The sequence below is a fragment of the Ixodes scapularis genome, unplaced genomic scaffold (genome assembly GCF_016920785.2).
Source record: "Ixodes scapularis isolate PalLabHiFi unplaced genomic scaffold, ASM1692078v2 PGA_scaffold7__128_contigs__length_106722199, whole genome shotgun sequence".
NCBI classification, from domain to species: Eukaryota; Metazoa; Arthropoda; class Arachnida; order Ixodida; family Ixodidae; genus Ixodes; species Ixodes scapularis.
The window spans coordinates 81,422,000-81,494,088 of record NW_024609882.1 but is presented as its reverse complement, the minus strand read 5'-3'; the positions used below and the strand labels follow the sequence as shown (position 1 = coordinate 81,494,088).

The window sequence follows — 72,089 nt, the reverse complement described above, 5'->3', positions numbered from 1 at the left end:
GAATTCCGGACACGCGAATTCCGGTTCGCTCTAACCGTGAATTTCCTAATCCGGTTCAAAGTCAAATTGGAGGAATTCCGGACAGACAGATTCCAGTTCGCACAAACCGTGATTTTCCCAATCCGCTTCAAAGTCAAATTGAAGGAATTCCAGACAGTCAAATTCCGGTTCATACAAACCGTGATTTTCCTAATTGGTTCGAACAAACCGTGATTTTTGGAGTCCGGTTCAAAGTACAATTGAAGGAATTCCAGACACACAATATGCGGTTCGAACAAACCATTTTTTGTCAAATTCGGTTAAAAAACAAATTGGACAAAGTCTAGACTGAAAATATCTGCTTTGCACAAACCATACTTTGCCATATCTTGTTCCAAAGAAAATCGGATCAGCCGCCTGATGCCGAAGACTTTCAAGCGTATGGTTGAAATATCAAGTTGCAAACAATCCATCCCGATACCGTACGTACGGGCTGCTGCGTCGATCAAAGCTCAGACCGCAGAAGACAGACAGCTGATATGCGGTGCCAAAAAGGCGACATCACGGCGATTTTTGTGCAAGTCATCGCCATCTGATTCCATCTAGCATTTTTATGCACTCTGCAATACTTGTTCACTATTATGCTTAAACTACGTTTTGTTATTTTTTTATTATGTTTTAAATAATTACTTGATAACTGTCAAATAATTTTTTTTATATAATTTTCTCCACATAAAAACAAACAAAAACAAGAACTAATTCAATGCCACAGCTAGATGTACACACAATCGGAAAGTGTAATTTCAGTATCTTTGACAGCTTTCCTGCGGTCTCCTTGTTTATGCCTGCATGCTGAACATTCTATTATGGTGCGCATGCAGGCAATTTCAGGGGCTTTTATCAATTTAGGTACGCAAAGCAGGGATTTAAACCGTAACCGAAACCGAAAACCATTTAGGAACGAAAATTTTCAGTAACCGTAACAGAAACAAAATCGTTATTTGAAATTAAAAAAAAAAAACACGTAACCGTGGGCGTAACCGTAAAGTATTTACCGGTAACTGGTTTTAACCAATATTAGCCGAAAAAAAAAATCTCATGTATGACTTGGAGGACGGATCTTGAAATATTGTGGCAATTTGACAGAGTTACTTTCAGCGAGTGGTGCATCTGGTAATACGATTTCCGTTCAATCTAACTTTAGGATTAAGGATACTTGGTTGGAATCATTAGTCGTGCTTATAATAAAAAAAGTCTATTTCTAAATCTATCACGCTCCTACATCGCTACACGTGTCAGTACGTGTCGCCTTCAGTGTAATAACTAATAAGTTAGAATTCTCAGATGTCCATCCAATTCGGTTCTATCAAAATCACCAACGTTCCTGACATGCAGTAGCCAGTATGAAGAAACGAGGTAAATTGACTGTCATGCAGAGCTGGCGGAAAAGAAAACCTGGTATTCATTTAGTCTGAAACGTCGCTAGTGACGATTTTGAAACACAGAAAGAAAAAACAATGTGACAGGTTTGACATTGGCGTTAAGTGTATGTTTCATATTAACCGTGATCCAGAATTTATCTCAACAGAAAACAATCACAAAAATTAAAATTATTTTGTGAAGTGAAAGCTAATATATCCTTTGATGGCCAGTATTTACATGGAAGTTCAGTGACTGGCCGGCATCGGCGCTTTGGTGTTCAAGCTGGCGAGCCCCGTCATGGAAGATCCGTTTACTGACCGGCATCGTTTTTTTTTTCGCCTTTTTCACTATGAAGTCAAGTCATTGAGATTCTGACAAACTGTGACAATTCATGGATAGCGAGTGGAAATGTTTGCGTTGATCAATCCTTCCTAAATGACTGCCGACGCTAGGGTATTTTATCCCAGCATGGCAAGGCTGACGTGTTTTATCGCGAAAACGCAAGAAAAAACAATACGGTGAAGAAAATTAGCTGCAGAGGATTTGAGAATGTGACCGCCTACGCCACAAAAAATAAATTTTACAACGCCGAACATCACTTTTTTCAGGAAGCTAGTTTAATTTGATGTACTATACTTAAGGTCCGGTGGTATACGCAGGTGTTTGGCACTGATAAAAAATAAAAACGGTATAACGGAGCCTAAAAATAAAGAAAAAAAAAAAAAGCGTGGCATGATTGAGCACGCGCTTTGAGTTACAAAAACAATAATAAACATTACTTTCCAGAGACTAGAAAAGTAAGAGATGTGTTTATTGCTTATGACGCTACGAAATTGAGTGCGAAAATATGCTATTTCAGACAGGAATCAACTGCTTTCTGTGGTAGTTACGATTATCTAACAGAAATATTTCGAACGTTCCCATAGCCAAACGATATCTGTTGCTTTGATAAATTATGTTATACGACATACCGCTCCAGAGGAACGCGAATATAAAAACTTATTTTTTTAACGCAAAAAAGCGAGAAACACCACTGCATTGTGGATGTTCACACTGCCGGGTTTGGGAATGTGACCCCTTGACGCTACGAAAAATAATTGTTACAACGTTGAACGATGCCGTTTCTGAAAGCTAGTTTAATTATCCGTGCTGCACTTGAAACTCAGGAATAAAAACGTGTCTAGGCCTAATAAAAAAGTAAAACTGCGGAGCGCAACCTGTATAAATAAAACCTGGCGGCACGCGGGGGATAGCACTGATCTACGAGAACAAATTAAATACTACTTTCCGGAAGTCAGAATATTAAGAGATGTGCTTAATACGTAGCGCGCTATGAGCTCAGCTAAATTACTGCCTTAAAATGACGGTATTTTTGATTCGACAGTGGGTGAAGATGGCCGCTTTCAGACAAACTTCAGCTGCATTACTGTGGCAGTTTTACCACTTACACATTTTCCCATTTTGCTCGCAATATGCTCATTATTATTACATTTCTTTCTTCTTTGAAAGGACTTGTACTGTTTGCCTACGGTTATGAATTATCCCGGCAAAACAAGAGGGCCACGGTTTGTGCTTTGCAACAATTCTTTGCAACAATTGCAACAACTTAGGCTCGCACTTTTTGTTTTCACCTTCTCCGTGATTATTACCCTAAAGAACGGTGCCGACGACTGCAAAAAATATAGAAAATATTTAAAATAATAAAATATAATACAGAAAGGTGAGAAAAAATATTTAAAAATATAAAAACTAATACAATAAGGTGAGAAACAATATTTTAAATAATAAAACCTAATACAAAAAGGCGAGAAAAAAAATTAGAAATAATAAAAACTAACACAAGTAGGCGAGAAAAAAATATTTAAAGTAATAAAAACTAATACAAAAGGTAAAAAAAATTAAAATAATAAAAACTAATACAAAAAAAAAATCAAGAAAAGAGTGTTTTCCGGAATTCGAACCAACGTCCGCACGCTCTGCAAGATAGCGCGTTAGCAAACTAGGCTAAAGTTTTTTTTTTTTTTTTTAATTTATTACATGGAAATATTACTAAGACAACAGCAAGACAAAACATGGCATGGTTATCACATCCCCATTCCCATTACATGTAATTCTCTATCTTGAATTCTCATAGACTCATTGTCGTGCATAGACAGAAGGAACAGAAAGGAATATTAAATAAATACAAATTTCACGTGCTAAAAGTCAGGTAGATGAATGCATCGATCAAAAAGAACATACCAATCTGGCCGCTCGTCAAGGTAGTTAAATACATTTCGTACATGCGTTACGGTTTCAATAAAATTTGATTTGGTATAGATCGGGGAGGGTCCGCATTCCTGTCAATCATTCTTGTTTTCCAGAGGCTATGCAACCCCATTAATGTAAACAGATCGTAAGGAAAACTATCATTCAATTTTAAGGGCAAAAAACGGATTGTGTAGGCATTGATATTCAAGTCTTTTTCAGTGTCCTTTGTAGGACATCCCAGAAAAGGTAAGCGTCGGTGCAGAAAATAAAACAATGCTCTATAGTTTCCGGTTGGTTACAAAGGCGGCAATTGATTGACCACGGCACAAAAATTCCACGTTCACGAAGCCAGGGTTTTACAGGTAACGTAGAAGTATGGAGCTTAAAGAAGAATGACTTTGCTGCAGGCGAGACATGTAGTTTTCGGACACGTCTAAGGACATCTTTTCCAGGGCCTTCACTATATATGCTTCGGTACAAAGGTTCAAGGAACGTTATGTCAATCAGATCAGCATATAAGACTTTGCGTGAAACCGTAAATAAATGCTCCAAAGAAAAACGAGCTGTTAGAAACTCAATCGCGCTCACTACTTCTTTGAGGTACCCCACAGGACGTGATGTGCTTGCGGGTATCGTCGTAACCACCAAATAGGGTAATGCACTCGCGAGTTCCGTCTGTAAGTAAGTGCGAAGGAAATGATGAGATGCAGTTCTGAAGAATAAAAATCGAGATATTACTTGCTTTAAAAAGATGTGTATGAGTCCGAGACCGCCGACATCGATGGGGCGAAAGAGGTTATCACGTCTTGTAGGTTCCCAATTGGAACTCCATATAAAAGTAGCAAACACTCTGTGAAATTTTTGAATATGGCTTCTGGTACAGCAAATCACTTGAAGTATATACCAAAGTTTGGCGGCGAGAAACATATTACAGGCCTTAGCTCGCCCGAAAATTGACCACTGGTTGGATTTCATCTTGTCAGCTTGACATTTGATTTTTGACACCCGTTCAGTCCAGTGATGACCATTGTTACGGATACTGTTAAGTGGAACTCCTAAGTACTGAGGGGCAATGCAGCTCCACGATATTTCAGCATACTCTGAAGGTGTTGTGGCCCATTGCCCGCACCAGAAACCTACGCTTTTCTCCTTATTAACGAGTGCGCCGGTTGCGTCACAGAAGTTTTGTGTTATTGTAAGGACATTGTCGACGCTGCGTTTATCGGCACAAAAGAAAGCTATATCGTCTGCATATGCCAATACTTTAACTTCAGAAGAGTAGAGACGGAAACCCTCCACGATAGGGCTGTTAAGTACACTCAAACAGAGGGGTTCTAAATAAAGCGAAAAAAAAAGCGGTGATAGCGGACATCCTTGTTTGACGGACGATTCAAGACTAATTCGATTTGAGAGTGAACCGTTAACTATAAGCCTGGTGGCACAGTTACGGTAGCATAACTTAAAACCCTTTAAAAGTGTTGGTCCTGGGTTTACATGACGTAAAATAGCAAAAAGGAAAGTATGGGACACGCGATCAAATGCCTTAGCCAAGTCTACTTGAACCATGGCGACCTGACCGGCATGAAGAACGCAGCTTTCTATCACAGAACGCGCAACGTGGATGTTAGTTTGTATACGTCTCCCTCTAATCCCACAGGTTTGGTGGTCTCCAACAACAGATGACGTTACACACTGTAATCGTTTTGTTAAAATTTTAGCAAAAATTTTGTAATCTACGTTGCATAAACTAATTGGTCGATAGCCTTCAATGCGCTGTAATTTGTCTGGGTCTTGACTTTTAGGGATCAACACGGTATGGCTCTCATAAAATGACGGCGGTAAAGTTCCCATCTCATACGCCTCCAAAAACACCTCAAGTAGAAAAGGACATAGCAAGTCCTTGTATGCCTTGTAAAACTCTGCAGGGAGCCCATCAGGTCCTGGTGTTTTAGAATTTGGCAACTCGTCTACCGCGCATCGAACTTCTTCCAATGTTATTGGTCCACTGAGGAGATCTCGCTGAAGCTGCTTTACCTCGGGCATTAAAGAAACTAAGTTTTTTGCCAACTGGATGTCTAAATGTTGCGTTTTTCCGAAGAGACTTTTGTAATGCAACTCAAATGCCCTCATGATGACTTCTTCGTTGTCTGAGAGTGTCCCATTACATTCTAAAACTCTAATTTTCTTTGAAAGGCCGTTACGCCTCTCATCATCGAGTGCACGACGCGAGGGTTTCTCTGAGGACAAGAAACGCCTACACCGGGACCGTACTAGTGCACCGTGTAAACGAATGTGCTCGTATTGCTGTAGCTGACATTTTACGCGAAGAATGTCTTCTTGGAACATACCAGGTGTTTCGCCCTCCAACTCGTGAAGCATATACAGCAGCCTCTTCCTTCTTTGCATGAAAGGATGCAATGCACGCGCATTCGATTGCTTCATTCTTAACTTCCTGTTTGAAGGAGTCCCACTGAGCAAATATGCCAAATTTCTGATTCGTTGACACGTGATTAAAACATTCGCGGACACGTTTCTGAAAGTCTTGGTTGTCTAGCAGTCTTGTATTTAGTTTCCATAAAGCCCAATTTGGTTGTGCCTTTCGCGGTGCGTCTGTTCCAAAACGGATCTTTACAAGGCAGTGGTCCGAAAAAGAAACTGGTTTTACGTCATAAGCAGTCACGTGTGAAATAAGCGAGCTTGAGACGTAAATATGATCGAGTCTCGCATTACTTGAAGCATGAAGGTGAGTGAATCGGAGAGTAGTATTTTGGGAAGCTCCGACGTCAAAAAGGTGATAGTCGAATGCAAGAGTGTTTAGTATGTCGGAACTTCTATCGGGCTTTGCAGAAGGCACTGACCTGTCTTTTATGCTACACACACAGTTGAAATCCCCAAATAAAACAATATGTTTGTCGGTGCTGAGAAATGGGGTCAGGCTTTCAAAAAAAGAACGACGCTGTCTAACGTCATTATAGGCATATATGCAAATTAATCGCCAGTAGGTACCGTATAAAAGAAAATCGCAACATATGAACCTTCCCTTATCGTCGACAGAGTGAGAAAGTGATGAATACCCTAAGTTCTTGTTCAAAAACAAAAAACACCCTCCCGACAAGCCATCAGCATGACTGACGCATACCTCGTAATGTGAGAGGAAGGGGTCCAGTGCACGAGCAGTATCCTCGTCAGACGATATCTTTGTCTCCTGAACAGCAACAAAGTCAAGATGTTCCTTTAACAGGAGCTTGTACAATTGAGATTGCCGTGCACGTGAACACAGTCCTCTCACGTTAATGGTAGCGAAGCTGAGGGGAGATGTCAGGAAGATTTTTAGTTATGGTGGGAGCACATCGTCATCGTTCCTCACGTCCAGAGCTTCCGATTGCGACGTCTTGTTGCAGAGGAACTCTCGCACCGCAGATGGCTTGCGTTTCACCTCACTTCCCTCGTCGTTCTTGCTCTCGGCAATAATACCTGAGGTGGAGGGCTGCGCATTACTTGTCGTCGTAGGAGCAGGTCGTTTCACCGATGTGCCAGTGGACGTCGTGGCGCGTTCGCGTCGGGCAATTGCTTGCTGGCACGGTAACTCAGGTGGTGCGTTAAGGGATGGAAACTCGCTATCCGACCAATCTCTCTTCGTTTCGTGACACACTCGGCTGGTGTTGACAGTCCTGGCAGGGTGCTGGCAGACTCGGAATCAGAACGAAGTTCTTCTGGTCGCTGTGTAGACGTTTCCGACTCGGTCCTTTGTGTCTTGAGAAGGGAAGAGGCGATGTCCCCGGTGGCATCAACGACTTCGCTGATGTCCATAAGATGATCGTGGACAACATCGTCTGTTAGGCTTCTCGACTGCCTTAGCTTGTCTGCGTAGGTGGTGACGCACTCACTCGCGTCGTGTCTGTAGCGTCGACACTCGCCGCATCTCGGGACTCTGCACTCACGACGGATGTGACCAATTCTGTTACACCGAAGACACAGCGGTGGCCGACCAGGGACGAGCACCAGGCTTCGACAGCCGAAGACCGTGAGCTGATGCGGAATATTCGTTGCATTCATTCCTTCTCTAAGAGTCAGGGTCACCTCTTTGTTGAGCGTTTCCATTTGCTCCATTCCAGAGCACTTCCATTTTTCTCGTACAATGGAACGGACCGTGCCAAAAGGCGCCAGTGCCTCTTCGATTCTCTGGTTTTCCATGTGTACAGGTAACCAGAGAAGTTTCAGTTTCACATCTCTGGTGTCGGGATCAATTATGAGGCATCTGCGTCCCTCCACGGTAAGCTCCATTTTGTTTACAAGCTTGGTTTTACTTAAGGCGTTTGCGCACGTTACCATCCAGACATGGCTCATCTGAAATTGGCCTATTCCGATGATATCTTGGGCGTCGACAACATCTCGTAAGGCGTCACGGAAGTCTGGGGCTCGGTAGGGTCGTGCGGCGAGATCGCCATGAAGAAAGACGGAGTTCAGGCTCAAGTTACCTGTGGGTAGACGAGGTAGCACGGTCCGGTATTCATTGGTTAACATCTCAGTAGTACTGGCCGAAGCCTCAGCGGTTCCCCGGCCGGTGGCCGGTATATTTTCCTTGGAGAACATCGAAAACACGACCGTTCTCAGCGGCGTCTTCTTCTTTCTCCGGCTAAAGTTGCCCGGTTATCCAAGAGTGTTTTCTGGAAGGATACATGTCTGCTGAATTCGTTTCGAACCGTTGTACTTAGTCTCGTATTTAATATTTTCTACGTGTTCAGGACTTATTCATAATATTATGGCAATAATGACGTCTGCAATAATTTATTATTGCTGTGTCTTATATGAGTTTTATAATGCGGTTTGCTTATCCTTTTATTTGAAACGTTTTGAAGATACGAAAACAATCTCATCGAATCAACAGCCTATGTTTCGCATGGTTTGCCGGCCGTATCGGCCGTGTGCGTTTGAATGCCTGCGTTCACGACCGGATAACGGTTAAATTTCCCGATTAGTCGTGATGCGTGGAGTTTGCCTTAGTTTCAAACGTGTCCGAAAAAGACGGAAGCGACTGTGAGAAGTGGAACTTCGTCAAATCGGCTCAACAGCCAAGATCATGGTACGGGAACCGAAGTAAGTTTGTTTTTTTGTTCGTTAGGGCTAGCTTATTTCCTGCGTTCAGAAAGCTTGTTATTGTCTGTAGATCGCTTGCTTTTACCAGTATTATTAATTGTGCGTGAATGGTGTTATGCGAGGCTGTTTTTCTTCTTTTTTCCCCGATGCAGAGACTGTACTCGCTCAAGGTTCATCAGTAGCGGTGGAACTCTTTGGGAGACGGGGGGTGCGGGGGTGGGGGTCAAAGCGGATGGGGGAGGATTGCCTCCCTAAAGGCCTCCCTCTGTCGTATTGTTTACTGGTAAACTAGAATGTCTGGAAGCGCGCGGTGCGGTGCCCCTCCATCGCCGACGCCATTGCATGCGGAGAGCTGGACCCAACAAAAAGCAGCGATTGATTGATCGAGCAAGCCCGTGGCTTCCACCGCCCAGTCGTCTCCAAACGATTTCATTTTCGCGGTTCGTAATCAGAAAAGAATTGCCAAAAATTGGTGCCGCAATGAATTCACCCCATGGTTATTAATGCATAGCATACCACTTCCGATCGCAAAAATTTGTGCCCGCAAAATAATTTTTGACGCCGGCACTTATTCCTCGCGAAATGTCGAGCTCTAAATATCATTTGCTGTACACGTGTTTTTTTATGATCCAACGCACGTGCAACGAAGTTCACAGCTCCAGAAACACTCAGGCTGCTTTAAATGGTGAAGCATTTATTCTTTTCCTACTGCTGTTTTTTGGAGGCTATCAAGTATTAATTACAAGCTTCTAGGGAAATTTACAAGCATGTCCTGAATTAAGGTAGTGTCTCGCCAGTTTTTGGTATCTATATTTTTTTCAGTGTAAGTATATAGTGTTAGACATACCTCACCAAATCCCTGATTTTTCGTTTGGTAATGACTTTAGCGAATGGTGTAAGTTGTAATTGTTTTTAGTTGTTGCATGATTGTAGTAAGGTGGTGAGCTGGTACTAATTGAACATCTTGAAAAATAGTTCGCAAAAAATCAAGGAGACAGGGAGAGTAACACTTAGACCTCATGCGAGCGCAAACTGAACTCGCATAAATCAGAGAAGGGAGAAATAAAAATGTGGTAGGGCTCGAGCACAGGCCCAAGTGGAACGCGCTGATTTACCTGTTAGCAAGAGCAGATTAAAAAAAAAGAAGAAAAAACTATTTTCATATTACTGAAGGTAACAAATGGATGGCTAGTACATAAAGAGAGCTAAATTTTTCTCTAAAATCTACGATGGATTGTCACCTACCTATGCGCTGTTTACATCCTTAGGAAAAACGTGAATAATTAGCAGATACTATAAAAACATGGAAGAGAATTATTTTAGGCTTTTATTATTCGTAGTCTGTTACCTGAGCTGCCGAGGAAATTGTTTTTACAGTATTATGCATATGGGTGGAATTAGCGAGGCCCACTTGGACCTGTTTGAACTTTTGCTAAAGCTCCTAACGTATTCTTTTCTTTTCTCTCTAATTTATGTGTGTTCGGAGTCTGCACTCTTATGTAGTGTATGGATTCCTCTCCTTTATTCCTGGTTTTTTGTGTGCTATATTTCAAGATTTTCAATCAGAATGAACTCACCACTTTAATACATGGAAAAGCTGTTGCTAATTCTAGAGTGTCTGTAAAACATTCTACCTGATCTTTGCCTCACGCCCTGGTTCCTGAAGCTCACATTCTCCGAGTGCAGCTTTTCTGATTTCTCACATCCTCTTACTTATTTTCTTTTGTGTTCAATAGATCGAGTTGCGAATGTGCACCAGTCTGCGTCCTACGTGTTTCTATATTTTTGTCCTTGTCTTTTTGTGCACTTTTTCAAGTTGGTCCATGATATTTTTTATCATATATTCTAATCTGTGTTTTCATCTTTGTACTTACTGCAGCCTTTCCCAATTAGATGTTGGCATTCACTTTGCCATCCTGATGTGAGTGACCTGAGACGACACAAAATGACAGTCTCCCCTGCTGAAGTCCTGGCTTCATGAAAGACTGCCAAGGCTGTTCATGGCAAGGTTAGCAATATAATAGCAACTTATTGCTGCTAGGATTGTTTTTGACACAGACTGCATTTATGGGCCGGCCTTTTGCAATTCTGTTGCCACTCACGTGGAATGAAAGTCTTTAGGGAAACTGCGCATTTCATTTGTAAGCGGAATGCTGAGTTTACAACAGAAGTGCATGGTGTACTAGACGGCACCATGCACTTCTGGTGTACTAGACGGCACCATATTTGCAGAGCTAGTATTCGGTTTTTGTAGTTCCATCGAAATATATTTCAGCTTTTAAGTTATTTGTTATTTGGCATGTACATTTACAAGCTTATCTAGATTGAAGGCAGCAAATATTTTACCAGCACTCATGGCACGCGTTTGAAGTATATTGCATTAACATAATTGACCAACCTCTGACTTTTATTTGTTAGTGCCTCTAGCGAATTGTGCATGCTAGGATTGCTTTTCTTTGTTTGTTTCACATAATCTACGGCACATTTTTCACCTTTCTACTCAGTGCAGCCCTCGCCGAACAGAAGCTAGCATCGACCAGGCCGAGGTTCAGTCCATGGCAGTGTGCAAAAGTTGTTGATGGGTAAGCTGCCTTATATATACAGCTGTGTAAAAGCAGCTTGTCTTGGGTGACAATTTGAAATGCATTTTTATGTTCTAGAAAGTGAAATTTGCATGGGCATACTTGCAATGTGAAACCTTACCAAGCCTGTTCGGAACTTTCATCCTTTTGAGATTTCAATACAGCCGCTTGTGCTGCACACGCACTGGCTACTTCGGCCAGACAGAGACTTGATCCATATGAAGGTAAACAGGCGAGTATCAACGGCTCAGTTCTGTGTGTGGTGACGTTCTCTCCTTATCCGACGACTTACCACACTTGGTTCGCAAGGCATTTGAAAAGGAGAGCAAGTCAGCTGCTGGATGATGCTCCCAGTACTGAGCAGTTGACGATTGCTTGTTCACCTTTGTATAGATCACAACTGTACTTCAAGCTCGGCAAGCGTGACACTTATCTGATTCAGCCTAGCAGTGGTGTGCTGAGCGGTATGTGTAGAGCTAGTTGACTTGTGTATAGACAGTGGCTGTGCGGTATAAAACAGACCCAATTGGGAACTTTAATGCAATCTTTTGTACTCCCATTGATGTTATGATTATGATTACACAACGTTTTATGGTGCAAAAAAAAAAAACGCGATGTAATCGTTTTTTGAGACTGCGTGTGCGATCTCCAAGCTTGTGTTTGTACGTTCTGTGCGGTGAAATGCCCTGTATAAGCAAAATTAGAGAATCCTTGAGCTATATGCTGCAAGGAGTGAAAACAGCAGTCCGCCCGCATTCTCCCCTCTTCTGTATACTGTGCAAATGCAGACGGACGCGCACTTTGGATGCTTTGCACTTAAAGGCCCCACATAAAGCACACTGCTTAATACGCATCAATTATTGTGAAGTTTTGCGGATTTGGCTTTTAAATGTCATGCACATAGGAAGCACAATGGTGATGTAAAGTATGCCGAAATCGTAATGGTGCACTTTAAGGTTTTACAGGGTATGTTCTGCAAAATGCGGGCCAAATTGTTTGTGTCAAAACTTTACATCGCCCAAAAAAAGGTCTTGTGTTGTCCTAGGCCAGGGGCCTATTTAGAAAACTTATTACAAAACAATGTAGCTAATAATGTGTATATCTGCTGGTTATTGTTTTTTTTCTTCCAATTACAGCATACACGGAGGGTATCTCCAAGGAGAAGGGGTGGGATTATGTAGAGAAGCTAGTGCTTCTCTCTATGGGTACAAAGCTGTCCAAGTTCCGCCTGGTCCCGAGCAGCCACAATAATGAACACAGAATTCAGAAAAATAGTAATATGAAGGACCTAGGCAGGCAGCCTCACGTTTTGAGTTCGCAATGACATTTGATTATGATCACAAATATCCCTGCATTGCTCAAAGTCGCATAGTTTACACACCATATTGGTTATGGTTAGCGCAGCAGGAATATTTTTTATCAGGCTTAAACGTCATTTTTAATTGAACAAATGTGGCTTTCTGTGTAAGTCCTTTGTGTTTTTACTCTTTTTTTATTTGTGTGTTCGTTGTTTCACTTTTTCTTATGATTTAGTCCGGGTTTCTGTTACTTATGTGTTCATTATTTATTAATTTTTTTCTTTATTAAGTTTTAGTTAAAAATATGATGCCCTCGTCATTTTCCAGTCCGGGAAACGGTGGTGACCTCGTCGTGTTCAAGGAGCAATAATGAACTTTTCATCTTGTATTGCTTCCGGCGTACAATGGTGTCTGTGCGTGTGTGTGTGTGCGACGTGTTGGTCACAAGGGATGATTTCGGGGCTGAACGGAAAAACAAGGCCAGCGAGGAGCGACTGGGGGACTTTGAACATCGCACGGTGCAAGGAAGGACTTCAACGACGAGGCTAGCAAGCAAGCCCATGTCAAAACTGCTGTGCTCGACCGGAGAGTTGAATCAGAACTTTACCCTGTGAGTAAGGATCAACGACTTTGGAACTTTCGTATAGTTTACAGCTTAATTGTCGCCTTCCTTTTGTTTTATTTTAATAGGAGTCTGTGTGCTATTACATTTTTAGTTTATTTTAATGGTTGTTCGTGTGATATTACTATTATTTTTTCTTGAACGGCGGAAGTGCTTGTTTGGAATTTGGGCGCTTTTATGTATAAAACTTTTTTTGCAAACCATATCTGTCTGCTCCCTCGACAACCAATCCCGCCAAAGGGCTGTGACTTTCAGACGTCGAATGATATGTTACAATGTTTGCTAACTAGCGATCGCCTGCATTTGATTTTTGTAGCATACATATTTGTCGGAATTACAAATTTCGAACCAGGCCACTAAAGATTGGTCAGTGGCCTATTCTGCCGATGTATCTACGTAAACACACGTTTGGCAGTGTGGGATAGCAGTAAAATGTATATTTTGTGGATATTCATAGAAATGCATTATATGATCCCATGTCTGGACCTGAAAGTATGGTACCTGCCCCATGGCAATAATTTTAATGTGATGCTAGAAGGAGCATCACATGAAAATTGCTTTATATGAGGTGGGTACCCTATTTGCCAGGCCCAAACACGGGATAATATAAAGCAGTCTATATATGGTATATAAGGAATTGGGCAGATGTGGTCATATCTGCCCAATTCCTTATATATCCATATCTGTATTTTCATTATAAGTCTAGATATGACATTTTTGTAAGGGATGGCTTGTAGCATCAGCTGCAGTACATCGGAAGGTGAAACAGTAGGTGTGTCACTCTATTAATCTACTTTTATTATATTCAGGTGTTGCCTGATACGGTTTAATATACGGTTAGACCCACTCCGGTGAAGCTCTACGGATTGGCCAGATACGGTTCAGCTTCCGCTTCGACCAATTACGGTTGGGTTTCCGGACTGGGTATTTCCGGTTCATTTACGGTTTCTAGAAATCCGGTTTGCTTAGGAGCCCATATGACGGATTAAAATTCCGAATTCATTCCGGTTTATTTTTAAACCGTTTTTTTGGTAGGGATTCGCCTCATCATACCGCACACCTGCGTGGTCATGGCGTCCAGTCTGTCGATAGTCGACTTGTTCCCCCTCCCCTGTTGTAGAAGCTGGCCCAGAATCCGAACCTCCGCTGGTTTTGGAACCCGGACCCCATCTATCACCACGTCAATGTGATCGACTAGCTTATCGCGAGGGTTTCGGAAGACAAGAAGCTCAGATTTCTCCGGGGCGCACTTAAGCCCGCATCTCATAACGTACTCTCCGACGATATCCGCCGCCGCCTGAAGCTTTTCTTCTATATCCGCGTCACTGCCCTCCCTGCACCACAGGGTGATGTCATCCGCGTAGATGGCATGCTCCACGTTCGGAACCGCCCTCAGCGCTTCTGGTAGACCCCGCAGCGCAAGGTTGAACAGCAACGGGGAAAGTATTGCCCCTTGCGGCGTACCCCTGGAACCCAGTCTGTATGTCCCAGATTGCATACTTCCCAACGTCAACGTGGCTGTCCTGTCCGTCAAGAAACTGCGGACATATTCGAAGGTTCTTCTCCCGCAGTTAACTGTGCTGAGACCCCTAAGTATGCTTTCGTGCGAAACATTATCAAACGCGCCTTTCAAGTCTAAAGCTAGAAGGCATCTCGTTTGGCCGCTCCTCGGATTCTCCAGTATATCCTTATATATCCACAAGAGTATGTCCTGCGTCGATGTGTGAGGTCTGAACCCGAACTGCGTGTTCGGAAGGAGTTGTTCCTTGTCTAGATATTTCATAACCCTGGAGTTTATGACTCGTTCGAACGCCTTGCCCAGGCAAGATGTAAGCGAAATCGGCCGCAGATTTTCTAGCTTGAGCTGCTTTTTGGGTTTTGGAATGAAGCGAATGTCAGCAACCTTCCAACTATCTGGAGTAAGCCCGCGCTCCCAGAAATGTTCGTTGAAATGGCGTACCAGCTCTTTCAGGTCCCCTTCCCCTAAGTTGTAGAGGAGTTTCGCTGTGAGGGAGAACGGTCCGGGTGCTGCGCCCTTCCTCATAACCCCGAGCTCATACTCCAACTCCGCGACAGTAATTGGCCTGTCTAATTCAGGGTTTTCCTGCCCTTCATACTCCACGATTTCTCCTGTGGATTCCAAACACAAATACCTTTCCGCCAGCCGATCCATGATCTGCTTGCGGTCCCCGGGTAACTTATGTATCAGTTCCGCTAAACGGCCGCCCGTCATCGCCTTTGCCCTACTCGGATCGATTAAGGCCCTAAGCATCCTCCATGCCTGAGCCGTGCCTAGGCTTCCCCGTATAGAGTCCCACAGGCCATACCAGTTCTTCCTAGCCAAGTCCACCGCATAGTCCTCGGCCAGCTTTGTGAGTGCTTGAATCCTCTTCCTCAGCTTCTTGTTGTAGCGCTGTTTCTTCCATCTCCTGGTCAGCCCGCGTCGTGCTTCCCAAAGATGAAGCAGACGCGTGTCCACTGCTGGGGTCTTCTCTGAGAGTTCAACTTCAGCCACGAACGGCTTGACACTGGCGATCACCTCCGAAGACCAATCCTCGATGTTCTCGATGCTAGCTGCACCTTTCCCTCTCTGTTTTCGCCATCGGTCCCAATCCGTTATTCTTGCCTTTCCCGTCTTTCTTGCGTATCCGGACTCGTGAATAGTCGTTTCGAGGATACAATGATCGCTACCGAGTTGCTCCATGAGGTTAGTCCACTCAGCGTTCGCCACGTTCTTGACAAGCGTCAGGTCCGGTCAGGTGTCTCTGCATGAGCTCGTGCCCGTCCTGGTTGGCTGATCAACCTCGGTAAGCAATGTTAGGCGTTCCTGGTTGATGCTTTCCGCCAGCCTTCTGCCTTTCGGAGAAACGTACTTGTAACCCCATCCCGGGTGAGGGGCGTTGAAGTCTCCCGCAATAACCACAGGGTCCTTCCCCGCCTCCTTGACCACCTTCGCGATGAGCCGCCTGTAGTCCGTCTTATGGTTCTTTGGATTTCCATACACGTTCACCACATGTACACCCCAATCCCCTTTTTTCACTGGGATGATCACAATGTGACAGCACGACACCTCACAGCCATCCAAGTCTAGTCTCGTGGCTGCGTAGGTCTTGTGCACAAGCGTCGCGACGTATTGGTCGCCCTCAATTGTAGCATAGTCTTTGATCGTCACTGGTTTCTTGCCCGGCTCCTGCAGCAGTATCACCGCCGGGGGATTGGGTTCAAGCGACACCCTCAGGCTAAGGCTCGCCTGTTTCCGACCCATCCCCCTGCAGTTCCACTGCCACACTTTCAAACTTGGCTTCGCTGACTTGCGCATGATTCTGCGTCCGAAATTTCTGCGTCCCGTAGAGGCTCGCCCGTTTTTCTCCGCTTCGAGACGAACTGCCTGAAGAGGCTCTCTTGGTTTTGCTCAAGAGTCTTTCCTAATTTCTCCAGCTCGGTGACCCTGCATGTCAGCTGCATCAGTTGGCTGGTGAAGAATTCTTGAAGTCCCTGGATCGCCCGCTGAACGGTCGTCTCCACGATCGCTTGTACTTGCTCTGCCGAGACTCCCCCGGTTCTTTCTCTTTTGTTCCAAAGTTCCTCTATGGTCTTTTTGCAATGGGTCACGTTCCTCCGCAGGTCTTGTATCGCTCCGTTGCTGCTCGCCCCTCCACCTTTGGGCTGGGACGTGCTCCTCGACTCCTGATCTCCGACCCTTTGGAGTTCAGGCCACTTCTTGCGATTGCCTGGATCAGTGAAGATCCTTTCCATAGAGGTGCTTCGCTTGCTCTTTTTTCGCTTGCCCTTTTGCGGGCACCGCTTGGATGTAGTCATATCTCGAGACGCGCTTCTCCCACAGCTGGCGGACCGGCTGCGCGAGCGGGTGCGCGAGTCTGGCACGCTCCGTCCCGACTCTCTCGAAAGCCACCGCACGTGCTGCGCGCCGTCGCGACGTCTCCCCCGACTCCGTCTAGGCTCCCTGCTCTTAGTCTCCTTGTAGAACTTCTCCGGGCAGTGTCTGTCGTAGGTCTTGTGGGCCCCCCCGCACAAGGCACACTTCGGCACACACTCATGGTCCTCACCGACCTCAGTGGCCCTGCACGCCGAGCACGCAAATCCTTCCGGCTTGCTGCATACGTCGGTCCGATGGCCCACTTCACCACAGTTCAGACAAGCCGCCCTAGTCTTCTTATAGATAAAGCAGGGAGTCTCAAGCCAATTGAAGCTCACCGTGAACGGTACCTTCTTCCCCGCAAATACGATTACCGCAGACTGTGACTTCCCTAGCCTCCTTGCTTCTAGAACTTCGTATCCCACAGCTCTGATTTTCTGTCGAATCTGTTCGTTAGTCAGGTCAGGCCGGACACCGTGTATGACGCCGCGGCACGCATCTTCGCTCGGGGAGACATGATACGCTTCGACGTCTAGCACGCCGACAGGAAAATTCAGTTTCTTGATACCTGCGACGGCTTCCGCTTCGCTCCATTCGTCCGTACAAACCATGATTGTATTCTGTGCTTCCAGCAGCCTTACGACCGTCTTCTCGTCCAATCCTCTCGGCAGGGAGCTCTGGACCGCTTCCCCGATCAGGCTCCTGTACCGCTTCAGGTCCACCGCGACCCGATCAGGTTTGATAATGACCTTGTGCTTGTAGACTCTGAGACTGGGCAACCTCAGAGTTTTCCTCGACTTGAAATTATCCGCCGTTGTTCCCCCGGCTTCATCTCGAACTTGTTTCTCGAGGTCTTGTGTATCCCTCTTGCTCTTTTTCTTCTGCATCAGTACTTGCACCCAGCCGTTGCCGGGTCCTCCGTCCTCCTGGTCCCCCAAGGTGGCATCCTTGATTCCATCATCCCGGAGTGGCCGCTGCGCCGGGTTGATAAATCCATGCGCCACCTCGTCTGGGTTATAGCCGATCACTCGACCGGTACCTGGAGTTTCTTGGGTCCTTGTATCCATCCTCCAGCCTTCAGCCCCCACCAGGACGGCGACCGCCACGCGATAGGCCTAGCTAGGCGGCCGCTCCGAGAAGCTCGGTGCGGCGCGCCCTGCGGCGCGAAGCCTAACGAGTGTTAACAGGCCCTCCGTGGGCCAGAATCGTGACAATGTCCTAGAAATGAGAAAGATTCGGCTCACCGGCATGAAAGTGGTATCGAGCGAAACCGGAACGTTAGCTCTGTCTTCTCCAACACTTTTCACCGCACAGAAAAGGAATTTTCCAAGAAAAGGACGATTTTCTGCGGAGCCCATAGAACATGCGCCCGCTCTCAGCACGTGCGTGCACGCGCTCCCCTACTTTCTAGGGTCTCTGCCAAATTTCATGAGGCAGATATGCGCTCCTCGCGTACAATAAAAGCAATATGTTTTCAAGTTTAGCTCCTCTTATCCTGGGAACAAGGCCATAACTCGCAAAGTTCCCTGGAATTATAAGACCGGTTCACACATGCAGCGGAGCGCAACAAGCATAGCGCTGACCTCGTGCTAAGCACGTGCCGACGGGAGCGTTCACCAGCTTTGTATCGCACCGTCAAAACTGTTGCTCATGGCATACGATAAGTACCTGACGGCACGTGAGCAGCGTTGCATCAGCGCTTCGCTGCATGTGAGAACCGGCCTATATAGTACAGTTACTGGTGTACACACGTTACTAAATATAAGCCGACTAGGATGTTTGCTGCAGGTTCCCTTCGAAGGCGCACATCGCAAAACTTGGGAGCTTGCTATCTTGGCAACAACTTTTCATCTCGCGAAGTTCCCCGGGAATCATGTAGTACACGTTCTAAAGTGTCTATTTAGTTTTGTTTAAGTCGTGTAGGTTGTTTCTTGCCAGTTCCCAAGAAGGGGCACTTGCCCAAAATATGCGCCGTTCACTACTTCGGCCATTGATATTCTCAAAGTAGCTGAATTCAACACATTAAATAATAACAACCAAGTCGTAACTTCAAAAACTTCAACAAAATTTAATAGTACTATCACTAGGATGCATTCTTTTATCTGTCGAAGGCTATTCCTCACTTTGGCCGTGCGAAATGCAATACTTTTGGGAAAAAAACGAAGCTTGTGACTAATAAAAAGCTCGTACATTTTTGCATCTTAGGCATTGTTATATTTTGTGCCCAAGAAGCGTTCTAGAACTCAAACAAGTTTCAAATAATGTTGTCGTGATACGTGTCATTTTTAAGCATGTAAACACGAGAATGTAAAGTGGCTTTCCTCTAGGATATGCAACTCTGCAGTGAAGGCAATACGTCCAGCGAGTTGGCGATGTAATCAACTCTCCCAGGAAAACCAGGATAATATATTTATGACATACTACTTTTTTAGCATACCCGTCCTACTACATTATCCGGGAACTTTGTGAAATTCAACGCTTTTCAGTCATAAAATTAATTGAATTAATAAGAGAAACGTACAATTTCATTAGAGCCAATTACGTGTTTCACCCAAGGAACCGAGAAAAACAATTGTATGTGGCTGATATTTCTCCTCGCTTAGTATATTTCAACAATTTAAGTAATAGTTTGGAAACTTTACGTTATTCAATTTGGATCACGTAGATTCTATTGTTATTTGGCCGATTATGCCACTTCAGCCTAGAGATGGTGCAACTAGTTTTTGTTTGGGAATCTTGGGGTTACTTTAATGTTGTGGAAACAATATAAAAATGCTCCACTGTGTCCAGCATCAATATAGATGCTCGAAACTCACATAATAGGATTGTACGCGATTGTGCGTACAATAAATCAATAACATCAAGAACACATTTTCACCTAACAGCTTTATTTCATATCGCCGCCTACAGTCCCTGCTGGATAGTAGCCGGATCGTATTGCGTCATGACACAGTACGAACAAGTGATCGAGTCCTCGCTTACCACTATAACAATTGCTTCCATTTGCTACTTCAAAAGAATTCCCGGTGTAACATGCGGTCTTAAATCCTGCTTGTCATATAGTGTCGCGTGGAGTTCGGCTGTAATTTGTGCTACTCACTTGAAACATTAGGGTAAAAGACATTGCTGGTGCGAGAAAACGTGCCACACTTCAGTGTAGTTATGTTTGTTTTCAGGTTGATAGGCATCATATTGTCAGGTAGCTTGTGCACTAGATCACTCGTTACTGGGTAGAAAATTTCAATATTTGTTTATTTTGTCAACTTAATTCGATGCCGTTAGCCAAGAACATGAGAACCCTAACGCTAACGCTACTCTACTTTTTGTCTTCCGGAGAAAGATACTTTGATCATTAACCACAAAATTGCTACCCTACGAATGGTTTTGGGTTTTACTGATCTTCTGCTGCAAAAATATGTACCTTGGACATTTTCCAAAAATTAAGCTTTAGCCCAATTTGAGGCATACCGGGCTTGCGAATAGAATTTTCAATAAATGTAAATATAAAAACATAAAGCTCTCTTTTCCGTAGGGTTTGTTGTGCTGCGGGAAAAACACACCGCGGGGCGAGGGCTGGAGCGGCAATTAATTATAGCTCTTGGAACCTGAAAGAATGCTGTTAAATGTTAGCTGTTGATCCATTTGGCAGCATAAGTTATTTATTTAGTATACGTAGGGGAACTTTCGGAAGTACCGAATGGTTGTTTTATAAACTGACGAAAACTACAAAATAGAGTGGGATTTACGTAGCGGTCTAAGGGAGCGTTAACTAATTTTTCCTTGGAAACCTAGAAAAATAATCTGAGCGTGTTGAAATTTTCCCGCACTTATATATCACCCTTATGTTAATAGTTTCAGGGGAACTTTTTATTATTTTATCTCGATCGCGTAGATAACCTGACACCTGCCAAGAGATGGCGCAAGTGTGTCATGTCCCGAAATCTTGGGGATGGAGGTGAGCCAATGCATCCATAGATCGGCATAGCTTGCTCAATGAAATTATGTCACACTTGGCAGAAGGTGCACATATTGAGGCGATGGTTGGAAGTGAACACCATTTGTATGTGGCAGCCTGAAACAAACAAATCCGAAAAGCACGAATGTGTGTATTGGAGTGCTTTGCCCATTGTTATTATTGAAAGAAAAGTGAGACCGGCACAGGGACACGCATGCTAACTTCCGAACTAGTGCGTTTTTTCTGTCATCTTTGTACATTACAGGATTGACCAAAAAGAAACGACGATTTTGGAGGTTAAGGGCCCATTTTTCGAACGGAGTAAGAAACTGACCAAACCACCCTGTTGCGGCACCTAAAAAAAAAAAAGACTTCATCGAATTGAAAAAAAAACAACAACAACAACACAGCTTCTGTTTACAAATCAAACTCTCACTTCATCTCCTGCAGCTTAGGCATTTTGGTTGTGTATTTAAACAGAAGTAGGTTCACTGACACCGCAGAATGTTCGAGATGATGCTTTTCTGGCTGAAGCAGTCCCAAAGTATTATTGCACCAAATACTTGGCAGTTCTGAAGGAATATATTGTTGAATAAATGCATGTTTTAGTTTTAGAAGGAACGCGTTTGACAAGATTCTTAAATACATACAAAATCACAACACGGTTAGATGCAATAAAAGTTTTGTGCCTAATCAGCCGTCTGCATCATTCCTTGCGAAAATTCCAGGCTTGACATTTGTGATTACTGCAGCAACATGAAGAATGTTATCAATATATCCTGTCAATTCGTACGGAACTCTATGGGTTAAAAAGTTAAACATGTTTAGCTGTTGTATTACCCTCTCAATGTGCATGCTGCCCGTCGCAGTTTCATAGGTGGCATCCACTTCTGATTCGGTAAACTGAGGGCTGGTTGCAGAAGGTGGCAGAGGCATGGACCCTACGATGCAGTTTGTTTTGTAAGCTTCATTTAGCACGGAAATAATATGTGTCAGATAAACGCTTTGCAGTTTAACGCTCCACGTGCAATTTCCGCCACGGGACTTCATAGATAATGGGCAGATATTTACTGCGCTGTAACTAGTGTTTCGTGTTTTCGGATAAATCCGAAAAAACTCCGAAAAACACTCGCCGGTAAATTCTCCGTCAATCTGGATTTATCCGAAAAACTCAAAATTTCGAGGTCACAGCGACAAAATAAACAGCAAAAAAGACGGAGTTTTACAACGAAACTTTATAAGAGCACAAGGTTAGAGGTTCCAAGGAGATTTCACTACAGTTTCCTTTGAAATCTAGAACTACTAACAAAAGGGGTTTGTCTTTTAGGACGTCGAGGTTCCTTCGGAAAAACAGGTAATATGGTACCCGGACCTTATTTTTTTTTTTTTGTAAGTTTACGCATCAAAATAAGCTCTGAATAAAAAAAAAATGGGAATCTAACACAAATAAATTCCGACAAACACCGAAACCGCAACGAAAAATAAACTCCGAAAAACACCCTCCGAATTTCACGAGAAATGAAATCCGAAAACGCGGAATCCTAGCAATTACCGAGTGTTTTTCGCTTATACACGGGAGCAACATTGCCCCACACACCCAGAATCTTGTGCTGACATAATTTTGTAAATATGTTCTTTCCTTGCGTGGACAACAACGGCACGCTTCGTGCGTTATCCAAGGCGAAGCCGGCGCGCCATAATTTCCGAATAATTTTTTTTTATTATATATATATATTCTTTTTTTTTAATTTACAATCGATGAAGCCTTTGGTGTTCAAAAGGGAATACACCAACCCGCTGCTTGCAAACAATCTCGCGTTAGTCCACACTGGGACGCCTTTTTCGGAGGTCGATACGGGGCAAAGCGAACTAGCAGAGTTTTAATTTGACGTCTGTGACGTCATGTCCGGTTTTTGTCAAAGTAGAGTTATTTGCAGATATTTTGTTACCTTGACATCTTCACCTCTTCATTTCGCGCACTTCTCCGGAGTATGCTCCCAGCTCGTTCCTCCGAAGTCAACACAACTTTCATAGTTGGTAAAAACCGGCCCCTTTGCCAGTCGTTTGCAAAGCGACGTCGATGGAAACAAATCGCCGCGGCGTTTTTCCAGGCCTCGGAGATGCAGGAGCGAGCCGACGTTAAAAAAAGATACTTTTCAACTACGAGAGTGTCAGCAAGAGCCACGTAAATACCAGTGCACACTCGGAGCGGACGCGCACGTTTGATCGAAGTGCTTCGGGACCGATCTTTTACGAGTACGAGTCGATGCTGAGGTGACACTCGGCAAAGAAAGGTGGGACCGGCATTGCGTAGCTCCCACGAACTGTTATAGCTCGACAGTGACGTACTACCAAAAACAATTGAACGTGGACGCGCCTCCGCGGCGACAAGGCTGTCAAAATAAAAATGGTCCACTAATAAGAAAGTGTACATACTGTGTTGCGAAAGTAATCCATACGGCGTTTATTTGAGCTCCATATCACACAAAACAAGGAGATAGACTCGACGACAGCGTTCGTCACCGCTGCCTCGGAAAAGGAGATGACAAGGGGAAGAGAATGACCCCTTAATCTAAATTTAAGGGGAACACAAGGGTCGCGCGGGCGCACATTCCATTCAGCAAGCCAGCCGGTCGGTCGTGGGCAGACGGTCTTGGCCAAGAACCGTCGGAGCAATGCCGGCAACGCTGCGACGAGTCGGAGTGCTTATTAGGTTTCAATTTTGCCGAGCTCGCTTGGTCGGTGGCATCGTTGTCGTTGTACCTTTTCCCGGGTGTTTGTGGATTCAGCGTTCGTGTTCGTCGTGGCCGGTTTCGAGTACTGCCTTTTTTTTTCTTGCTGCTTGAAATCGGAACCCGCGAGAAGAGCGCGTAGAAAAATGAATGTCCGTTGGTCCTCGTGACCAAGTAACTGAGCGACGTTGTCGGTCATATTGATTTGATCGTGGAAAGACGGCTCCGGAGCTGTTGTGATACATACATTTTTGGTGTAAAATTGTTTCGTGTATCTGGCCTCTGTTCTTTAGCGTGTGACACTGCAACAATAACACGCCGTGACCGCCGCCCTCCCCCGCCCCGACACTAGACACAAAACCTGCAACGAGCACTCCGCTAAATGTAAAAAAATAATATATATATATATATATATATATGTGAATATTTGCTTGTTTTTACGTGTCTGGCAGTGACGTCACGGACGTCACTGCCCGGATCGACTTTTTAAAAGAGGCGTCCCGCTCACACCGGGTGTGGGCATTGCGCGTGCGCGGAAACCAAATTCATTCGGAGCGAAGCGCCTGCGCTGTGACTTCACGTCGGGGAGTTGAGCTAGTGTAGAAAAAGTTTTGAAAGTCTACCCTATCAATGAATAAAAGAATATTAAATTGCAACTGAGAATTTTTTTTTCTTTTACAACTAACGAATTAGTATATACTCACAGCCTCCTAGACATACTATACTCCTTTCAGAAAACAAATCGTGGGATATAATTAAAAAAAAAAAAAAGCGATCTTACTACAAAGAGGGGATTTCTTCGTTTGAGTCTGAGTATAATTGTCGGAAGCCAGGAAAGGTCCTACGCTTAAAATCCGCATCGAATGATTATCTTATTTTGGGCGAGAACCTGGGAGGTGCGGATGAATTGCTTTACCCTAGGAACCTGCGAGTGGTTCGTGAAGGTGTGACACCCGAACGAAACAATTTCTGACGTACCTTTCGTATTCGTTTAACTCTACAAAAACCGGCATGACATGTGCCGAACACAGCGCCATATGCGACTAAACTCTGAAACGGGCTAATAAAGTATTATTTTGTTTTACGCCCATGAACCTCGAGGTTCTTTCTTTGCCCTGAGTACGAGTGACGGAAACTAATTACTGCGAACGTTTTTGGCGACGATATCTGTTATAGTAGACGGCAGCGGGTGATGAAAATATAAACCCTTTCAAAACAAATTAAAAAAAAGAATTTTATTGCAGTCTTAGTTATGACTAGATTCGCGCAATTTAGAATCCATCGTATATTTCGCCGAGTACACTCCAAAAAAAGCCCGTGCGTCTGCTTTCCCGCTCAACACTCGGAGAGCCAATCACCGCAACTTGCGGAGGCAGTTCAGCCAATGACGATGCAGAAACATATGTTTAGACCAAAAACGGAGTCTGGGTTGTGACATTAAGCAATGCAAGTGTGACTTTTTGCATTGCTTAATGTCACAACTCAGTCTGCGTTGTTTGGTCCAAACATATGTTTTGGCATCGTCATTCCCTATGCTTCCTCCGTCGGTTGCGGTGATTGGCTCTCCGAGTTTTGTGCGGGAAAGTAGACGCACGGGCGTTTTTAGAGTATAGGCCTCGTTGTGGCAGATAAAGTCATCAATGAGATCTGTCTATTTCTTTTTTATGGATGAGCATTTCGTCCAATGAACCGTTAAGTTTTTTTAAAATAAAAAGTAGCTCTACATGGTAGTTAAACTCGGCTCAACTGCCCGAGTTTATTAGCTTTGCAAGAGAGGAAAACATGCGCTAAACTCACAGACGTATTGAAAGGAAACTGCAAAGCCGTTTTGTTTATTGCTGTATTTACGGATAGAATTACGTCCTCCATTTTGCTAACAATTTGGGGCTCGCTTTGATGGGTGCAATTATTCGGGGAATAAACCCTTTTCAAAACTTCATCGAGCAGCATTGGCGGTCGCCTTTTTTTTTGGGCAGCAAATACGTATGAATAGATCGAAATATTCCCACAACGCTGACGCGGTGCTTGTTTTCGATGCGAGCTGAGCCAAGTTGACGCTAAACGCTGACGCAGACCTCGTGTTTAATGCACGCTCAATGTACGTGATCGACCAATGGCGGACTCGGATAACTGGCGCATCTGGTACTAGAGGGCGCGCCTCTTTCAAAACATGCATTGTGCAGAATCCTGCCAGTCTTCTTACGGTGACCTCTAATAGCACACATGTTTCGCCCGTTTCGGTCATTCCTATATTTTTGTGCGTATGATACGCTATAGGGTCGTTAACTTTGGTGCGATTGCGTTCACATGGAGACCCATAGGCTCATTCTACATCACGTCACGTAATCACGTGACTCTGATGACGTCACTTCCGTTTTGCTCGTTCACGTCGCCTTGTTGCGTCTTTTATTTTCTGCGTAGCTTCTCGTGAAACGTACTCTAGGCTAAAGGGCAGAATTTACGTAAAGCGAAGGCACCCTATAGAGCTTTACTTCGTTAACTTGTTTCTATGTCTGTGTAGAGCGCAGATATACAATATTTAGCCTGAGAAGGCCTTTTGTGCTTTTGAGTTTTGGCAAAGAAAGAAAACGAGGCATAACACAATATCTATATATAGGTTTCTGAGCCAATCACGGTAAAAAAACGTGGTATCAGAAGCTCAAGGACCCGTGTTGAAACAAGAACGCTCAGCCATAGGCAAACCGTCCACCCATTCCACTTCCAACTGGCCACGGAATCAAACTTCGCATTCTTGCGCTGACGTCACATCGCGAACTTTTGGCAATCATAAAAGAATGAAAGAGGGAAGCTGCCTGTCTAGGAATTTAGTGTGGGGGTAATCTTCTATAATCTTCTGGGAAGAGATTAGCGACGCTTGGGAAATTAGGGAGAGAGAAAAGAGGGTCGTGGTAAGAGGGGAGCTCCATCTCCCCCTCTTTTGTCTTGGCCATCGGAGCGCTTCAAGCCATGAGAGGAAATTCGGACTTTTCCATGTCATTAAGTCTCTTGCCACAAAACTGGAGCCACAACAGATGAGCGCTATTATCTTCTTTGTAGGGGAAAAGAGAATTTCGTGCTTTCGGGATTTAGTCTAACACATCAGAAGCGGGATGAACCAAGCCTGATCCAGCGCCCACAACCGAGCGCAAGTCGACTCCTGTGGTCACGAGTCGTCACAGCAGCGGCACCGACCAGCACCTCGACATGGACGGGGAAGGGCGGCGACGAAGCGAGCCCTCCCCGACTTCCAGCAACCGTTACGACTGGAGCAGGGAGCTCGAGCTTTGGCGGTAGCGACGACGCGACCACAAAGCAAGGTGGCGTGGCAGATCAAGATTCCGAACGCTCCGACACCGACACCGTGGGGCAACAAACACCGCTGGCAGGCCCTGCAAGCGTTCCGCCAGCAATCCAGACGGTTGTATAGACCGACCGGTGACCTGTCTGGGCTTCAGATTGTTGTACAAGGGCCTGTACAAGCCGCCGTGCGAGGAGCGGTCGCGGGCATGGCTGACCTGCTTCGTCCCGCAACCCAGCGTACGCCCGACCCAAGACCACCTGCAGAGTCCGGTAAGCTGGTACCAGTGTTCAACCCCGTCACGAATCCGGTACAGACCGTTGAACATTGGATACGGAAAGTTGACGAACTATCGGCGATATAATCATGGACAGAGATACAGACGGCGTGTTTTGTGCTAATAAAGGTAGACGGAATCGTCAAAACGTGGTACGACGGCCTCTTCAGTGTCCAGCGTTCATGGCTTGAATGGAAGCTGGAACTGAAAAATAATTTTCCACCGGTCGTAATCCTACAGCGCCGACACCAGGAAATGGAAGCGAGGTGAAAACTGCCGAACGAAACCGTCGAAAAGTATTTTCATGAGAAACTCAGCCTGGCGCGTCTTTATCAACTTCCGGAAGACCAGATCGTGTTCTATGTCTTTACAGGCATCAGTTACGAGGCGCTCGTTGGGAATCTGAGCGTTGCCAAGTTTTCCACTCCCGAGAATATGCTGGAGTGCCTCAAACGTTTGGACAACCGACTCACCGCCGTCGGGGAAGCGTCCCACCGATCTGATGTGGGAACCGGTTTAAGGGCGGGAAAGAACAGTTCACCCAGCGACCGAAATGTCCACAGACTCCCGAAACAAAAACCGCCATTCAACTCTAATGGTGAACCACGGCGTTTCAACTGTGACGAATACGGACATATGTCTGTACACTGCAGTAAACCAAATAAGCGAGAACGCTGTAGCAAATATCGCCGAACAGGACATAAAAGAGCTGACTGTAGATAAAGCGGCAGAGGAAGTGTGTCTGTAGAAAATCTTCACATCGAAAGCAAACAACAAGTAATACGCCTCGCAAGTGGGCTCATTTTCGTCTTTTGCGCATGAGAAAGGAAGTAGCGGTGACGTCAGAACGCCGAGCCCTGATTGGTTGATCGCGACCCCCTATCTCAACATCGTCTGCTCCTTTGCAACGTCGTCTGCTCGCAACATCGTCTGCGTCTGTCTTACCTTTCCTGCGACTTTCGGAAGTGCGGGTCTTTAAGGGGTATTCACACGAGGGAGAAATCCCGGGGATTTCTCCCCGGCACGCGCATCCCACGACGAAAACGACAGGCTTTGGGATGTGCAAAAGCCTCGCGTTTTCATCTCGTGATGCGCGCGTGCCGGGGAGAAATCCCCGGGATTTCTCCCTCGTGTGAATACCCCTTAAGGTGTATCCACACGACGGACCAAATTGCCGTTTCGGTCCGCGGGCCGCGCATCACGTGATCATACGTCACCGGTTTTCGAGGTCCGTCGGCGGTCCGCGGCCCGCGCTTCTGAGAAATGCCAAGTGACTTTTCTCGCCCGGACCTTGGCGGCGGACCGCGGCGTTTTTAGTATAATTGAAGCGCTAAGTCTGGCAACAAGCTGAATTTTTTTGTTTGGATTGGAATCTAAATCCAAAGTCGTTTTCTTTTGGCGCCAACTGTTGAAGACGAAGAAGACGAACCTTCTGTTGTGCGACGATGGCGGCATGGTGCGACGATGCAACTTTTTACTTCATCGCGCTCGTGGATCAATGCAAGCTCTGTGGGACGACAGTTGCATGCCCTTTTTGGGTTCACTTAAGTCCTCCTCGTCCTCAATAGTCAACGCCAGGGCCATCGCGGCCGAACATCTCTTTCGTTCAACCTCCATCTTGGCTCCTTACAAATAGTCTCAAAGCAGCTCGCTGCATGCGTTTGGCAGAGCTGTGAGGTCGAGGGTTAGACCGGCCCGTTCACTCTGTCGTCTGCTCTTTTGGTCCGCCGTGTGGACGCTCATAGCAGACGGGCGGCCCGCGGACCGCGCATCACGTGATCAATCGGTCCGCGGCCCGGTCCGTCGTGTGGATACACCTTTAGCGAGCTCGACTTCGCCTTTCAGAGAGGGCAGACGAAATAACTCGAGTGGTACGTTGTTTTTGTCCAACAACTAGCAGACGCGCATCAAGGAGGGAAGTCAAGGGACTCACTGGCGAGGTATCCCGAGGCGCCGAGGTTTGTTTGCTAAGAACCGAGAGTGAGCGTGTTAGTGTCCGTAAGTTCCCTCCCAAATACTTTTTCCCTCCTTTCCTGTGCGGCGAGACCCCTCATTCTTTAACGGCGTCGGCGGGTCGGCGCAGTTAACGTCGTCTGCTTTACGTCTGCTAGTCAAAGCGATGGCTGCTTCACCTTTCCTGCGTCTGCCGGAGATTCACCGCTTCTTCACCGGCGAGAGTCACCGTTGCTTCGGAAAACAAGGAGATAACAAGAGGAAGAAATTGACCTCTTAATCTAAAACTGAGGTCAGCGAGCAAAGTATAATACGGGAAGGGTTCACAAGGGTTGCGCGGGCATATTCCATTCAGCACGCCAGCCGGTCGTGGGCAGACGGTCGCCAAGTCGCGGAGTGCCTTCTAGGCCTAACTGCAAAGCTCGCTACGTCGCGTTCGGTGGAATCATGGACGTTGGAGCTTTTTCCGGGTGTTTGTGGATCCAGCGTTCTTGTTCGTCCTGATCCGTTTCAAGTACTTTTTACTTTTTTCTTGCTGCTTGAAGTCGGGACGCGTGAGAAGCGCACCTAGAAAAATAAACGTCCGTGGGTCGTCGCGACCGCGACGGTGTCGGCCATGTTGATTTGATCGTAAGAAGTGCGTAAGACAGCTTCGGAGCTGTCGCAGGATTTCGTCGTAACCTGCGCAAAACTTACGAAAATTTTGTTTCGTGAATACGAATTTGTTCTTAAGTTTTGTCGTACGCCCATTTTTGGCGTAAGATCGTTTTGTGAATCTAGCTTCTGCACTTCCGAAAGTCGCAGGAAAGGTAAGACAGACGCAGACGACGTTGCGAGCAGACGACGTTGCAAAGGAGCAGACGACGCTCAGATAGGGGGTCGCGATCAGCCAATCAGGGCTCGGCGTTCTGACGTCACCGCTACCCCCTGCGCAAGAGGCAGACGAAGTTGCCCTCCGCATTGCAGAAAAGGAAAAGTTCTTTCAATACGCTCTCGTAGACGGGAAGCTTGCCCGAGCTTATGTTGACCTTGGAAGTCAGTGCGTCACGCTACGCAAGGTGGATGCCGATGATTTGGGAATCAACTATAACAAGCCGTCCGGAGGATGCAAGATTTGAGGCTATTGTTTTGGTCAGGTTCTACCGTGCGGAATCAAGGAAGCAGGCGACACCGTAGACGATGCGACAGCCCGCGTTACAATCTATACGTTATTCCATATGAAGCGCAAGCGATTCTTCTTCTTTTTGGACAACCGTTTACAGAGCAACCACATGTTACCATCGTGTGAAGAAGGAACACGCTTGCACTTTCGAGGAACAGGGCGGTTCTACTGATGATGTTGTCATTAATAATCATGCTTCCTCTTTTCAAGACGTTCCTTGTGGGGTACCTCAAGGAAGTATACTTGGGCCCTTTCTGTTTAATGTTTACATCAACGACATTGTAAACGTTGATAACCAAGCACAGTTCATCATTTATGCCGATGATACAAGCCTTTTTTTCTGCGGATAGTGCCGATGAATTAATATGTCGCGCAAATTCTGTTCTTCAGAACTTCTTTTTATGGTCAGAGGCTAACGCGTTCAGGATTAATGCGAAGAAATGCAAAGCAATTATTTTTAGATCCATAAATAAGTCGATCTTAACTCATAGCCCAATTCTACTTGGCAATTCGGAAATAGAAATCGTTAACCAGCACAAAATATTAGGTGTATACTTTTCCGAACATGTGACCTGGGACGCTCATGTAAACTTTTTGATTTCGAAACTGTCTCGTATTGTCGGTGTATTCGCTCGTTGTCGTGGTATTTTGCCACTTCATGTTAAGTTAAAAATATTTCACGCATTATTTCAGTCCCTTTTGAATTACTGTCATCTCATCTGGGCTACTACAACTAAAACAAATATAAATAAATTATTTTTGCTGCAGAAAAAGGTCTTACGACACATTGCGGAACTACATTATCTTGATCACACTGAACCTCTGTTTACTAAGTATAATATCCTTCCTATTAAGCATTTGTATGAATACCGCCTGATGTGTTCCATTCGTTTCGCACCGCCATCAGGTATTGAATTCTTATATTGTATTTCGCAATTAACTGAAAGCCTCAGCATCGTCAGCACATGTCGTACAGAGTTTTGGGCTATCCCTCGGTCACGTAGAAACTATAATCTGCAATCCCTGCGGCATATTCTTCCATCTTTGTAAAATACATATCTCACCAAGAACATAGATATATATTCGGCAAGCAAGAAAGACATCTTGTCGTATTTTATTCAGTTGGTTTTTATTGTATTTTCATTTTTTGAATGAATTGTAGCATTTATTTTCATGTATCTATATGTGTGCGTACTGTGTATTCATTCTTTGTTTTCTCTATTGAATGCTGCTGCCTGTAAACGGGGGAGCCTGAGCCCAGTCAAGCTGTTCTTGAACAGCTTTTTGCCTAGGCTCCCCTCCAGAATTTCTGGAGAATAAAAAGATTTGATTTGATTTGATTTGATGAACGGCTCCAAAACATTCAAGTCCCTGATATTCCACCACGCTCCTTGGTGTTATGGGCCAAGGAGCCTGTCGTGATTCCACCGAACTACGTGGGGATCGTTCATCTGACGACCAAGGAGTCTGCGGCAGGACACATCTTTGTTGACGCGCAGTTGCGGACCCAAGAAGGCAAGGAACACTGTTTGCCTGTTTGTGTAATCAACGTCACAGAAGATGGCGACACGGTTTTGCCTATTTTGAACATATCCAGTTCTTACGTCAATATTTCGAAAGGCAATGCAGCAGCCAGAGGCTTCTTGTATTCAGAAATGTCTGAAACGACTATCAAGCGAAGGACGACGGATCTCTTGGAACCGTTCAAAGCGGAAGATGTACGAACAGGACTTCAGCTTGTGGGTCGCTCTACTATACTGCTGCCCAATCGGTCCCTGCCTGGTCCGCCCTCCCAAGAAGTCACACGAGCAAGAATGAATTCAAAACGTTTTACTGTTTCAGCTGGTTGCTGTAGCCTCGCCGTTGCAGTCCTCGTCCGTGTGTCTTGCCCCAGTGCCTGGCGGAATCACTCGTGCACTCTGTCACGCGCACCGGGCCGCCGGCCACCGCTCCTGCCTCCTCGCGCGCCGTCGTCCTCCTCGGCTTCCCACAAGCTTTGCCTTGAACTGTGGAGGAGATACCACCTTACAACAGAGGACGGTCCTATCGTGCGAGTGCCTTTCAAGACGCGGCCAATTAAGGAACGCTACTGCTACAACTGCGCAGGCCAACGCCACACTCTTAGCGGGTAACCTTTAGCAGAGGGTACGTTTTTGCAAACTTGTACCTTTGAATATAGGAGTTACAATGTAACCGCAAACCACTGTACCCTCTATGCAGTGGTCACGTGGAAGCACCTGCATAAAGGTTACCGTAGCGTCTGACATACACGCTTCTTTTTCCTTTTTGTGTAAGGTTTTAAAATGTGGGCGACCGTTACGTCGGGGCTTTTTTTTTTTTCTTTTCTTTAGAGTTGTTTTTAGAAAAGGTGGTAATACCTACGTGGATGCAGTCTTCACCGTATTGTCGTTTCGTGGGCGGTAATTATATGAGATGATAAACTTCACATTATGTTCACTAATTAATCAAAATTTGATAACTAACCTTTTAATTAATGGCTTAATTGGTCATGTTGCAATTGAAGTCATAACGTGAGTAATGGTTACTGCCTAATCAATCGAGGCGATTCGTGAAAAGACAACGATCTTTGAGATATTCATGGTTAAAATTTTGCCTTCGGTCAATTCAAGGCCGCAAGCTGAATATAATCAGCAGGAAAGTGACGCAGTTACCTCTGTCCCTCCGTCACTATCACTGAAGTTTGACAACGGCGCGTCCTCCAAGGCACGCCGCCCAGATAGTCACGAGCAGCCGATAAAACTGCGTCACGCTTCTACGCACCATAATCAGGCGCGCCTTTCTGCGAGCGGTTTTGAAAGCAAACTTTGAAACGACAAATATCTGAAAGGTTGTAATTTATTTTTGTGAACTGTCTAAATTGGGTCAGGCTTTAATAATTGGTCCCGTTATCACTGCAATTGCGGCATGGCCAATTGAGCTATTAATTCAAAAGTCAATCAACATATTTTGATTAATTAGTCAACAAAATGGGACGTTTATTCCCTCACCTAGTGTCCGCCGAGCCCCGCAAAAATGCGGCAAAGGCTGCCATCCACGTAGCAATACCTCCTTTTCTTAAAAACACCGTAAATAAAAAAATAAGCTCTGTATATAGCATCTACTTATGTATACTTTTTAGCAAGTCATTTTCGCCAATTTAACCGCTCCTTGAATATAGCTTTTAGCAACAAAATTAAACACGAAACACGTCCCTCGCCCTAAGATCGGCCCTCATTTAAAGTTGACTATAGTCAATAGTATTATATTTGTGACTCTTGTTATTTTTACACTTACATGGCCTCGCTGATTGGCGAATATGAACATCCCGCATAAAGATATGCGCTTGGGCAGCTTAAATAACGCAACAAATGTTGAGAACTACTCCCTTTATTGCCAAAGCCTTAAAGTAATTACAAACAAAAATTAAAACGCCCTGTCCACGACGATGTTCCAAAATAATGAACTTTTTATGCAAGGTAATGTTCGACAAAGCTCATTCAGGCCTTCATTGTCCCAGCTTAACCAGCAACGCTTTCAGCTTTCCGTTCATTAACACTCGGGGTTCAGTATCCTTGGGCAAAAGCAGTTTTTGAAGCAGTATCAACGGCTGCGGAACTGCGATCACGAAGGCTTTGACTGAGTGGAACACGTTCTCCTGGTTTTCGGCCGTAAATCACAGTCTTCTCAGCTGTTGCGTATATGTCATGGACCGACGAAGTGGGCTTGTCTGGCACCTCTGCCTGCGGTATGAACAGACAAAAAAGAAATTAACTCACCAAGCTTGTGGAATTTTTCATATCATTGGTGTGCTGATCATTTATCAATATTGGTCTGACAATATGTGGGTTTTGTGCCTCGACTTACATAAATCATATACATCGGAAGTATCAAACTTTTTAACGGAAATCTCACACAAGACAATGCACAAAATTAATATTGAAACCTTCCGTACGTGGTTGGTCAAGAGGTACTTCGCTCCAGCTTGCTTCAGGTGTCGCTCAATGGGAGAAGGTACAGCGTTTTCCATGCATGTCCGAAAAGGTGTTGACTGCATTGATCCCAACGTCCACGAGAGCAGACACTTGCCTTTGGAACCTCGACTCGGACTCAGAACCAAGCTGGATATAAAGAACATTCGGTATAGAAACTCGAACCGAAGCTGCGATGCAGATTCAATCCTGCGTCGAGTATAACATCTTTCTTTCTAGCCAAACGTGAAGCACACCTTGTTAAGATTTGTCGTTTTAGAGTAATCCAGATGAAACAGCAGCGACGACGAGTTCCGATCCGAAACCATGCACGACAGCCGCGCGCGGCCACCATACCTCGGCATTCTCACTCATGAGTGCGATCACTCACGATCACTCACGCTCACCATCAGATTTGAGGTGATCGTGAGTGAGGCCAGGAGTCTCTAAAAATTGTGAGTGTGAGTGTGAGTGTGATCGTGAGTTACGTGAACTTATGAGTGTGAGTGTGAGTGTGAGTCCTGAGAACTGATGAGCGTGAGTCTGATCGCGAGTGTGATCGCGAGTTCTGAGAACTAATGAGTGTGAGTGCGAGTGTGAGCCCTGCGAAGTCATGAGCGTGAGTTTGATCGTGAGTGTGATTGTGAGTTCTTAAAACTCCTTGAGTGTGAGTGCGAGTGTGAGCCCTACGAACTCATGAACGTGAGTTTGACCGTGAGTGTGATTGTTAATTCTTAAAACTCTTGAGTGTGAGTGTGAGCTTGAGCGCTAAGTGAAGTACTCATGAGTGTGATTGTGAGTTTCGAGGCTCATGAGCATGAGCCTGAATCAAGACGTGAGTCTTTGAGTGGATTTGAGTCCGGTGATCGCATTAGTCTGCGTGATGGCGTGAGCCTGAGGACCATGGCCATGATGAGTCGCGGTGAGCGCTGGTATATTCATAGCTGGGTTGGTCACGTGAGCTCCCGGGCCGTCTTAGTGGGCGAGGAGACTCTCGCTTCGCAACTACTGCGTGGGGTTCGGGCCTTCAGGGTTGGTTTGGGTGTCGCTCGCCTGCTCCTTCGCCATGTGAACGCGCCGGTTCCTGTGGAGGGCGGAGGAGGGGGGGGGGGGTGCTTGTTCTTGCAGGCTCCTCCTTGCCAGCGCCCTCCGCAATGTCTCAACCAGCTGTAGACGGCAGAGAGGGTATGAGGAAAGCGGGGGGGGGGGGGGGGGGGGTTCGCTTTCGTTTCTCCTTGGCGTTCGCTCTTCGCTTCACGGCAGACTGCGAGACGCCAACGGACTGACGGCGCCTCGAGGCGGCGCGGTAACGTCGGAGTTGGGGAAGCGCTCCAAACGGCTAGCGCTCCTCTCTGCGGCATAGAAAGGTTCGTGTGTATTTCGGTTCCTGTTGTCAAGTTGGTGTCAGTGGGCACAGAATTTTATGATTGCGTCAACTATAACGTTCGCACAGCTGCAATAAAATAAATGACTCGCATGATCCTCATCAGCACCCGGAATTTTATTTCTCCGCGCACCTCAACGTACCTTTCGCAATGAGTCATCACTCAGGAAGTGCGACAAAGGCAGTGTCATGATCGATCGAAGCTTCGAGTGAGGTCTTTCACATTGTGCGATATCATGCTTTCAAGTGTTGTTTGGGGCAAGATGGCGCAAGTGCATGACAGCCAGCCGGCAATGGCCAGGCGGCGCCACGAGAGTGCTGCATTCGGCGCCACAAGCGGAGGGGTCTCTCTTAATGGGTCGGCCAGTGGCTAGTCTGCCCGTCGGGCCGTGGCGAGCGGCGACGAACCCGATTTCAGCAGTCCCCGTGTGCACGTGCGCGCCATGTCCCTTTTTATTTTATGCGGTTTTTTAAGACCATCGGGAGCCTTGATAGGTCCAAGTGTTGAGAGCATAATCTGGAGCTGTCATTTGGACACCTGTTTGAACTGTCTTCGTGCGCTTGCGGCGTCGCTCTATAATAATCGCCGCCCGATCGGTCTGTGCTTCGCTCGTCTCCCAGGAAGTGACACAACGCAACAAGAAGGCAGCGAATGGGTTTACTGTACTTCCCGGTTGCCCGTCTTCGAGAGCCGGCAGTCCGGACCCGCCGACCCTAGTTGTCGCCCGTCGTTCATAGCTGGCAGTCGGAGTCCGTGTCCACGCCTGCGGATCGTCCTTCCCACGCACTGCGTACGCTAGCTGTTCCGGGCTATCACAGCCAGAGTTTCGCTGCAGAACCACTCCTGGATCGCAATGGACTAGGCCGATAAGGCCAGGCTCGCCGTTTCCGCCGGTCCTGATCCGAAGCTCGCTGATGGAACGCTCCGGGGACCGACATGGGCCGGACCAGCCAGAACGGCTCTATCGTTCCTGCCCGGCCCCAGCCTCGTGCAGCACGCTCTTCCTCTTTCCTCGCCGGCTGGCCCCCGCTCGCGCTTTGCTCGACCGTCTTCTTCTTCTCCCGGCGCCCCCACGACACTAGAATAAAATGTGGGTAATTAGAACCAAACTCTCCGTGCTAGAGAACAGTGCACAAGTCTGGCGACAGGCAAAAAAGTGTGCGTGTGAGAAGGATATTTACGCTTCGCATGAGCTTTTTCTAGAAAAAAAAAAATTGCATACTGTTTTCTGCACGCCGTCACATTTGTTACCAGACTCAGCATTAAATTTGGTAGCCGAAACAAACAAAAATTTGTTCTACGAAAATCCACTATTTAAAAACTTGCATGCTTAAAAGGTTTTGGTTGCGACCGCGCGTGCCGAACGGCGCGCGCGGTCGCAACGAAATACACGTTTACAACTACGAGTGCCGGAACAGGTCGAAGGGCATCTCGCTTGAAGACCTGATCGCCTGATTCTCGACGTCAAAGCGAAGCAACAATCGGCCCAATTTTTCCTACTGTATTTCTCTAAATGGTTTGTCTCAGAGACTCGTAAAAAAACAAGTATAAATACGTTATTTTGCAAAAGGAGTCTGTCAGACCACTTTTCAAGCCTGCACATCTATTTTCGTTCACTTCAACAATTAATGTAAAATTCACTTACTTGATGCATCGCACTCCAGTAATCCACTTTGTCGCCGTGTCGCTTCCCAAGGTCTTAAAAGGAAGCGGTAAAGTCTGACGCTTGGGTCACCTGCACGACCGTGGCAGTCTTTCACGCAGCAATAGCGGCGTTTATTTTTGGGGAAACTCAAGGCTTAGGAGAGACGTCACAGGAACCCGGAAAGGTCATAGAGACGTGAAGTTGAGACTTAATTTTATGAAAAAACAGTTCCAAAAAGGCTCATGCCGATCCAAAGTGCCACGTTCACACGTGGTTTCTAAATGCGCCCGCCCACAGTCCTCGCGACCCAGGCCGTCCTGGACTATCCAGTTTGTTTTATTTTTTAGTCGCTAGATGGCGCAACGTGTCGTGCCAACTTCCAAGCTGCATTGCTGGTTGGGCTGGTTGCCTAAGGGCACACTTAGCCAACTGTGGAAGCTACGACTCAGTGGGCCAATTAGAGCGTCGCATAGAGACAAGTGGCATCTAGAATGGACGCCTGTGAGACGCTGCCACGCTGCCATGTGTCTTACTCCAATAAATCTACTGGCTCATCGGGATTCGCAGAATTCGCCGTGTGCCGTTTGCCTTCGGTGACGGAGGCGCGCAGTGGCCGCAACGTCGCGGCGCCTGCCCCACGGCCACGGCCGGGTTGCCGGCGCGCCGGCTGGACGCGACTCCGAGGCGCCAATTGCCCGGGCTTCTCGGGCTTCGTGCGTGAAGCTGTGCTCCCCTTGGCCGTTGTTTATTCATGTTTCTTTTTTACGTTGTTATGGTCGACTGCATAGGTGCTCAGAGTGAGGCAAGAATTTCTTGTAAAACAAAAATAATATATCTGATAACCAACTTTTTACAATTCAATTCTGAAACACTTATTATAGTTGGAAGGCATATGACACATATCGCGATGATTCAAGCCCGTAATGAATTTTTACAATGGTGTAGCGGACGGCAAGATTGATCAGCGGGTCGTTGAAGTGCGCTACTGCGTTGAATGAACACTTGTTAACCGAGCGACAGAGAATCTGTCTCGAACCGATGGTTACAGAAAGGCCGCGGGTTTGATAATTATGCAACATAAATTATAATATATCTTGTGAATGTGCAACTAAATGTCCGGAGAAACCGTTTGTCATCATTTCCGCAAGTTACGGAAAAAAAAAAAACAAAAAAAAACACAACTTCAACTTTTCGAACGTGCTGCTAATTTCCGGACATTTAGTTGCACATTCACAAGATATATTTTAATTTGCTAATTAATGCGCGAAATAATGCTAAATATTGTATTTAAAACAACCGCCAAGTTCGATTTTGATATAGGCGGACATTGTGCCCGGGAAGACACCTTCGATATTTTATTTTACAATTAGAATAGGATTCAGGCAATGTTGACAGAGTCATAACCTGTAGTGACGCTTGTGTGCCGAACAAATCACTTAATACCCCGCCAGTATTTCTACCCGTGGCGACACCTCGAAAAGGCGAGGAGACCGATTTTCCGTGACGTTCAAGCGTACCATCAGAGTAGGCTCGTAAAGGCCGGTTCACACATCTGCGTTCCGAGCTACAGGAACGACAGAAACGACATGAACGACATGACACCGGGACAACCGTGACACATGATTGCTTGACAAAGCTGCTCATTGCATTATCTGTCACGCTCTGCAATGCGAACATAATCGTCCCCTTTGTCATGTCGTTCGTGTTGTTTCTGTCGTTTCTGTCGCTCGAAACGCAGATTTGTGAACCGGGCTTGGGATAATAGACCGACCTCATCGCCAGTTTCGCAATGCCTCCTCTGTCGCAATGAATTGCGGGAACTGTGGTCTTTTCGCACGAGGGTAAACGCCACGGTAGTGCACGAGACGAGCCGTCTCGTGCACTACCGCTGCCTCCTGTGAAGTACAACTATGGCTGCGTCACGCACGCTCTAGAGTCTAGACGATTGGTGAGATCGGTCTATTGGTCAAAGCCAACGTTGGTCAAAGCGAACGGCGAGCTCTCGTTTTCTTTCTTTGTCAGGGGGTGTTTACAGATATTGGGTTTTCCTGGTTGATAACAATAAACTATTGATATGTTGCGCCTGAAATATTCGCTACAGTACACACGGATGAGCACTATATAAATAGGATTACGCTTCCAGCGAGAGCTCGCGCACGTAGAATCGGTCAGCTGCCCTATGGCAAAGAAGACGACGTAGACGATTGAGGAGTTTCAGCGACGATGTCACCGCCCTGGCGGCCGGTCGCCGAAAGAGAAAGAGGGGGATAGGTTAGCTGGGCGTTGGCTTTGTGTAAATGCGTTGGCCACGAACGTAGGCTTATAAACTTCGGCAGCAAGAATATTACGCGGCTCTAGTGTTCCGGTACGAGCAACAGAGCTGACACGATCTGCTACGACTAGCTGCGACCACCCACCGCAGCGATGCAGGCGTCGAAGGAGCGCAACCGCAGTCAGTCGCCGTCGCCCGACGCAGATCGTTTGGCATTCACGGCTTTCCGCCCCGGATTCTTCGCTTGTACTTGGAACCGAGTTTTATTTCCTGTGCTTGTGTATGTGCTCAGTGGTTGGATATGGACCTCATAGAGCAGTTCTTCAGACTCAACAGCGACTCAAAGTTGACGGCGGAGGGGCTTGCAGCAACGCTTTCGTTTGGTGCACGGGTGTGACGACTACACGGGTAAAATTTAAGATAGCTGCTAGCATGGCGGGCCATAGTCGCTTTATGTTGACACGATTTTAAGTTTAAGTACTCCGTGCGAAGGCGAATGTATCGCGTTTCTAATCCACCTTTGTTTTTGCTGTTGTTTTTATCACGCACGACCGACTACTGAGCAAATGCTTCTGTACCAATCACGGAGTGACTGTCTTCGGCCTTACATTGCGGAACGCCCAATAAAAAGTAATGTTCGTTCGGCGAGAAAGCTTCCCTTTCGAGGGTCCTTCTTTGATTGATTGATAATTTCTCCCGTATCTAGGAGCTTTAATCAACACGATCGATTAAGTTTGCTTCCCTATAGTTAGGACATTTTGCTGCCACACGCGGCACTAATGCTTGGCACGATGTATGCCACTGGTGGAATTGTGAACTGGTTTACTTCCAAAGCTAAAAGTGTAACAGGTGGGGACCATTCAGTTTGCTAAAAATGTGATGATACGAGAATTTCGTCTACAGCATAAGCTTTCCAGATCTAGAATGGGTGTGCTGGTGGCTACAGCCTCAAGGTTTTTAATGGACCAAATGGGTGATTACACGGCAATAATGCGGTGGAAAACTGCCCATTGACTCGGTGAGTTTTGATTGTGACCATTGGTGTGCTGTTGGCAAATTCGGTAATGGCACACCTTTTCCCTGACCATCTGGCTTTAAGGAACATCGTGTCTAGATGTGCTTAAATATGTTTATTTCAAGGTTCAGTTTACCCCTCTGCATCATTACAGGAAGGCAGTCTCAAGCCGCAACAAACAGTGGTGAATATACAATGCATGATAACAGGCAGTGTCCAGGCGTTTAGTCCGCAGAAGCCAATTTGAGCCTAAAAATGTTTTTTTTTTAGATAGTTTGCATTTGGTGTATACTCCGCAGGGCCTGGTTTCCACCAAGCTGGTGCGTTGTGTCTTCGTGCTTTTTTTCCTGGGTGGCATTTTCTTCGCAAGTTCTTCGGTGAATGCTATTGAGCCTGAAGAACTGCTCTTGAGGCCCATATTCAGCCACTGAGCACAGACACAAGCACAGAAAATAACACTTGGTTCCAAGTACAAACGAAGCACCTGGGCGGAAAGCCGTGAATGTCAAACGAGCAGCGTCGGGTGACGGCGACTGACTGCGGTGCACCCCTTCGACGCCTGCATCGCTGCGGTGTGTGGTCGTAGCTAGTCGTAGCGAGATGATCTTCACTTCAAGCAAGAAATCTTGCCATACCATAGTCATGATATGGGTGCAAGTGTTCGACGACGTGGGCTCTCTCACGTTGGTGCAGTTGTCATCAAGAAAGGTACATATCAACAATGTTTGGCGTTTGAGGCTGAAACTATGACGCATACTTTATCTAAACCTAAATTTATCGGTCTGTGGCTACAAACATTTTCGTTGACGTTGCTTAGATCATGTAACCATTCAGGCCTCAAATTAAATGGTGTTGCGAACTCTTCGGTTGTGTATGAAAAGCTATTTTTGCCCTAATAAAATACATTTTCAAAAGGACAGTGCCTTCTGCTGATACATATCTTTCAATTTACAATGCAGAGGCAAAAGAAAATTAACTGTATACATCTACCACTTAGCATAAGCACCTTTTGCCATTCATTCTTGAGCACACTCAAATATCAGCTTAGGTTGCTCTTGTTTCAGAAGCTTTGCCCTCTTTTGTAAAAAGAAAAAAAAAAGTAAAAAAAGCTTTACCTTTGTTCTCCTTCTGGCATTTAATACAGACTTGTTTATTTTGCAGATCACTCACAGCAGATATCACCGTGGTACATACAACTCGAACGGCCGATGAGACTATTGCTATTACAATAAAGCTTTCCACAAGAGCCAAAAGGAGGCTTGTAGGGGTGCACAAGCACATCGAAATGAGATTGGCGCTTCCGGGGCTTGTTTACATTATGCATAAAAACAGGACGATCGGCATGCCAGCTGATCGCAATATAACACCAAGGATACCGATGTTTCCATACATAGAACGCAGGATAAAGACCTCAATCGTCCTTTTGTAAGCTGTAGCTGTCATACTAAGCTGTAGCTGTCATACACAATTAACTAGAACAACCGAAGAGTTCGCAACACCGTTTAATGCGAGGCCTAAATGGTTACTTCATCTAAGCAACGTCAACGAAAATGTTTGTAGCCGCAGACCGATAAGTTTAGTTTTAGATAAAGTACGCGTCAAAGTTTCAACGCGCCAACATTGTTGATGTGCACCTTTCTTTGAACCCAAGTACATTCGGTTCAACTTGAGAACAGCTGCACCAGCGTGAGAGCTCACGTCGAACACTTGCACACATATCTTGACTATGGCAAGATTGCTTGCCTTCGACTGGCTTGAACACTTCATTTGTAGCATCACGGTAGGTCTTGGTTGAAGCGATGATCGTCTCGCACACGTAAACAAACAGAGAACAGCACATTTTGTTTAATTTATACGCTACCGATCTACGGGCGTCGCAAATCTATCCCCCTCTTTTCCGCCATGTTGGATCGATCGGAGCGCCCCCTATATTCGCTCAAACTCCTTATGCTCCGACTCTATAACAATGCAAATACCTCGTTCATTGGACTTCTAAAGACTACCGAAACCGACAGATTAACGTCTACGTCACTACCTATTTCGGAACACTTGCAAAACGTCAGTTTTGGAATTTCGCGTGCATTACCGGGCACAAAATAAGCCTCACATGTCGCTACAAAAAATGAGCGGTATACACTGCGTCGAGAAAAACTCCTTTTAGAAAAAGTTTGGAATGATTCAGCATCTCGCGAGCGTCAAGTGCGCACGCGGCCAAAAGCACGACAGAAAGCAACAATTACGTCCGACCGTCTGGCTGCCGAGCGCCGAGCCTCAGCTTCCCCCCTCCCTCCCCTCCCCCCCCCCCCCCGCCCCCCCCCCCCCCCCCCCCCCTATAGGGCACGCTCCTTTCGTAAACAAATATCCGCTAGACAGGCCGAGCACGCGGCCAAACGGCCATACGTGAGCAAAAGGCCGCCGCGCCGCACGCACCACTCCAGCAACGTAAGCGACGAAAGCGCACAGCCAACACCACGCACAGCACACTGCACTGCATGCGTACAAAGAGTGAGGAGCATTTGCGCTTGCGCCACTTGCGCCCTGTCCGAAGCGGACACCGTAGTGCGCTGCGAACACGCGAAGAACGCATGACGTCAAGGAGCCAACGCCGCGTCGATGAAAGAGAGAGAAAGAGAAATGTCGTTAGACGTACGAGTAAAACAAAACGAACAAAAAAAGTGTCGACGAAATGTAGTAATATGGTGGCTGAGTAATAAGCTCTGTCGAGCATTGAATGTCGAAGAAACGATCTTCGGATGACACATCGATGAAACAAATGTCGAAGAAATGATCTGCCGATGAAACATCGCAGTGTCGATGAAACAATCTGTCTATGAAACCTTGTTCGACGAACTGATTGCCCATTATAAAACTGCGCGTCAAGAATGACGCGGTTTGCCGCATGAAAAGTGGCGCGCCCTACATGATCGAGAGCGCGACAAAGAACCACATGGGGACGGCCGCAAACCCCCAAACCACTCCAAACCAAACCAAGCAAAGTCATGCCAAAGTCAAACCAATCCAAACGAAATCAATTCAAGGACGGCTGCATGTATCAAGATAATGAATGCTGACAGTATTTTATAAAGGCCGAGATGACTGAAAAACAATGCCAGCCGATGATTCTCCTTAAATCGCAGCCTACTTCGGCAAGCACGGTCGATCAACAAAATCAGAAGCAACTCAAGTGAGAAGAAAACTCGGCCACCGCGGCCTCTGTTCATAGAATACCATACGACTGACAGACACCACTGTCAACAGGGATTATGGTGAGATTTCAAACCGTCGTCACGTGCAACCACCGTGCCTAATATAACCGCGTTCTCTCTCCCCCCCCCCCCCCCCCACACACACACACACAAAAAATAAATGGGTGGATGCCCATATGTTTACTATATATAAATTCTTCATAAACTTCCGTTGAAGTACCTGTGGGTGGCACAAGAAAAGAAACGGAGGTGATATATGTAGTAATTGTTTATCTGTGTACAAATGAGCGAGGTATGCACAGCGAGGCGATGTTCTAATCACTGCGACATTGTCTGTGTAACCTGTTGGAAGGCGCGTTTCTGTTTTCCCGCCGCCCTTGTCAGCAGGCGAAAGTTAAACGCACCCACTTTAGCCAGCTTGCATTTAGTTTCTTTCGTAATTCATCCAGGTTTACGAAATTTGGTAGAAATGTGCGGAGCATAAACATTAACATAGTACATTTCTTTCAAATTGGATTAGTGGCTCAGAAGTTTCCCCGCCGCACGACTCACGCGAAGACAAACCAAAGGCTTGAGAGAAACAAAAGAAAAGCACAAAGAAAGCAACCGGCAAGCGTGATGACCTGTGAGTGTGAGGACCTGTGAGTGTGATGATCGTGAAGACCTGTGTGAGGACCGTGAGGACCTGTGTGAGTGTGAGGACCGCGAGGACCTGCGAGTGTGAGGACCGTGAGGAGCTGTGAGTGTGAGGACCTGTGAGTGTGATGAGCATGATGACCTGTAACAGTGAGGACCGTGAGGAGCTTAGAGTGTGAGTGCCGTGAGGACCGTGATGACCTGTGAGAATGAGGACCGTGAGGATCTGTGAATGTGATGACCTGTGAGTGTGAGGACCGTGAGGAACTGTGAGTGTGATGACCTGTGAGTCTGATGATTCGTGATGACCTGTGGGCGTGATGACCGTGATGATATGTGAGCGTGACGACCGTGATGATGACGGCGAGTGAGTTTTGGTTTTGCGTTGAGCCGTGAGTGTGAGTCCGGGTGATGATCCTATTTTGAATAAATCGTGATCGTGAGTGGGCGTGAGTTCTGATTGAGGAAAAAATAGTGATCGTGAGTTTGAGTGAGGACAGCTTAAAATGCCGACCTATGGCGGCCACAACCGCGATACCTCTAAAAGCGAAGTGTCGGCGGTGAAGGCAGTGATGGCGTCCAGGAGTCTGGTCACGTGAGGTTACGTCTCCATAGTTTCGGAATTCGTTGAACTAAAAAGGTTGGGCTCACTCCTCCTCTTATTATGCCTCCTCTCTCACTCGTGTCGGCCCCTCCCTTCCTCTTTCCCTTTCTAAGTTCTCTTTTTGGGAGGAAACAAAAGTAAACAATCCTTTCGATCGTGTAAAGGTTACCCGTTCTTGTCCAACGTTACATTTTAGAGGTTACAACACAAGAGTCGCAGCGTAACCACTAAACGTGATCCTAGACAAAAAAAGAATTGCCGTTTTAACCTCTAAGACAACGGAAAATAGATGAAACCTTTAAAAACGACTTCGTAACTCCTAAAATAGAAGTTTCATCCGTCTATAGGTAGCCATAGAGGGTACGCCGTTAAGAGTGCACTTTGGTCACCAATGCCACATGAAGAAGAGGGGCAATCCAGGTACGGCCTACACCATTTTTTACGACGACCCTCACGAGTCTCAACATCAGAGTAGACAGTCAGAAGGAAATGGGCGAGCACCACCGAACAAGCAGAAAAGAGGCAAGGGCAGCCGCAAGCGGGTGCACAGAGAAGACGCGTCGGCACGAAGACAACCAAGGGAACGACCTCACCACAATAAGAATCACCTGCACCAAACCAACGACGGCGGCTGCGACAACAAACCTTGCGTGAGCAACGGTGGAGGGTCCAAAGAAAAAAAAAGAAAAAGAACAAGAAGTCGTATTTGCAGTGGAAAATTGATGCGACTCACTAATGGCACCTACCTCATTGAGGATATACTTGGCCACAAGCGGACTAACGTTTCTACACGTCTACAGCTCCCGTCGACAAGCTGAAACGACTCAGCACATTTGCTGTTGACATTAAAAAGACATCAATTGAGGACACCTCAATTTCAGGATGGCCGAGTGTTAGCGCTGTCGCAAAAGAAGACGACTGACTCCAAGTTCGAGCCACCATACGCGTGGCGCACTGTTCTTTTTGCTAGGCAGGCGTACTCGCCGGACGTATATTAAACGCCCCCTTTCAAATCTTCACTGGCCCCCGTTACCCATGTCGAGGTCCTAGCAAGGGCTTGGTATGTTAAAATAGATTACCGCTCGGAATTTCATCCGTACCGGCCGTTTTCCAGCGCAGGATCGAGTCCATTTTGAAAGATGTTCATGGGGTTTAGGTTTACCTGGGGTTTAGGTTAAATGTTCATGGGGTTTAGGGCCCTAATCAGGACACTTGGCGAAAAAAGTCGGCGAGAATCCGGCGGCTATGATTGACCGGCGCCAAGGTCAAGTGCGGCGTTGGCCAGTCACGGCCGCCAGATTTTTCGCCAAATTTCTCGCCAAGTGTCCAGATGGATGACACTCTGGTGGCTGAGAAGCATGGCTAATCAACGCTGCGACAAGTGCCACAAATGCTGCGGTAGCACGGGGTCAAGCTGGACAGAGACAAATGTAAGTTCCGTCAGAAAGAGGTCAACTACCTGGGATAAAATATAGCAGCCTCAGGTCTACACCTGAAGGAAGAAAATTTGGAAGCGATCATGCGAACTCATATATCACAAAATGTATCGGAACTAGGGCCTTATCTCGGTCTCATACAGTATTACACCAAGTTCCTGCCGAGCATGTCGGCCCTATTAGCCGTGCTGTATGGATTGGTGATGAAACGCCAAAAGTATGATTAGTCTAGTACCCCCACAGCTTTAAAAAAAGCAAATTTGCTGGCGCACTTTGAACCCAGCAAGCCTTTTAGAGTAGAGTACGATGCATCACCATATGGCATTGCAGCGGCACTGTTCATAAAGTTCAGAAGCAAATAAAGACCGACCAGGTTTCGTTCACGCACCTTATCCATAGCTGAGCGGAATAACGCTCACCTCAAAAGGGAGTCGCCGACTCTGGTTTTTGGGGTAACGAAGTTTCGACAGTACTTGCTGGGGCGCCATTCCACGTTGATTACGAATCACAAGCCGTTGATTGTTTTTTTTCGTCCAGATCGGCCGAATCCATTGATGGCCGCAGCTCGCATACAACGATGGTCGTTGTTACTACGATCTTTTTCTTACTATCTCGTGTATTGAGAAGGGAGCGAGGACTTAAATGCGGAAGCTCTCAGTTGGCTACCGTGCCCAGCGGAAGAGGGCTCGTCAACTGAGGAGCTGCCAAGGTACGTCCTGCTGATGGAGTAGCATGATGAAAACTTCGTTTCGACGGCGAACCTTCAGCAGTTGACAGCTGAGGTCTACCTTAAGGTAGGTCCAAATATTAATTCAGAGTTGGTCCTGGCTTTCCCAAGAATCATAACGGGAAAATGACCCTGCAGTCAAACATAGAAAAGCGAAGCAAATTAATTACCTCGCACGGCTTGGTGTAATAAGGGTCGAGAGTTGTGGTACCAGAGAGATCGGAAAACTGTACTTGCCCCCCTGCATGGAAGCCACTGCGCCGCATCAGCCGTGCAAGCGTTATTTCGGTGTACTATATTGTACCCCAGAATTGGCCAAGATTTTGAGTGTATGGTCAATCAGTGCAAGATATGTACCCAATTCGCTCCAGTCCCGCCGGAAAAAAATCCTGTTTCATGGCCGGAGACGAACGAGAAAGGATCCAGAGTGCACGTAAACTTCGCCGGCCCAGTAGACGAGTTCAAGTTGTTAGTTGTCGAGGACTCTCACAGTAAGTGTATTGAACTAGTTCCACTCAAGTGCACGTCAAAGGAAGCCACCACGTCCGCGTTACGGTCCATGTTCAGCCGGTTCGGAATACCACGCACCGTTGTTTCGCATAATGGGCCACAGTTTGTAAGCCCAGAGTTCCAACGATTCTGCGAGCGGAGCAATATTCGACACCTTTCCTCGCGTCCCTATTTCCCCCAATGAAACAAGCTCGCGAAGGCAGCCATCCGCACTGTAAAAGATTGGCTGCAACGGCTGAGCAAGGACAGCATGGTGACTCGACTATCGCGATTCCTACATGGGTATCGTCACACGCCCGGCAAAGACGGTCGTTTCCAATCCTTGTGCTTACTCGGCTACGATATACGTTCACGTCTGGACGCCGCCTTGCCTCCATTACATACCCCTCGCACTTAATCGGAAACCAATCCTTTTCGTCCTGGACAGCCAGTGAGGTTCCGAAACCACAGTCCTGGCGACAGAATCATCAAGTCGACCAGTAGTTCCCGCCTGATACAAGTGCAGTCCCCAGACAACGTCAAAGACCACCGTCGCCACGCTGACAAGCTCCGCGTCGTCCTCCCAGTGACGCAGTTCCTGAGCCTCCCGCGCCAGGACCTGCTTCAGAGGCTGCCCGACCCGAGGCCGTACCAACATCTGCTCTCCCGACTCCAGTGCTCCAAACTCTACGACGATCAACGCGAAGTCGTCTACCCGCATCTCGCCTCTTCTACATAGGTAGAAAATTGTCGGGGAACGAGTGACGCTGTACTCACTGCAGTTCACATGGCTGACGGGCGCTGTTTTGTTTTCTTTTTTTACTTTCCACGACCAATTATTCACAATCGTCCAAGCCGATAAACGCAATCGGCAACGTCGAATAAACGTTCAGTTTGTTGGCAAACCAGGCACGCTGCCCATGGTTCCTTTTTTCGCATTCACTTCATCTAAAGTTGGGTGCATCAATACGTGGATGATTATCTAGTTATTCAACCGACCTCCACCTACTCACGGGCCATTTATGAAACATTAAATTCCTGTTCATCGGGTCTTAAGAACTGCCAACAACGATCCAAAAAACTGGTTCTCATTTTATGCAGCAGCCACTGTTCCCTCTAAGTCGGTAAAGCTTGAAATTATCTGATCTCTGTTTGCCTCTTTTTATTCAAATCCCTGTCCTCACCTCCCATCAGCAAGCGACCAACGTCAGCATGACCAACTGCTCTAAGCCGGGTACCGAGCAGACCTCCTCCGTACTACCTTTCAGCGTCTCATCACAATCCCGACCGTCCTTCATCTAACGACAAAGGACACAGACACAAACGCCCGGCCTGCATTCCATACGTGCATAACACCGCGCACCGCTTGAAATCTCGCTGTTCGGTTCGACACGAAGGTGGTCTTTACATGTAGAATGAAGTTTAAACGAATGAGCTGAAGGGTGAATAACGAAAGTCGTCAACCAGAATATGATAAGATATGATGATATGATATTTACTTCAGATAAGTAGAGCCGCGGTGCCGGAGAAAGGCAAATCACCCATAACGTGAAGGATTGTGGCGCCGCTTCTAATGATGATGAAATGGTATTGTTCAGATGAATCGTGTGGATGACGATGACAATGATGATGGGATGTTGACGAGGGTGAAGAGCCTCAGGCCGGTCAGGCCTAGCAGCGGTCTTCGCGACAATGGTCTTTGAGGAACCGCCATGGGCTACTGACTCCTAGCGGGTCAGTCTCAAGCGCCTCGTGAGGACTCCCTGCGTGCCCAGCTTGCAGACGAGCCGGCCGAGTTTTCGGCGACGCAGGGAGTCCAACACCCCGTGGTGGGGCTCCAGGGTTTGGCACCGGTGTGCGAAACCGGTGCCAAACGCGAAACCGGGCTCTAATATCTCCCAGCTTGCGGTCGAGCTTGTAGCTGAGCAGCATGAGCGCCTTGTCGATCGAAGACATAGACCCTGAGCAACTGACTAGGAGAGCAAAGAAGCGCAACGATGGGCAGTCGCCGGCGCGTCGTCTGCTTCTCCTGTACCCTTTCTCGTTGCTAACTTCCAAAGGCCGCCCCGGCTTGTTTGACTGCGCACGTCCCCGCCTATATTGAAAACGCAGTGACTGTGTTTTCTCTAAGGTAGAACTGAGCTGTTCCTTTGGTATTGTGGGCATGATGCTCCGGGCATACTCTGGCTAATTGATTAAATGTAATCTGACGCAAAAGGTACTCACGCAACAAGCTATTTGGTTGACTTCCGTCTCGGGGTGCTAATCATGTCTGCCCTTACCTTTTAGAGCGCAGTTCTTAGGCGCCCGTTCCCGGCTTGAGCGGCGTCGCCATCGGCGTCGCCGTCGGTGTAACCGCGCGGTGCATTATGGGTAAATTTCCCCGCTAAATCTAGCGGAAACATTTCCTCGCTAAATATAGCGGAAAAATTTCCCCGCTAAATCTAGCGGAAAAATTTCTCCGCTAAATCTAGCGGAAAAACTTCCCAGCTAAATCCAGCGGAAATATTTCCCCGCTAAATCTAGCGGAAAAACTTCCCAGCTAAATCTAGCGGAAAACTTTGCCCGCTAAATCTAGCGGAAAAATTTCTCCGCTAAATCTAGCGGAAAAACTACCCAGCTAAATCTAGCGGGAAAATTTCCCCGCTAAATCTAGCGGAAATATTTCCCCGCTAAATTTAGCGGAAATATTTTCCCCGCTAAATCTAGCAGAAAAATTTCCCCGCTAAATCTAAATCTAGCGGGAAAATTTTGGTCACGTGACCTCGGGGGGGGGGGAGGTCACGTGAATCCCTCCCCCCCACGCGGACCCCCCTCCCCCGAGGTCACGCGACCCCAGATGCAAGGTCACGTGCCCTTGTGGGGGAAAGTCACGTGACCCTTCCCCTATGTCACGTGACCCCCCCTTTGAGAACACGTGACCCCCAGTACCTTTCCCTCCTCCTCCCCAAGAGCTGCGCTCTAATTCGGCGTTACAGGGAGTTGTAAACGGCTTTCACTGTTTCCTCTATATGTATGGAGAAGGGTTTATTTCACGGTAACTCGGGAAATGTGGTTGAGGTAAGAATAATTTCATTCGGAGTATTATTTTGTCATTGGTGAACACTTGCAAGAAGCTTGATTTAGTTTTCGTTGTTGTTGTTGTATTCTTAATTAAAACTACATTAACAGTGTTGAAACAGTGGTCAAACATAATTCGATGGTTTCATATTTCGCAAATTTACTAATATGTCGATTTTCTTAATATCTTACAAAAAGAAATGTCGTGATCTAAAATATATTTTCTTATTTTCGATTCAGAGGGCTTAAGTCACCGCGATATACAGCTGGTTTAAAATATGCAAGCGCTGATTTTTTTTAACAGAAGTAGAGGCATTAAAAATTTATTGACTACTGCCAAGTTGGTGCAACGCAACATGACCAGAAAATCGAAGACAATGCAACGAGAAATTAAGATGGTGCCAATTGTTTTGCCTTAGTGGAACGTAAGACCGCAGACGAGGAGTTTGTTGTATGTTAAAAAAAAACAATACTAATGATTCAAGCTATGTACATATGTATTTTTTAAGAAAAGTGTTTAGTTGTTTTACTGTACTTTAACAACGTATTTTACGCACCACTTGGATACATATGCACTCCATGTAGTCACAATGCCTTGGCTTCAAATTCGACCAAGTGAAGCACTTCGAGTTATTTAACAAATTGATAGTCTGCATTGGTAAAACAACAAATAGCAATTCGGCAAATATGTGAATAATACTCTTGAACGTGTTTTTGTTTAAATAACAACACGAAGCGGCCACAAAGACAGCGTATCCAAGCCAGAACGCTAATTTGGTATCTTAAAAAAAAAAAAAAAAATTTACACATTTTTTTTTTTTTTTTTTGCGCGGGCTTTAAGCCAGAACGTTCTGACGTGCGGATGGTGTTCTCATTCAAAAACACTGCCACAAATGCAGTTTCGACAGCTTTGACTGAGCGCTAAAGCAAAACAAATCAATCGCCGAAACACAGTATCAATTAGGCGATCGCTAGAGCTCAGGAGATAAATAAAATTTTTACAAAATGCATCATTTTATGTACTAACATCAATGGTACCACGTGCCCCCACATGTACGGTAAGGAAGAACTTCGAGCTCGTAGCCTTCGCTGTTTTACAAATTAGGATGAGACAAGAGATTGTTTTAAGTGCAGAATGTGACAAAAAAAAAGGCGTTCGTATGTTCGTGCTGTTGCACACCATACCAAAGCAAATATAGCATCTGTCAAAACTACTACACCCTGCTACTCTACAGTATGCACTGGAAGGCCTGTCTAGACAAGCCTTCCTCAATGACCGTATGAGTGAAGCCTCAGCATCCTGCCTAGGCTTCCTTCAAAGTAGAGCTTGGTTTAGGCCTCCCTGTCGTCCAATCTGGATCAGCCCATAGACCCTTTTATGACATATTTCGGGGCTGCTTTACTGATTGGAATACTGCATCAAGCACTCGAGCAAGTATGTGAAATGCCAGGACCAGCCAATGTATTCTATTTCGCCGAGTTGTGGCGGCCATTACATCGGAAAAACGGGAAGAACTTTCGCCCTAGGAAACGCTTCTTAGAGGTTACCAACGCGTCATCTGACTCTTACCGTCCAATTGTTGTGCACGCTCGCACCTGCTATGATTGCACCCCTAGCTGTAAAAGCAGTACGGTGCATATGGTTCACACCAATACAAGTATATAGGCGAGGTATAATTAAAGCGTTTAAGATGAAGAATGCTACAAACAACTTTACAGAACCTTCGTTGCTGTTATCGACACAAGAGCTGCAATTCCTCGCGCCAGAGGTACCCTAAAAAAAGCTTATTTTAATTTTCGTCTTCTTTTTCGGAGATTTAATCTTCGAATTTTAAATTATTTTCTTCCTACGTTCTTTTTAATTTCTTAACTGTCTTCGATTTAATATTACCCATATTTATCTCCATCTTTATATTTTGTAGTATTTTTGTTTGCCTTCAATGATTTTTGTTACCACGGTGTTCGTAGTGCGATGGACCATACAGATGTGTCATTGTTCGACGAAAGAACTGTGAGGGTATATGATTCAGTGATTCCATTTCAGTGAATCATTCTTTCTTTATGATCTATAGTATATCCAACGCGGTCTACGTATACAGAATCCATATGTTGGCCTCAATTAAATTTATATTAGTATGTATAGTTCCTTTTTATTAAGACGCATCTTAGTATTTGCATTACGGAACACTTTTTCAAGTATCGCAGCCCAGCCCTGGTTGGGTAGGGGGAGGGGGGTTGGAGTTAGTTTTTTCTGTGGCCCTCTTTGACTTCCGATTGACGAATCATAAAACTCAGCACAAAGGCCTTGCTATTAACAAGGCATTTGTGCTGGGAATTCTACGTCACCTAGCAGAGATAAGCGTTGGATGTAGAGTGAAAACGAGCAACTCGGAAGCATTTAGATCTGAGTCGTGTTCTCATTGAATAAACATATATCCCCGTTGAAAACTAACGCGGCAGTCGCGTACAATCTACGTCAATTCTCGGAGGCTGCGCTGGGCTCCGGTAAATGTGACTTGAAAAATTCATCACTGCGCTCTTTTCTTGTGGCTGTAGAGTGAACACACGATAAGAAGGCGGGAAAGGAAAGAGACTGACGGGAGCTGTGAAGCTAGTCCCGATGGGCGCCTGGTGTCTTCGCTGTAGATGAGGAATGTAGTCAGTGCAGTACCACGACCGCATGCTGGGATGCTGCTAATCCAGGCTGAAGTAGGCAGGGGTTGGGATTAAAACGCGGACCCCTGGGTCCTGCAGGGCCAGCTTTCATTCACGTTTCCGGGCTTGTGTGCGTTAACGCAGTCAGTCCTCCATTAATTAATTAACTTATTTATTTTGAGTTACCCACAAACAGCTGGACGCCTCCTTAATGGTACACTTATTAATGTCAGCTAGTTATCAAATTGTTCGGACACGATAAAAATATGGAAACCCTGGACAAAACAATGGTAGCAACACACTTCCAAATTTACGCCCTTCATGAACAACATCTCGGCTAACATTTCCACAAATCTGTTCTAAATGACTATACGCCAATTGAAGGCGCGTCACGGGTACTGAGTGATGTAAATCAGAAGTCCACTACACCTAGGAGAAACGTGCCAGTTGGCGTGACTCAACTGTACCATTCACGATCTTATACAGAAACATCAATCCACGGATCGTCCTGTTGTGCAACGTGTCCAAATCCGCTCCCGTGCGGAAGAGCCATTGAAGTAAACAAAACAAAAATACAAGGTTGCTCTTTATTTGTCGTAAAATACATGAGAGCAAATAACATAATAATAATATCTTGATTATTCGCACAAGGTTGGGTGGAATTCATTCGAGACTAAGACAAGTAAATAAAGTTGATTGATATGCGGAAGTATCTCGCTTACACACACAAAGCTCTAAAAATGAAGAAAAGAACCCTTCATACTACGACGATGTAATCTCAGAAAAACAATTGGAATTCGCTAATCGAACACAGCTCATTCAAGTGCCAGAAAGATATTTTTTAATCGTGACGTTGCTAATAAACAGTTTATTGCTGAAGGTAAAACATTCATTTTCTATTTGATAAGATCAATTTGACATTTACCATTTAACCAATGACCGCTGACATTTCAAGATTGCCGAATCAATCGTCTTTCTATTGCGATCAGTTTCGTAAGATATGAAGAATGGGCTATTTATGTTCATAATTACGTCGACTATACTCCGTTTTGTTTGAGTACTCAGCGTGGCAAAAGCTACAAGAACGACATCCAAGCTTTCAGCGCCCCTGACTAGACAGCGTACTCGCGCTGTGCAAGAATCTTTCAGGGAAATATGGATGGGACCCTTAAAGGGAAACTGAAGCGGTATGTACTGAAATCTTCTTCATTTAGCCTTCAGGATCACGAATTTAAAATATATATTTCAGATTGATGCACCAAGTACCCACAACAGCGCTTTAAAAATAGCGCTGAAGCCCCTCCTTCCCGGCATGGTCAGTGCAAGCAGGGAATCGGGGCGTATTACACAGCTAGATATGTCAATATTCCCGTGCCTTCCGCAAGCCTCACCCGAGCAGTCAAAAATGCTGCAAGCGTTTCCTCACAAGGTGAACGCGCAGGGCTATTGAAAGGTTGAAACCTCTGGATTTGACGTCACGTTCGGGTCAACTACTTGTGCTATTCAAATTTACAGGACAAAAATACGCTGAAATTCACCTCGAACTCGTTTTTCCCAATAATCTCTTCAGCTTTCCTCTAACTTCGGCTTCGCTCGCGCATAAAGTGAAACAAATGGTACATCGGCCTTGTACCGGCTCAAAAAAGCAATCTTAACGATCCGTAATTTTTTGAAGAGATGAACTCTAGTTGCCTCGTAAAGGCAGAGTCCTATGATACAAGTTGGATGCTTCTGCAAGACAGTGATTATTACCGCGATATGACAGGCGGCCGAGGAAAATATAGATATAAATGTGTTCGACGTTCCTGTGTCCAAGCATTTTTTTTAGCCCTTAAAGGCCTAATCTGCAGATGTAAATTTCCTACACAGGCTATAAATGCAGGGTTCTCAGTTGATCGGGTTCTAATACTGGGTGGGTATTTAGTTAAAATAACGGAAAGATTGACAAAGCTGAGCCTCTTTAAAAGTTTTTTTTTTGTTTTGTTGATAATACCTAAAGGTACACAAACACAACAAAGACCGGCACAGTAGCGCCAACATTTATAATTAAAAACAACAACATAATACTCGGGGATTCCAGTTTTGCTACATAATACATGATCCTGACTACAGTTAGCACATGAATACTTGTATTATAAGAACGTTTCAGTTTTCGCTTCTATTGTATCCTTCCATTTTTCGAGATTTTTACTAGATTACCGAACACATACGTAAAAAAAAAAACGGCGCTAAGACATTGAAATTTTGTTTTCATCATACCGTCAAATCGACACAGATACATTTGAGAAGAATTTGTTTTTGTGATATTTCGAGGCTCTCTGTTAGCTTAGAGTCGACGGCGAAGTCTTCATGCCTTCTTCGTCCTTATTAGGGAACTGCAAGAATCATTGGAGCGTCGTACTTGATGGAGCACTGAAAGAAACAATAGTTCGTTCAAATTTATGGTATACAAAGAACGGCCTGTATAGATATTGCCATTCAGACGGCGCGACCTTTGCAGGTGTATATCGCGTGCCTTGATGATTGGCTAAATTGATACAGGTTGATTAGAAATTTTAATTCGAAGCGCATTTTGCGGCACTTCTATGTATTATAAGTACGGTTTTGTGTTTTCGGGGCATATTTTTAATCACACTTGTGTGCGGTTTTTTGAGTTTATATTTTCCCACACAGTGGATGCTTTTCTGTCTATTTCTGATATCGGACAAAAATATTGGTGTTTGTCAAAGCTTCCCTCTAAAAAAAAACAAAAAAAAAAACATGTAGAATTAGCACGACCTGGATAAGGATTCAATCTTCAGGGGACGTGAGCTCGTTTCGAATACGAATAATTGTTATTCGTGCATGATGCACTTCTGCCGAGGATGGGTTTGGTTAGGTCTTGTTCAATCGTCGTTCACCTAAGTACTTTCAGAAATGGCGATTATTGCATGGCGCGGTCCACCGAGTTTAGGTTAGGTTAGGTTAGGTTTTGGTCACTTGCCATTCGCCATAGTATTTTGATAAATGAATAATATTGCATGATCCCATTCTCCGGAGGTTAGGTTAGGTTAGGTTAGTTCTTGCTGATTCGTCATACACCAGTGTCTTCTGATAAATTGTTACTATTGCATGATGCCGTTCGGCTAAAGTTAGGCTAGGTTATTAGGTCTTGGTCACCCGTGATTTGCCAAAGTATCTTGATAAAAGGCGCTTAATAAATGATGCGAGGATAAATCAGGTTAGGTCAGGTTAGGTTAAGTTAGGTTAGGTTAGGTTAGGTTAGGTTAGGTTGGGTTAGGTTAGGTTAGGTTAGGCCTTGGGGACTTGCCATTCGCGAAACTATTTTAAAGCATGATGCTTTAAAATAGTTCTAATCTTGACATTTGTCCGTCCGTCCGTCCGTGCATTTCCCAATAAATTTGGCGGGGAAATTGATATCACGTGACCTGACGTCATGTGATCTCCACGCCAATCTAGTTCCCCGCTAAAGTTAACGGCAAGATTGACGTCATCTAACATATATATATATATATATATATATTATTGTCACGTGACCTATATCCTATACAAGACTGTATAGAGTCCTCTAAATTAATTTAATTGATCGCTTCTTAAATACTGCATTTTATGTTTTGCAGGTCTTTAAAGTTAAAGGTCGCGGCCAGTTTTTGCATAATGCCGTTCTATTGAGGTTAAATTTGGTTAAGTCGCGTCTTCGTCAGTCGTCATTAGCAATTTTTTCAAGAAATGGCGAAAATTGATGTCGTCATGTCGACACATCTGGCGCGTCATAAAAGACGCGCTTGATTTCTTCATAGACCGATAGATCTTTGATTCAGTTGACAACGATACGTTTGTAAATGAAAGCTACTTGCCTTTTCCAGTTTTTCGCAGATAGGCAGCTTGACCTTGGCCACGGACATGGCAATAGCAAGCGCGAGCTTTATCGCGGCTAACACGTACGCTGGCAACTTCTGAGGATCGACGCCGAGAGGGACGGCCGCCATGGGTTCGGATGTTGACTTGTTTTCCGGACTGCACCCGAAAATGAAATGTCCCGCAGTTAGTCAAATCAAAGATAAAAGGCGAAAAAATGCAGAAAACTAAATAGCACGCTTGCTCTAGCTCGAACTGGTAGGGGATAGGGCAGCGTATTAGTCGCTTTTGAGGGACGCTGTAGTTTACGGAAGCGTGAAAATTTAGATATGTTCCCGAAGAGTTTATGGGTAGAAATGTAGTGTTCAAGGAGATAAGGGTACCCCATCGAGCAACATGGTAAAACCGGAGACACAAAAAATAAAAAGGACAGACAGAACGCCGTCTCAGACAAAGCTAAAAAGTTTTATTCACAACACCCCTCCTTTATAGCGAACAAACCTGAGCCGACGCGGATGTGAAAACACAGTAAATGCTAGTATAAGCAAAAGTGGGACCACCCATTGGCGATATTTAGTCCATTACAACCTACGCAGCCAATCACGAAGTAGCCACCCAAAGACTGTCAAGAAGGGTGCTGTGTCACCCCTCCTACGAAATGCCATGCAAAAGTCTTATGGTCATTTTTTTGGTAAACACCCTTTCGGTCCAGTTCTTGCTGTTGGTTCGGTCAGGTTATCAACCAGGCCTCATTTTGAGTGTCGCAAGGAAACTTTTGAATGACCTTGGAATAGAAAGAGAAGAAAAAAGAAAAAAAAATCAGAGAAGTGGGTGTGCCTTGAGTTTTTCACGCCATTTCTCACATTTTGAAATGTTTGACAGCGCGGTTTGGTGTTAGAGTAGTTTTCAAAAACGACTTTCGCCTGAGCCTGTTGCCTCTCTTCTTAGGAGTACATGAAGAGTGTGGCAAAAAGCACAGAAATCCGGCCATGCCGTGCAAAAAAGGTGTCGTCTTATGACGTCTGGCTTTTCTCATGTTGGTCAGACCGGCCGTTGTGTTAATGAAAGGCTCCTAGAGCACGAAAGGACAGTGCTATCAAGGTCGTCCAACTTCGAAATAGTCAAGCATCTTGATGATTGTAACAAGTGCGATCCCTAGTGGAAATTGGAAGAGGTAGTTTTCAGAAAATTGGATCCGCTAAACAAGTTTTGAAGGAAACGATTAGGATTACGTCAGCAGGGAATTGTGTTAGCGATTCTTCGGTTGCTCTGGATACATTTTTTGTGGTTAATTTTGTATTCTGTAATTGATTAGATATCGGCGATGGGTCGCCCCCATTTTGCTAATACTAGTATTTGCTGTTTTTCCATTTCGGCGTCGGCTGAGGTTGGTTTGCTATAAAGGAAGGGTGTTCTGAATAAAACTTTTTAGCTGTGTGCGAGACGGTGTTTTGTGTGTCCTTGTTTTCCGTGTCGCCGGTTTTATCCTGTTGCTTAATATTCCCCAGCTCACCTGTGCCCTAACTCTTTTTTCAGGTATCCCATCGGTTTGTTTTAGCATTTTCAAAAAAAGAAAAAAAAGAAATTAAGTGATTTTTGCCGGCGTCTTGTTGGAATAGAGAACACAACAAACTAGTTACAGGGATATAGGCTGTGTTCACGAGAGATCTTAATACTAGAGCTATCAAATGGCCACACCTCAATGTTCTTGCCGCATTTCATTGTAAATAGAAGTGTCGCAACATCCAAAACTTTGATTTACTTTTAGATATTAGAGAGCACAGTCAGTGTTCCTAATAACCAATTTATTTCATTAAATAAATGCTTCTCAAATCTCGATTGTTTACACGTGACTCTAGACGAACTTCGTATGCTTTCATTGGATGTATATCTTGACGCTCTTGATGTATTGCTTTTTGTTTATAATTACTCAGTCGTCAAGTTTTATGTCTTTTCGCCACACTCCTGGTATAATTATTTCTGCTGGAGTCGACTTCAGGATATATATATATATATATATATATATATATACATACACATCATAAAACCGTATTGATTAGAAATCTACCTTGGAATCCCTTGATGTAAACAACCAAGTCATTTTTTTTCACTAGGATTAAACTGGAAATGATGGAGACATATTAACTAAAAAAAGCAAATATTTAAACTTCGCTAACTGTATTTCTCGCGAGCTAAACACTATTGAAAAAAAAAAACAACCTCTTAGACAAGAAGGAGCAGTTTCCCATTGATTGGCGATTAAATTGATAGCCTGTAAAAGCTGTTGAAAGCCATGTAAGAATATCCAGAAAGCGTCATCGCCAAGTACACTATGATTCGGGAGAAACGGATCTCGTCAATATTCCAGAGAAATTCTCGAAATACGCTATATCGCGACTTGGAAAATATATTAGCTTGAAACATGCCTTAATTATCGAGGAAGCAATGGTGAGCCTGAGTTGATCGCGTATCATTTTAGATATGCAAAAAAAGAAAAAAAGATATCAACCACACGTCAACCGCGTTGCCTCACTTGTATGGCTTTAGTGACCTAGTAAGTTCCGTTTATGTCGTTCAGGAGTGTTTCAAGCTTTGCATGAAAGTGTTGCGACCCATATGATCTACAGATCGCATAGTAATGCATTCTGCAATTCCTAGATATTCTGAAATATTGGCGCCTATAGTATGCTCTAGTTTTAACAACTCATTGAGGACAAGAATCTTCTTGGAGATATGAGAAATACCGGTGGTTGCTCCGGTCTTGAGGTCAGGCAACACTAGAGATGTACTTAATTATATACCAATGTATCTTCTCTTCCTTTTTGAAACTTTTTGAAATGGTTTAGCACAAATTCCTGTTTTCCAACTTTAAAAATCTAAGAATCTCTAATCAATATGACTTTATGCCCTGCAGCTGGATGGCTATAAATTTAGCAACTTTTATATGAACAACATCTCGAGTATTCTTTGACCCAGTTCAACTAGATGCTTTTTCGATTCGACATCAGTAGGTCTTTCAACGTGGTTAATCAAACCCTCCTTTATCAAAGTCTTTCAATTACGAAATATAGAGCTCAGTATTAGATTCGAAAGTTATTTTTCAAATAAGCAGGAGTACATTTGTGTCAACAATAGGGCCTCTTCGTTGTACAAAACACTCACGTAAACGTGATAGTTCGCTCGTCCCTGCGTACGTTAGGTGCAGCAGCTCGCAGAAGGAGGCAGTTAAAAAAAGTCCTAAATTTTAACATTGATTCTTTGGTTAGTTTTAACCCATCTAGAGTTCGTCTTTCTTGTGTGAAACGGGATTTTCACAACTAACCTGTTGAAGGTCCAACGTATAAAAGATACTATTATTTTCATTCCCACATATTGTTATCTTTAAACAACCCTACATTGCACAAACTGTGATGTTGATTTATAACTCGTAAGCATGCTCACCCTACACCGGAGTCAGATGAAAGCGAATTTCTTGATTTTTGTTTAAAACCCCGCACGGCTTGGTTAAGCCTTAGATTGAGCCTTAGGATTCAACCCGTGCCTACACTGCTCCAGTCTCCTTTTATACACCTTCATATTATGCCAGTTAAGCTCAGTCCGAAGATCGACTGAGCGTTAAAATCATTATTCTGACGTACTCGATATCCATAGCGCTGTCTGCACTAGGCTTCATTGCTCTCTCAAAAACTTGCCCACAAACAGAACTCAAAAGTACCAATATGGCAATGCATTTTCACGTAGGCTATTCTTTAATAAAATATAAATGCCTGCTTACCCTAGATCATGGTGCGTCGTTTTAATATCCTCGGGGCCGGCCCAGTACCTTGGATCATAGAGTTTTGGTTTTATCTCCTCGGGGTCGGACCAGTACCTTGGATCATGGAGCGTTGGCTTTATTCTCTCAGGGTCGGACCAGTACCTTGGATCATGGTGCATTGGTTTGATCTCGCCGTCGGACCAGTACCTTGGATCATGGTGCATTGGCTTCATCTCATTGGGGTCGGACCAGTACCTTGGATCATGATGCATTGGCTTCATCTCATTGGGGTCAGACCAGTACCTAGGATCATGGTGCATCGGCTTCATCTCATTGGGGTCAGACCAGTACCTAGGATCACGGTGTATTGGTTTTATTTCCTCCAGCTCAGACCAGTATCTTGGATCATGGTGCGTTGGTTTGATTTCCTTGGGGTCAGACCAGTATCTTGGATCATGGTGCATCGGTTTGATCTCGCCGTCGGACCAGTACCTTGGATCATGGTTAATTGGCTTCCTCTCATTGGGGTCGGACCAGTACCTTGGATCGTGGTGCATTGGCTTCATCTCATTAGGGTCAGACCAGTACCTGGGATCATGGTGCATCGGTTTCGTCTTATTGAGGTCAGACCAGTACCTAGGATCATGGTGTATTGGTTTGATTTCCTCGGGCTCAGACCAGTATCTTGGATCATGGTGCGTTGGTTTGATTTCCTTGGGGTCAGACCAATATCTTGGATCATGGTGCATCGGTTTGATCTCGCCGTCGGACCAGTACCTTGGATCATGGTTAATTGGCTTCCTCTCACTGGGGTCGGACCAGTACCTTGGATCGTGGTGCATTGGCTTCATCTCATTAGGGTCAGACCAGTACCTGGGATCATGGTGCATCGGTTTCATCTTATTGAGGTCAGACCAGTACCTAGGGTCATGGTGTATTGGTTTGATTTCCTCGGGCTCAGACCAGTATCTTGGATCATGGTGCGTTGGTTTGATTTCCTTGGGGTCAGACCAGTATCTTGGATCATGGTGCATCGGTTTGATCTTGCCGTCGGACCAGTACCTTGGATCATGGTGCATTGGCTTCCTCTCATTAAGGTCGGACCAGTACCTTGGATCGTGGTGCATTGGCTTCATCTCATTGGGGTCAGACCAGTACCTAGGATCATGGTGCATCGGTTTCATCTTATTGGGGTCAGACCAGTACCTAGGATCATGGTGTATTGGTTTGATTTCCTCGGGCTCAGACCAGTATCTTGGATCATGGTGCGTTGGTTTGATTTCCTTGGAGTCAGACCAGTATCTTGGATCATGGTGCATCGGTTTGAACTTGCCGTCGGACCAGTACCTTGGATCATGGTGCATTGGCTTCATCTCATTGGGGTCAGACCAGTACCTAGGATCATGATGCATTGGCTTCATCTCATTGGGGTCAGACCAGTACCTAGGATCATGGTGCATTGGCTTCATCTCATTGGGGTCGGACCAGTACCTTGGATCATGATGCATTGGCTTCATCTCATTGGGGTCAGACCAGTACCTAGGATCATGGTGCATTGGCTTCATCTCATTGGGGTCAGACCAGTACCTAGGATCATGGTGCATCGGTTTCATCTTATTGGGGTCAGACCAGTACCTAGGATCATGGTGCATCGGTTTGATCTTGCCGTCGGACCAGTACCTTGGATCATGGTGCATTGGCTTCCTCTCATTGGGGTCGGACCAGTACCTTGGATCGTGGTGCATTGGCTTCATCTCATTGGGGTCAGACCAGTACCTAGGATCATGGTGCATCGGTTTCATCTTATTGGGGTCAGACCAGTACCTAGGATCATGTTGTATTGGTTTGATTTCCTCGGGCTCAGACCAGTATCTTGGATCATGGTGCGTTGGTTTGATTTCCTTGGGGTCAGACCAGTATCTTGGATCATGGTGCATCGGTTTGAACTTGCCGTCGGACCAGTACCTTGGATCATGGTGTATTGGTTTTATCTCATTGGAATCGGACCAGTACCTTGGATCATGGTGCACTGGCTTCATCTCATTGGGGTCAGACCAGTACCTAGGATCATGGTGCGCCGGCTTCATCTTATTGGGGTCAGACCAGTACCTAGGATCATGGTGTATTGGTTTGATTTCCTCGGGCTCAGACCAGTATCTTGGATCATGGTGCATTGGTTTGATTTCTTTGGGGTAAGACCAATATCTTGGATCATGGTGCATCGGTTTGATCTCCTCGCCATCAGACCAGTACCTCGGGTCAAGGTGCGTTGGCCTCGCCTCCTTAGAGTCGGACCAGTACCTTGGATCATGGTGCGTTGGCTTGATTTCTTCAGGGTCGAACCAGTACCTTGGATCATGGCGTGTTGGCTTGATTTCTTTGGGGTCGGACCAGTACCTTGGATCGTGGTGCATTGGCTTCATTTCATTGGGGTCAGACCAGTATCTAGGATCATGGTGCATTGGCTTCATCTCATTGGGGTCAGACCAGTACCTAGGATCATGGTGCATTGGTTTGATTTCCTCGGGCTCAGACCAATATCGTGGATCATGGAGCATCGGTTTGATCTTCTCGCCGTCGGACCAGTATCTTGGATCATGGTGTACTGGTTTGATTTTCTCGCAGTCAGGCCAGTATCTTGGATCATGGTGCATCGGTTTGATCACCTCGTCATCGGACCAGTACCTTGGATCATGGTGCGTCGGCTTGATTTCTTCGGAGTCGACCCAGTACCTTGGATCATGGTGCATCGGCTTGACTTCCTCGGTGTTGGCCCAGTACCTTGGATCATGATGCTTCGGCTTGCCCTCCTCGGAATCAGCCCAATATCTTGGATCATGATGCATCGGCTTGGCCCCCTTGGGGTCGGCCCAGTACCTTGGAACACGGTGCATTGGTTTCATCTTATCATTGTCGCCCCAATACCTTGGATCATGATGAATTGGCTCGTCCTCCTGAGAACCAGCCCAGTATCTTGGATCACGATACGTCGGCTTGGGCTCCTCGGGGTCGGCCCAGTACCTTGGATCACGGTGCATCGGCTTGAGATCCTCGGGATCGATCGAGTACCTTGGGTCATGGTGCATCGGTTGAAGGGGAAGTTGAATGTTCGTATCTTTTAAGTAGCAAAAGCCATTTAATTCGGTGTCCTTGTCAGAAACGCTGGTGGCGAGTCTGCATAGCAAAATCATTTGTGATATTCAAGTGACGCTGCATATCGGCATCACTGTTTCCACGCACTGTTGCACACGCTTCAACCAGTAAGTGCTTGGCGGATACGCATATAGCTGAAAAGTACGGTGAAAGTACGAGGACGAATAGGTTGTTCTTGGACATATTAATAAATATTAAATGAATAATATTCATTCTTATTATTAATGTTATTTTTGTTATTAATTTTACTTTAATATAATTCGGAACATTCGCAGTGCTGAGGATTATGAAATGCACGATAAGGAAGTGTGGGCGTTAAATGATTGGTTTCTAAGGAATATTCTACTCATGAAGAAATCTAAAAAAAAGACTCCTCGCGAAAGAATTACAGCGTTTACTTTCCCTACAAAATTGTTTTTTTAAGTCCACTGTCGCGTTGGCGAGCTTTGGGATCTAAGTGTGTTTTTCGATTCCTCTTTCCGTTTTGACACAGATGATGGTCGAATTGTTTTGTCAGCCCTACGTACCGTGGGTATTGCCTGAAGAACGCCTAGAGGATTTGCGAACCCCAGCAACTTGCTTGTTCTATATTTCGCAAACACTCTATCCCAACTTATACGCATCTATGGTCTGAAGGGTGTCACTACCAACAATTCTTTAAAGCTGTATTGGGTGTCAAATAAATTCTTGTCAGTACATAGACATAGCAAGCTTCGTGATAATGCAGGTTGTTTGCGCAGATATAGTTCAAGAAATCATGTTTTTGAATGCAACTTACATCATCGGCGCGAGAAATCATATGTGATCAAATTTTAAAGCTATTCCCGTAATTATTGACTGCCCTGACTTGCTGGAGTGGATTTCTTTTACAGACCCGCACGCGGCGAACTGTTTGCCCTGTACATTTTCATATTCACCGTACGCGGATTAGACAAAACAAAATGTCTCGCATGGGCTGTACATGCCATTGTAGTTGCCGTAACCTTTATATCATTAAAGAATATGGGGAATCCTTGGTCAAATCCATCTTGGCGCTCTACGACTCCCGACGAGTACGTGTGCTCCAATGGTTCGTCGTCGAAGTTGGCATTTTTTTCTGGATAGCGTGTCTATTTGCTTACACGTCTTGAATATTTCACAAATATGTTTCTTCAAATGATCGTTTTCTTAATAAAATTGGAGTCATAGTGAACGTGTATTTTAAGGTATGTTTATCCTTAACTTTGTTTTATCATTATTAGGTTTGGGATGTGAAGTGTTTTATTTGGATTTTCTAAAACCAAGCACCGAAGAGTCATTTCTTGGCACCGAATATACCGCAGATTGATTCATGATTATTATGCCGAAAATGGACAATAAAACCATATAAAATAAAATTCAGGCAAAAAATCAAAGCTTGAATTGCTAAAAAAAAATATACAGTACCCTGGCTGTGGAAGGCATCTTTTTAATGATTCTGCGATGACTTGTTTTAAGTGCCGCAGACTGAAGATGTTGTCGTAGGTGGTATCTCCCTGCAAGGGCGATCAAATGAAAAAAAACATATTTACATTTTAGAATTCCAGGACTCACTTGAAACACACACGATGGCAATTAAGTTGTCAGGTTGAGATTGCCTCAAGCTACGTGTTCACAACATATTTGCAAAAGTAGCATATTGTCCAGTGTCTACCGGCGAGTTTAGAAACAGTACCGCATCTGGAAAAGCGAGTATTTCACTGTATACAAAAATATTTATAGCTGCAGGAAAAAAAAAACAAAAACACTCAAGAACTTGCGTTTGTGGTCCTTTAGCCTTAGGGCTAAGTTGGAAGTCACGGAGGCCTCAAAAAGATCCAACGTTAGCTAATCTGTTAGCTAATTCAATATTGCTTTTTTGAAATATTTCTTTGTATGATATATGGCGCTTAATGTAGTTAGAGAATTGACGCTCGGCCTCCTTAAAGATTAGCCGTGAGGTGAAACATTAATTAACTTAAAAAAATGCGTATTGTGCCCTCCGCGACAAGAAATGTTAGCCTTGCGCACGACTTCCCACCGAAACTAACCCGTTGAAGGGCGCCGTTGACGTCGATTCTTCTGCTTCGCGCCGGCTGTGCAACCGACATCCCCTGGGCGCAGGTATTGTAAAAAGTGTGACGCAAATGCGAAAAGAAGGGATTAACGTCGAGGCGTGCTTTGCCGGGTTAGTTTCGGTTTGACGCCACGTACAAGAATAACAATTCACTTCCCGTAGCGCCCACTGCCAATTTATTATCTAAACTTCCATGTCACGCCTATGGTATAAGAAAATCGAGCATAAATTATACGGAAAAAATTTAAAAGCAGAAAGACAAAAGAAACGTTAGGGATGTTTTTTTTAAGATTTAACTTACTAGCTAACCATTTACGCTTTTTTTCGAGTGGCTTCCATGTCCTGCAACGTATCTCACAGGGCTAAAACCCAGCACAAGTCCTCTAAGAAACAACATTCTAGATCAGTGGTGCTAAAGCATGAATGTTTCGGAGGCCCCCTTTGGGTCCTGCCAATGTGATGGGAGACCCCATTGCCCAGCAGTGGAACGGAAAGGGGGGGGAGGGGGGGGAGGGTATAAAATAAGGCAACTAATTGCAATGCGAAGAGTGCATCCTTTACTGTTATACACAGGAAACGCGAGAAGCATCAACTAAACGGATGAATAAATTGGTAGATGGTTAAGCTGTACCCTTCATACCGGGCGGTTGCTTGTGCCCACCTAGACAAGGTCAACAAAGAAGGCAATTGTTTTTTTCTAGAAAAAAGGGTGGGGGGTCGGGAGGGAGAGGTTAGAGTTAAGGCGAGGGGCTTCGCGGCACCCAGTGGGTTCCGCGGGATTTCATTTGAGAACCACTGCTCTTGATGACGAGACCTACAACTGCGTGAGAAGTTGAATGTTCATAGGTGGCAGCTCTCAAAAGCAAATGTGACGGCTCACTTCGCGCAACTTTCTGGCACGTTAAGGAGGGGGGCACAAAGACAATGAAGCAGCTATCGCAGTCTTTTAGCGAGTGGCACTATCTAACGCGCAGCTGTATTTACCTTTACGTGCTGGGATCACACAAAAAAGTTTTTACATTCTTTGAAATTGTGATTGTGTAATTTGTGGTGTTTTTGCTATGGTATTTGAAGAGCAATTAAGAATAATGGCTTTGAAGACGCGCTAATTGTGGAAGTTGGAGCTTCCCATAACATTTTTAACCATTGAAATCCCAATAATATTTTTAAGTGTTTGGGTAGGAGACGCGTGTCACCCAAAGAAAAGCAATATTTACGTTGCGATACCCGTTTTAAGTAAAGAGCGATTCTGAACCATGCCTGAGTTTTATGAGACATGTTTTAGAATCGACATATCATAATATAAGCTTCTTTCGAACTCCTGACTGCAAATGTGTCTCGCGGCGTAAATATAGTGCAGAAAGGAAATTCCGGGGAAAGCTTGTTTCCTGACACTTCCTTTATAGTCGCCTTTTTGCCCCAGCTCCATGGCAACCTCTGTATTGTCTAAAAGTCAAAATAAACGAATAAACATAGGTGTGATATCCAGGCACAGTCCCTGCAAAGCTTACACGAAAGGGCCTGAGCGTGAGGATTGCCAAGGATAGTGCACGAACATCTTAGTCCGCGGAAGGTAGCCTGCCCGCGTTTGTGAGCTAACATCGACAATACATTGCTTCAATTTCGTTTAGACAATCTCACGAAACATTCGAAACCTACTTTTTGAGTGAGGCGGCTTACTTGTCCCCTCGGACTTTATAGTAAACAAAAGGCAAAAACAAAATTTCGGTCACATGACACGGACTCACCTAACATCTAATGCCACCACAAAAAAACAAACAAAAAAACTGTAGTTATTGATAGAATGAGAACGGCAGGTCATGCCTTCGAAATGCACGGCCTACGGCACGCGCTGCAGAACTTATGCCGTGTTTTGTAACAAGGTAGAAGGGCTTAGAGTGATAAACCGGAAGTTCGAAAGTGGCGCCCTCTCCAATGGAGATGTCTCTGTCCACGTGATCAGTGCCACTCCACTCCATCCGGGAGTCAGGCGATGCCGCGACGCCCCACTCCACGCAAGCCTAGACTTGACCTCCTCTACACCCCGATCGTGAACGTGATTGGTAGCATCTAGGGGTTTCGTCATGGAACACGCCACCGGGAGGGCCGCCGTAGCTTGCTGGAAGGTGTTGTGGCAAGGAGTGAATTCCCTCCGGCTTTGCCGTGAACTTTCTCCGGCTCGCCGGGGCCACAGCGCCAGTTTGCATACCCCCTTATGCCCACAGGGGACCATATAAAAACACTACAGTCCCTGGCACGATTTGACCTCACCACCTTACGAGTGTGAGCCAAGTGCTTCGCCGACTGAGCTATCCAGTGACGGGGATCGGAGCATGCTAGGGCGAAGTTGATCCCTGGCGCGCTTGCGCGTGTTCTGGCGCCTCGTAATCTTTTCTGTGAGGCTGCGCCATCTCACGGCTTGTATCAGAAATCAGAACGAATCTTTATTAGGGGCTGCCCTTCAGATGCCCTTCTCCTCTCCGAAAGGCCTATCACGTATTCTATGCTTACCAGTTTTTGTCAACATGATCAAGCTTGTATAATTTATTTTAAGAATGTTCTTTACACGTAGAGAGCTTAAAGCTATGGTATAGCAATATAGTTAAAGACTTACATCTCTTTCCAGGAGGAAACCCACTTCCTGCCTCTCCTTCTCCTGGATGCCTCGATGGTTTGCCAGGAGGTACCCGGCAGATGAAAGCGACGAAGCGGCAGTCTCAAAACTGGAACAAAAGAAGAGTGGTGGTTCGAGCCGGCCCGTTTATCGTATACAGTCAAGTCTCGCTAATATGGAGCCCGGTAATAAGGATACCCCGCTGTATGGGCTCCATTATTGAGGACAAACCAGAAAAATGCGTGCATTTTTTTTGCTTAGTATTTTGGACAACTCACATAATGGACCATTTCTTGGAGGGCAACGATGGTGTCCATATTAACGAGAAATCACTGTACTAGGAGAATCTGCGAGCGAAATCCTGGGACGAAGGTGGACCAACAAAAAGCAAGGCGCACTCAAAACTCGAGTTTGTGACAGTTTAAGAAATTCAAAGTGCGGCGAGTCTCGATCATGTTATGATAGCCTAGTAGCCAAAGTGACAACGATTTCATTCAGTAAATACGGCGAAGAGCGAATCACGCAGCAAGAGGTAAGACCATAAGACACGCTTACGCTGGAATCTACTTCGAACTCGTTTTTTTTTTTCGAACCACTTTCCTTCCAATTAAGGAGTTGCTCGAAGGAGAATTCAGATCAGGAATTCGCAAACAACGAACAAATAAAGGGCGTAAGAATAAAATAAAAATCCCGAACGAGGTATCCGAAAGACTCAGGGGGAAAGTCTAACCATTTTCGAAAGAAAACTTCGAACTTGGGAAGAAATGAGAGTTCGCGTCAGTCCAAGGAAATGGCATTAAAATAACGTTGTTATAAACAATAAACGTAGCGGAAAATAAAATTAAAAAAATGAACAAAGATGTGAAGGGCATTGTGAGAAATGTCGACGACTTTATCGGATTTCCTACATCGACAGATGAGAGACTTGTCGCCGTGTACTGATCGAGGCAACAGAAGTAACAATCGTTGAGTTTTAAAGCTGAGAGCGATGTAATGCGGATGTGGAACCCTCAAGAGAAGAAAAGGAAACTCATATAGAACAAAACCCATGGCCATTTTTTTACAACCAATTTTTGTCAATAAGCTTTTTTTGTCGAGTTTTGAAAAGGGTATTGGAAAAACAATCACTATAAATACAAGTGGAAACAAGCTTATGTCCGGAATTGCAGCAATTTCTTAATGCAAAACGGAGCATTTCCTTGTGCTGCGAATACGCACGTTGACGATCTTGGGAATATTAAATAGTAGAAAAATATCTTAGTCGTAGTTTTATACGAATAAATGAGGAAAATCATATACCATCAGATGTTAAAAAAAGCCAATGAGGTACATAAATGAAACAAATGTGCAAGTTCTGATTTAGGCCTTTTAAAAATTAGGTGTCTCAAGTTTTCTGTTGATCATATGATATCCTCGTAATACACACTCGAAATAAAAACGACGTAGGTCCGCCCGTTGCTACGAGCAGAGAACAGGTGAGCTCGAAAACAGAGAGAATATCTAGCAAAATGACGTGATCGGCGGGTCAGATGACCCTCCACCATAAAGCTGGCTCGACGATGTCGACGATGACATCGCCACGCTTTGGACGGATGACTGGCGGCAGAAAAGCTCACCGCATGACTTCCGTCAATCGCTGCACGTATTTTTCACAATATTCACGGTTTAACTTTACTTCTGCCCAAATTAAGTGTGAGTACTGAATTAACGAGACAATGAGCTGTAGGCGTCCGCTCCTAACTCAGATTTATTGAAAAGCTATTCAGCTTTCCTTTAAGAAAATATATGTAACATAAGTGTATCACTCAAGTTTGTCTTCAGATGTCTCATTAGGCTGGTCGGTTTAGATACATTGAAGTGTAAAACTTAATAAAACAAGGACATTGTAGACAATCATAACAAGATGCATCGGATGCCTGTCTAGTCACCATCTACGTTGCCCCTGTGTCTTTTGGCGTTTTACCCTGAAGGTGGGACACTACCCAAAAGGAACAACTTTTGAACTTTTGGCCTAATGTGAATTAAATTTACAGTATATACTGGCAGTTGCAAAGCAAAATGTCGTGCAAAGTTATATTTGTGTACATGAATTGTGAAAGAAATAATAGTCGTTTTTATCAGGAACACAGTGACATCGCTTAGGAAAACTCTCGTTAGAAAACTGACTTAATACACGCCATTTTTTTCCCTAGATACTCAGCAGAATACCTGGGGAGTGAAACTAAAAACAAACTTTCCAAAACGTAATTTATTTTGTGCTAAATTTGCGCTGAGATATCAAATATTATATTTGCCTTTTAAGCTGTCGACAAAATCTTAACGTCTTTTATAAAAAACACGAACAAAGTGAAAAAACGCCACAGTTGCAATGACTATTAAATTCTAGTTAAGAAAAAATATGAGCGAGATTTTCTATTTGTTCCGCTACCAAACGATAGTTTTGCTAAAGTGAAATTTATGCCAAAAAGTGGAAAGGAAAAAAACGCGTTCGGTGTGCTTGAACCTCTATATTTTCTTTAACATCGGTGGGGTGAAAATAATTATTTAAAAAAAATATAAATCCCCAGTCGACACTTTCTAAAAATACTGTAGATGTTGGTGGATGTAAATATGGCATTTTTCAAAATTGACTTTTTTTTTTGGGGGGGGGGGGGGGTAGTGCCCCCTTTTAAGATAGGTATAACTTCCGTAGAAATTGTACCAGTGGTAAAGATAATAGGTGCATTTTTTAACCAGTACATGAGCTGGAACAAACATACTGGGCGTCTCTGAGAATATTTTAAAAATGCCCACTAAAAAGATGGTTGACAACGAAACAAACTTTTTTCGGGAAAAATTGCCAGCCGTGGTGGACGTCAGGGATTTCCAAAGTAATACTAGTTAGCAAACTTTACAAAATATTTACTAGCTAAAGTTATAACTAGTAAAAATAAACATATTGTTCCAATAAGAGCTTGCAGAGCATCATCAAAAGCCCCTAAATCAGACAATTTTACGAATGCTTAAAGCCCGTATGAAGGGCGATGGTCCG

The 72,089-nt window shown here is 45.2% G+C and overlaps 2 protein-coding genes across 2 annotated transcripts; both read right to left on the bottom strand.

The window, feature by feature from the left end:
• Positions 1-54,175: 54,175 nt before the first annotated feature.
• On the bottom strand, positions 54,176-62,009 carry LOC8040926 (early nodulin-75). The gene is made up of 3 exons (XM_042286194.1): positions 61,236-62,009; positions 57,460-57,619; positions 54,176-56,014 (listed from the first exon to the last, which is right to left on the bottom strand). Exons 1-3 carry the CDS (start codon positions 61,964-61,966, stop codon positions 55,970-55,972), a joined length of 936 nt encoding a protein of 311 aa, XP_042142128.1. The 5' UTR covers positions 61,967-62,009; the 3' UTR covers positions 54,176-55,969.
• Positions 62,010-62,112: 103 nt separating this feature from the next.
• LOC121833176 (early nodulin-75-like) lies at positions 62,113-64,408 on the bottom strand. The gene is made up of 2 exons (XM_042286291.1): positions 62,328-64,408; positions 62,113-62,215 (listed from the first exon to the last, which is right to left on the bottom strand). Exons 1-2 carry the CDS (start codon positions 64,406-64,408, stop codon positions 62,113-62,115), a joined length of 2,184 nt encoding a protein of 727 aa, XP_042142225.1.
• Positions 64,409-72,089: the final 7,681 nt, after the last annotated feature.

Coding starts and splice junctions, on each gene's coding strand:
- LOC8040926 (XM_042286194.1), bottom strand. CDS start 61,966: ATGCACCATGATCCAAGATATTGGTCTGACCCCAAGGAAATCAAACCA. Junction 57,620..61,235: donor ACGACGCACCATGATCTAGG/GTAAGCAGGCAT, acceptor TTTCGGGTGCAG/TCCGGAAAACAAGTCAACAT. Junction 56,015..57,459: donor TCTGCGAAAAACTGGAAAAG/GCAAGTAGCTTT, acceptor TGTTTCTTTCAG/TGCTCCATCAAGTACGACGC.
- LOC121833176 (XM_042286291.1), bottom strand. CDS start 64,408: ATGATTTTGCTATGCAGACTCGCCACCAGCGTTTCTGACAAGGACACC. Junction 62,216..62,327: donor CCAATGCACCACGATCCAAG/GTACTGGTCCGA, acceptor TCTGACCCCAAG/GAAATCAAACCAACGCACCA.